The sequence below is a fragment of the Dromaius novaehollandiae genome, chromosome 12 (genome assembly GCF_036370855.1).
Source record: "Dromaius novaehollandiae isolate bDroNov1 chromosome 12, bDroNov1.hap1, whole genome shotgun sequence".
NCBI lineage: Eukaryota > Metazoa > Chordata > Aves > Casuariiformes > Dromaiidae > Dromaius > Dromaius novaehollandiae.
The window spans coordinates 14,443,624-14,515,712 of NC_088109.1; the positions used below are offsets into that span (position 1 = coordinate 14,443,624).

General features: G+C 45.7%; 1 protein-coding gene across 4 annotated transcripts; it reads right to left on the reverse strand.

Moving 5' to 3' along the window:
* Nucleotides 1-3,928: 3,928 nt before the first annotated feature.
* SLC41A3 (solute carrier family 41 member 3) lies at nucleotides 3,929-30,566 on the reverse strand. Of its 4 annotated transcripts, XM_026093106.2 has the most exons (11): nucleotides 30,396-30,551; nucleotides 29,096-29,414; nucleotides 18,155-18,262; nucleotides 16,976-17,047; nucleotides 16,032-16,176; nucleotides 13,774-13,920; nucleotides 11,271-11,415; nucleotides 10,392-10,471; nucleotides 8,436-8,570; nucleotides 7,335-7,483; nucleotides 3,929-4,863 (listed from the first exon to the last, which is right to left on the reverse strand). In XM_026093106.2, exons 2-11 carry the CDS (start codon nucleotides 29,384-29,386, stop codon nucleotides 4,678-4,680), a joined length of 1,458 nt encoding a protein of 485 aa, XP_025948891.1. In that variant the 5' UTR covers nucleotides 29,387-29,414; nucleotides 30,396-30,551; the 3' UTR covers nucleotides 3,929-4,677. The 4 variants fall into 4 exon arrangements, with proteins under 4 accessions (XP_025948891.1, XP_025948893.1, XP_025948892.1 ...); XM_026093108.2 differs by lacking the exon at nucleotides 29,096-29,414 and having other exon boundaries at nucleotides 30,396-30,566; XM_026093107.2 differs by lacking the exons at nucleotides 29,096-29,414; nucleotides 30,396-30,551 and adding an exon at nucleotides 24,103-25,122.
* Between the last annotated feature and the right edge of the window lie 41,523 nt (nucleotides 30,567-72,089).

The following is a 72,089-nucleotide window of genomic DNA, read 5'->3' on the forward strand; positions in this document are numbered from 1 at the left end:
AATACCTGCATAAACACACGCACAAAACTATAAAAGAGGAATTACCTTCACTACCCGTAACGTTGAGCTTTGCCACAATCAAACCTGGCTTAGCAGCTAACGGCAAGCTGACCCCTTCCTCCGAGCCCTGCAAACAGCGCTGTTTGTTCTCTCTGGCAGAACAAAAAGGGCATTTTGCTGGTGCTGCGAGTATTTCATGCTACGTAACCACCGGCCTTATCCCTTGTGGCCCATTTAAAGTCGCCCAGTTTCTTCTTCCAGTGAAACAAAACTGAGCTTCAGCGATAGGGAGGTTTCCTTGCAGAGCGTGCTGTGCACCGCAGATTGGGTTGTTTACCAGCTGGAGGATTAAATAGACTTCCAGTGGAGGGGAAAAAATATGTAAGTGGTTTCAAGTATGTCTTGGAAGCGGTGTCTCGCTTGAAGGAGGCTTTTCAGACTTGCTTGTGTTTGCTGGCTGGCACTTCACCTGCCCCTGGTGAGGCTGCTGCATCGCTAACAAAGTAGTGTTTCTGGAAAAATACAGTTTTAGGCTTGAGGCAGTGAGCACAGGCTCTGTGTGTGTGCATGCGTGCGTATCCTTCTTGGACCACCCCTGAAAATGAATGCCTGTCCCCATCTCCTTTGCCTCTGTAGGGCACCTTGCAGCAAAGGGAGAACGAAGAGCAGCATTTTAGCTCAAGGAGAAATCACAGGAGTCAATTTTTTTTTGTAGCTTACTTTCCTCTTCCACTTTGTCCCAAAAGCAACGAGGCTAAAAATAAAAATAAAAACAAAAAACCTCAAACTCCAACATCCTTCCTCCCCACCACCCCCATCCCAAAACACAGAAATGAACCTGAGATTTAGGTTACTGGGGGGCAACTAGCAGCTGCTCTCAGGAGTCAGTCTGAACCACTCTGCTGATACAGCAGCTGGGCCTGAGGTTCATCAACAGGCCTTCGTGTGAAAGGAAACCCCTCCCTTTAACATCTTTTTTTACTGCTTCCCGATGTTGTGGCCTGGATCAGCTGCTGATGGCTGCACACCAGCTTGGAGGATCCTGCCCAGGGTACTACTTTTTCTTTTGCTTATCTCTAAATTGGTGCTTTACCCAAAAGCAGCCCAGTTTTGTTCTACTGCTGGCAATTCACATTTGCCTTTTCCCTCCAGTAGAGATTAAAATAAGGTAAGATTTAGACTGGGATCTCATAGCGTTTGATAGATTACTCATTCAAGGGCAAGTGCTGAGCCCAACCTGAGCTGATCAGGATGGAAGATCAGGAGGACGGAGCTCTCCTCTTCCACCTTCTCCTTTTAAAGCAGGCTGCTTGTTGGGGAGCCTTGAAGAACAAATAAAACAAAAACCATGTGGGAAAGATCCTGCATCTTTTTCTGCTTTCACAGAACAAGCAAAAAAAGTTACTGTCAGCTCAGCTGGTGGTGATGGTGATGGTAGTGACTGCATGGTGTTATCGGAGAACCAGGTAAGCTTATGAGGAATGGCATTTTTGTTCCCCTTTCCCACCTCTTTGGCTGTCTCCCCCAGGCAGGCAATAACAACTGGGAGCAGCAGCAAGAAGGGGCTGGGCTCTGTGCGTGGTGCTGCCAAGGCCCCCAGTGCCAGCAAGGAGCAAACAGTGCTGTCCACACATCCTTCCCTGCTCCCCACAAAGGCCAGGGGTGGTTCTCTCAGAGGACCGCGTTCAGAGTTGTAGGAACCCTGATCAAAGACTTGCTCCTCAATGGCTACATATAACCTTTGTTGGCAAAGGCCCTTTCTCACATGCACAGGGAAAGTGAGAAGGAAGGAAAAAGAATAAACAGGTTAAACGGCCAAAGAGCTAGCCTTTCGCTGCCCTTAAAAAAAAAGGCAAAAAAAAATCCCCTTTTATTGAAACCATTTCCTCTGGTTATATCATTTCTCTGGAGGCTGCAAGCAATTTTCAGTCTCAAGTGCGTTGCATCTGCTAAGCGCAGAGTAACGAGGCTGATGCCCGGCTTCCCCCCGAGCAGTATGCTGCAGAACAGCATGGCCCGCAGTGCCACTTTTAATCGGGACACATCGGCTTGGGCCACAGTAACATGGTGGGCAGCCCTAACGCCTCCTGCGAGCAGGGAACGCCCAGCATGGGCAAGGTGCAGCGCTGCTCAGGTTGGCCTGGCCAGGTCCTGTAAGTAGGACACAGCTGGTGCCCATTACGTGTTCCAGTCCGTGACCCTCATCAAGGGTTAGAGCTAGAACTAGAACTGGAGCTCTGCCCAGAGATCCCCCCCGGTGAAGAGACATGCCAGTGCCAGGGGTTTGTCGCAATCCTGTGGCGGAGCAGCAGCCCTTTGCTGGGCCCCAGGAATTGATGCTGGAGGAGAGCGATTGGGTTCCCTTGAGTCAGCACCATCCACAAGCTCCATTCTGTGACTTTTTGGGGACTGGAAGGAGCAGGAGCAAAGATGGGCTATTAAAACAGGGAGTGCCACATGCCTGGGAGCCTGCAGAGGACTCCCTGTCTTCAGCAGCTTGGCCCTGGCCATATCCTAGAACCAGGCTCATCTGATTCAAGGCACCACCATGCCAAAAGTAAAAGCACCAATGCCAGGAGAGGACCACTTAAAGGCAATGGGGACATGGAGCAAGGTGGGCAGGAGAAAAGCTGGTGTTGGGGCAGGAACAGTTATTGGCCAGAACTGCTCAAGTAGGTGTTAAATCTGAGCTAATAAAAGATTTACAAAACAAAAGGCTAAGCTCAAGTTATTAAAACATATACATGTACCTTCTAATGCATCCCCCCCGCCCCAATCTGCGATTGGCAACTAGACTCTTGCTTTGCTTTTAGTGCAGGCCCCCTCAGCCTCTGCTGCTGCAAATCTCTTGCATGGGTGCTTGTGGCCGACAGCAGCACAGCGGAGCAGGGCTGAGAGCACACCGGCTGCAGCACAAGATAAAGCGGTGAGGCCCACGGCTGGAGGACAGTGTGCCCCAAATACTGAAAGCTCCCACCCACACAGCTGGCGCGCACACAGCCCCCAGCTCAGTGGGCATGGGGCTTTTTATCCTTTGTAACAACAAAAGGAAAAGGAAAGTGGGAGAGGTGGGAGCTGACAGCTTCTTTTTTTTCAGGCAGCGTGGTTCCCCATGTCTGGTATCAGAGAACTGAACAGTTATGGGGTTAAAGGACCTTCACCTAATGCCATGCGTGAATTCTGTAAGCGGACCTCAGCTCTGCAACGACTCCAGAAGATCTGAGCAGCAACAAGACCAAAGCCAGCAGGCACCCAACACTCCTCAGATTCAAATGTTTAAAGAGCTGGCAGGTCCTTGAACAAGGTGGCTGGCTCCCCGTAGGAAGGGGGACTTGACTGTCCCCTTTTCCCTGCTCCAACACATACAAAGGCAGATTATTAGTAAAGGTGAGGCTCTGTGATATTTTTCAGAGGTTTCATTCGCGGTCACAAGTCCACCATTCCTGATTCTTCGGGACCATATTACCTGGAGGAACCTACTGCTTATTCAATTTTGGTGAGAATCAGCTGCTTTGGCCAGCGTGGCCCTCTGGGCCTCTCTGACATGTTCCCGGTTACACAAGATAGCCACGCTGCACTGAGGATGTAAGCACTCCTTTGCCAAATCCTCATGCTGCCAACACAACATGGTCCTTCCACACACGCAATTTCTAGACTGGTCAGGACAGTGATACAGACACACAGCAATTTTTAATGAGTGGATAGTGACTACAAAAAGAGGGAATGGGTTTTAATTCTAACCTGAAACATGCAAGCTGCAAAAGGCTGTTCTTGGTTAGGAAACACTGATTCTACTGAAGTTCTATCAAAATTATGCTGTCCAATTCCCAGTGGATGAGAAACAAGCAAGCAAAAAGTTTGGCCTGACAAGTTTGACCTAGAAACAGGCAGAAACATGATAAGAAAAAACAACCCCCAGATCACGACATTACCTTTTTTTAACCACTTTATTTGTATGCGTATTTCTATAAACCTTTTAGCTACTGGACGTTTCATAAACCGTAAAACAAAACCAGCCCTCCTACCCCCAAAACACAATCTATCCTGCTTGTCAGTCAGACAAGAGCAGTGCTGCCTAGGTAGGTGGTGTCCCTAAATAACCTCCTGCTGGGCGTGAGCCAGCAAGGAGCTCCGTGTGTCAGACCCTGAGCGCCTGAACCGCAGAGAGGAGACAAGTCTAAAGATGCGGTTGCTCTCCTTCCCCGGGAATGTGACGGGAGAGAAAAGGGGGGTCAAGAAAATATTTTCCTTGATGGAAAGTCAGAGCCTGACACAGATGCTGTGACATCCATTTGCAGGACCGGATCCAGCGACCTCCGCAGGCTTCAGACCAGCCTCACCGGCTGTTACCACGCTAGGGATTGAAGCCAATCAAAATGTTCAATCATTACAATATGGCCCAAGTGCTCCTTAATGCTTCAATTGCAGGCCACATGTGAGGCACAGGCATTGCTTAAAACTGGCTTGCTCACCTGCCCCAGCGCAGGTCTGCGGGTGCCGATTCCTCGGGGCGGACGGAGCCCAGCTGTAAGGCACGATGGGGAGGAGAGGCAGGGCGTCGGGGGTGGGAGGGGAGGCCCAATCCAGCCAGGTGACCCAGCTCTCATTGACAAGTACCCTGTTGTCCCAAAGGAAAGCACCATGTCGAACGAGTGATGTGGAGCAGCGCGTGGTCTCTTAGTTTCCCAGGTTCATGTCTGCACCGTGGATGAGCCAAACCAGGCGGAAACAGATGGCCAGGAATCCCGTGCCCAAGAGATCCCCTAGGGCAGTGAGGTAGGGGATGGAGAAATTATCCGGATCCAGTGCCTTCCTCCACATCATGCGCACAATTAAGTCAGCCATGTAGAGCAGGATTCCCACCTGAAGAGAGGCAAGACAGACCCTGCTGTGAGGCAGCAAGGAGAAGGGACAGACAGCCTTCTTCAGCTCACAACCAAAATCCTCACGTGGCCGTTCCCAAGGTACCAGAGTTAACAGGGACCTCCAAGAAGTAAGAACTTCCCCAGAGAATCGCTGTTTCTCTCTAGGATGGAGCTGAGCTGGACCTGGTATAGCTGGCTCCCAGCACCCACGGCCCCACAAAACCAGGCCCAGTATTGCCCACAGTGCCATAGCCCCTGGCTGCCAGCCACTCAGCAGCATCCCGGCACGGGGACTACACCTGAACAGCTCACAAGCATCACATTGCCCAAAAATGGGAGCCTGGTGACACTGACAGCATTTCCTGTGCTGGGAAGGGATGGTTCCCACTTCCCCCGCCACAAACAGGAGTGCTCCCATTCACTCCATCCCAAATAGGACTGCCACAAACATGCAGGCTTATCTTATCCCAAAAGATAAGCTTATAGCCAGATTTTTTTTCCTCTTCAGACTTCTTTTTCACATTAGAAATTCAGATCTCATCTACTTTGTTTTTCCTAAAAGTCTCACTGGACCACTGGAGTTTGAGGCAGTCTTTATATCAAAGTTATCCCAAGCAGTATTGACATGTTAAAAAGAGTAACCATTTTTTTTCCATCTCAACAGCTTTTAAATCTTTGTTGTGATTTCTTTTAATTCCTATTTCACTCCTGATCCTGATAAACAGATGGAGGAAAAAAATACTTCTGTTAAAGATTAAAGACTCTCTAGTTAATTGAATTACGAAGAGAGAAAGAGTTTGCACTCCATATCTGTGGTCCCTCCATGGGAGACCGCAGCACAACAAGAACCAGACAGAGTCGGCATTTCTAAAGGTGAAAACAGCAAGCTGGAGGGGATGGCGGGGTAGAGGGAAGAGGATAGATAAGGAAAGCAAATTAAATAACAGAATCGCAGAAACTACAGCTAGATGGAAACTCAATAGGATATATAGACCATCCCTCTGCTTCAGTGCAGGATCAAATATGTCCAAATCTTTCCTGAAAGTGGTTTGCTTAACATACAACCCCCAAAATGGAGAAGCCACACTCCAGGCAATTAGTTCTGTGGTTTAAATTTTTTTGACACTTTTGTTTTTCCCAAGGTTTCTAAACTACCTTTTTTCATTTGAAACCCGTAATTTCTTATTTCATCCCTAGTGACCACGCAGAAAATGTTATTCTGCCCCTCTCTACAGAAACTTGGTAGTTTAAAGACTGTTATGAGACTTTTCTCAAGCCTCTCTTCTTTAGACTAGCTAACCCCAGTCCATTCAGTCATTCCTCCAAGGTCATGTTTTATAGGCTTCTGATCATTCTCTTTGGGTCCCCTCCAGCTGACCCAAACTCTCCCCTCCCATTCTTTCTGGCTTTCTTTATAAATTATAATGGAGGGAGAAAGAGTCAGGCTGAGCATATTCTTCTCTGCTGGCCTCCACGGGAATCTTTCAGGGTCAATGGCGTTGCTGGGATTCTGCTGTTTACCCTGTCATTTACTCTGTATTTACATGCTTGGCTCTACTTGAGGAGTTACCTCGATGTATAAAGAGAAGAATAAATATTTTCCCTTACAACTACGACTGTGGGTGCTGGGTGTAGGGTTGCACAAAGGTCAAGAAAAACTGATTGTTTACACATGCAAGGAATTCACCCGGACACAACGCTGCTCATAAGGCAAAGCGAGAAGCCAGCTACCTCACCCTGCAAACTAATGAATCACTGCTTTAAAAGGGCAAGTGAAGTCAGAGCCTCTGAGTTTAAGTGACAGCTGCGTGCGTTTGTGAGCGAGACAACGAAGTCTATGGGGCAGGCAGAACAGCGCAAGGGACGGAAGTCACAGGCAGAACAAACCGGGTGATCTGCCCATTGGCTACCTGGAACTTTCATTTTCAAAGACAAACTTCCCAAGTCTGGGTTTTCCCTTTGCTTTTGATCTGAATGATCCTGTCCACAGGGGTCTCCAGTTCTTCACCATGATGTGGGAAACTGGTTTCCAAAATGAGTGGGGAAACCTGCTGGCTGGGGTTCACATCCTCTCAAATGCCTTTTACTGGGATGAGCAGAGACCGCCTAGAAATGCTCAGGGCAACAGTCAGTATGGTAAAAGAGGGTATCGCCTACAGCAAGAAGTAGAACCTCTTGCTAACTGCATGTCTGCTGACTCTTACTGCAGTTCAGCTGGTAATGGTAACTTTTTCCTCGTTATGTTTTGGATTCCTTACTCACCCGTAAAGACAGTCACGCTCATGTGGGGAACCTGGCAATTTGGGTGAAGTATTACCGAAGATAAAAGATGCTTGGTAGGAAGTACTCCTGAAGGACTGGAAATGGGGGCCATTGCTGGGAGTTTTACTGTGACTCTTGATTAGCCTGGAGATTTTTTTGTTTTCATGGATCTGAGAGGTTTCGTTTGGATAAGAGGTTGGAGTTTACCTGCAGCAAAGCAGCAGTCAGATAAAGTATCACAAAGGTGAAGGACAGAGACGTGTGGCCTCCCTGCAGCAGATGGATGGTGTAGAGGAACACGAGGTGCCCTGGGATAACCAGGAGGAACAGGACTCGGGCTGACTTGGAATTCACCTCTGCAGAGGATACAGACAGGAACATCAATCACAGTGGCTGCAGACGGCAGGGGGACAATAGGACACAGCTGTATGTTCTAATGATGATACACAGATTTGGGCTGTCCACTACCACTAAGAAGGGAGTGGAAGGGACAGACAGTTAGTCATCCATTTCTGAAGGATGCCCAAGACCCTTAGTGCCAGTCTAACAAACTGAAAAGCAGCCTTTTTTTTTTTTTTTGGTAACCCACTCCCACTGACCACATTGCTAATGACTTTTCTAGATCATGTAGCAATTTGAAGCATCTGTAGTACTGGCCCAGCAGCTTTGTCTGGCACAGAAACTGTGTGCCAAAGACAGGCTCCATGCTGATCCTTTCAATCCATTTCTTCCACACACTCCTCTCAGCTGCTCTGAGCCTCCCACTGCTTCTCCCATGCCTTGCTGCAAGCTGCTCTCCCAGTTTTCAGTGTGTTCCAGCAGTAATCCCCAACCTTGCAGGGAAAATCAAGGGGAACCTGCAATCTAAAAAGACAACACAGCCAAATCCAGTTTTACTGATGCTTAGGCTAATGCATTGCTGAGGATGGAATGATTTGCTGATTGTCAGCAAGACTGTGCTTTATATACCTGCCTCCCCCCAGCCCTGACTGCAGATGATGGCTCTAGGGTGGCAATGGTTAACGTGACTTTCTATCAGATCAAATTTGAGATTCCATTTTTAATGACTTTCTTCAGTGCTCCCTGAAGACCAGTTTCCTTGCATGTCAGTGAGCAGGTATAGCACAAGCTTCTTCTCAAGCTGCCCACAGCAAAGATGCTTGCTTTCTGATCTGAAGATTTTCCTTGTAAGGGGGAAAGGGAATTCTGTTTTTGAAACCCACCTAGTTTTTGGCCCACCAGGCTTAATAAAGGAGCCATCTGCGATGACGAGCCTTGAGACATGGAAGGCTAGGGTTCAAGGTCTACCTGATGAGAAGAACGTGGTACATGGGTTGGGCCAATTCTGCCTCATCTTGTACGGCAAAACTCCAGGCATGCTCCAGAAGTGCAGGAATGTGGAAATACGGCTGGCCTGGATAGCTACCAGATTCCCTCCAACGCCTATGAGGACAAAACACAGCAAACCTGTGAGCTGCCTTCATTGGGACAGGAAACATCAGCATAAAACCTAGCCCAAGCCAGTTCAATCTGCATTCACTTATAAGCTTACTGGGATCACAGCAAGAAAAGAGAAACTGATCCCACAATGTCATGGTGACACTACACTATTCACTTAGCGAGAACAGCTCATAAGGAAGGAAGGCTACAGTGACCTCCTCCTTTTGACTGCTTTATTGGAAACATTTTGCTCTCCTTCCCAGCTCCAGCTAAAAATGCCACATGGCCTCCGAAGAGGATGTAATTGCACCTGGCTCAAAGCAGCCTGTGAGGAAAACACCTGGGGAAAGCAGCAGAGGCAATGCAGCCGCTGCTCCCACTGCTGCTTCTCAGATTTACTCAGCCAGAGAGCCATTATTGTTTAAAAGACAACAAACATCATGGAGAGTGATTATCTGTCTGTCTGAAGGCATCTGACACACTTGTTAAGTGAGAAGGAATCATATGAGAATGAATCAGAGCCCAAATATGTTGGGTAATTAAAAGGCAATTAATTCCTTCCAGACTGATTAATTCTAGTAAACATGAAAGAGCAGCTATATTTTCCAGCAGAAAATAGAGGGCTGATGATCTACAGAGCAAACCTCCATCACCCGGCGTGTGCAGCCTAGAAATGCCACAAAAAAGATAACAGGGATCCAGATCCTACAGCCTTTTGATGTTTTCCCTCCCTTGCGGAGGGAAATGCTCCATCATTAAAAGTGAGAATTGCCAGAGTGGAATCAAAGTGAAGATACCAAGACAGAGCAGTACAACTTAACATGGGAGTTTTAAAGCAGCTCTCCGAAATGCTTTGCAGGACTCCCCTGCACATACGAAGTGAAGAGCTGCTTGTGCAAGGACACAGAGCACAGTGTAACTCTGACACCAGCTCTGCAAAACAGCTCGCCCCGTAGCTTGATGTCTGGGTCAGTCATTGTTCAGCTAAATCGCTCCCGACGTACTTTCCCAATCAGACTCTTTGGCTAACTGTGTGCTGGAAAGAGTTTGTCAGCAAGGTGGCTGTCTTTATGCAGATCCAGGAAGGTTACAGCTGGATGACACCCTCTGACACTGCAAGACGACACCACGCTTTGAGGGTGGCAAGAGGCCAAGCCTTTCCTAGGAAGGTGGGTTTCCCCTGGAATGTGCCTAGCCTGCAAGAAACTTTACAATAGCAGAAAAATAATCCAGCAGATCCTCAACAAATGCCCGAATCACCAGCAGTTTATATTGGCGTGTATATAACAAAACACTATGAGGCTTTATACAAATATAAGCACATACACAAGAGATTTATACATATAGCAACAGATATATATACACACACATATATACACACATACTTAAAATCCTCATATATTAATTCTTACTATAATCTTTGTATATTAATCTTTATCAACATTCTGTATAGAGGGTGATGGCAGAGCTGAAACAGCTGAGGGGACAGTGACAGGGAAAATGGATTTATTGGGACATCCTTAGCAGGTTTGATGTCACGGAAGTGCAGGTGTCAGCGCAACTATCAGAGATAACCATCAGAGGCTGTTAACCTTTCCCACAGCTCTGCTATTATTTTTCAGTTCTGCCTGTTCTTTCAATCCAGCAACACTCCAAGATATGAACAAGCAGGGATGTAACGGGGACCAGTAGTTTCCTTTCCACTGGCAATGGGAGCTGGGACTTGAACCCAGACCTCTGTGTAGAGGTAAAAGTGGATAGCATAACCCTATGGGGAACAAATAAAAAAAATGAAAGCATGCATATAACCCCCCTCCAGCCTACCATTAATCACAGGTGTGAAAACTGCCATGCCTTCAAAGTTTGGGTCAGTTACAGTTTTGTCCAGGATGAGCCCACCGATGCTGTTAAAAAATGACAGGCAATGAAGGTCGATCACTCCCTCTTCCCTAGGGCACCATCCGCTCTGTGAAAACAGCCCACTCCAATGGGTTACTGCTTCTTCCCCATTGCCAGTGCTGGACTGTTTCCTATAGCAGACACCGACTCCTTTTACAGCTCAGTTATAACTGTTAGATAGACTCCTAGTTTTTGTTAATGGCATAATGAGATCAGGAAGATCCCTTTCCCCACCCTTGAGCAAAAATGCTATTAGTCATGGAAGCTTTATCATCCTCCCTAAAAGTTTCTCTAAACCTCTAAACAGGATTTACCAGCAGAATACAAAATCATATTTTTATGAATGACCATATTTATCACAGGTGAACAGTTTTTTCTTTTTTTTTTTTTCTTTTTCTTTTTTTACATTCTCTCTCAGATCTCAGCTGGGTCTGAAAGATGTAGCATGGGGGAACGAACTACCCGGCTCTACACTCATGGAAGTCTCCATTTACAACCAGATAAAAATGAGGCTAACGTCCAACCATGTCTGTGATGATCATCTTATCCCTTTTTGGTTTCCTGCCTTGCACTCACACGGTGCATGAATGTGTGAGATTTAAATTGATGACTTATTTTTTCCCAAACATTTTAGGGATCCCTGTGTGAGATCTCACAGCCTGCTGGTGGTCCACCAAAAGTTGGGAAGCACTCGACAAGATACCCTTCTGCTGTTCCACCTTCTTTGGCTCTCTAAACAAAGTCACGTCTATCTGCACTGCGCGCACACATGCGGACGTAGAGGAGAGCTCCCTCTTGGTTTACCTGCTGATGCTCATTGCAACAATGACCGGCTGCCATCCAGATTTCAAGACTTCAGCAAGGGAAGGACTTTGCTTGGCGATAGCAACCCAGAGAGGGATCAGGATAATGAAGACAGCACAGATCAGAGGAGAAAGGTATTTCAGATCTGGCGAGGAAAAGAAATCTTGAATTAACTGCCTCTGGCTCCACAGGTTTCCAAAATGATACTGCACATTTCTGGAAGAAAGGTAGCAAGGCTTTGGCTCAGACTGAGTTTTGTTAACAAAAGAATCACATGAATCAAGATATTCCCCACATCACCACCTCACTCCACCACAGAAACCCATAATTAATCTGTGAAACTCACTGCTGGAGGATGTTACTTGCAAATGAGTAAGTCTCCAACTCCATCTCCAGCTAAGCAAGACAAAAAGGTATAAACTTTCTGGCTTCAGGGTACAAATCAAACAGCAGTGCAAAGGGGAAACTCTCCTGTGTGCAATCTATATCACACTAAAGACAGGGACACCCCACGTCTTCACCTAAAGCAACTGGTTACGGGCACTTCTGGTGATAAGCTAGCAGAGTCGGTGAACAGCTGGTCTGCTCCTACAGGAAAAAAAGTCCTCTTGCATGTATAAGCCAGTTAAGATCCAGGGTTTCTTTCATGCTAGCTTACATGTGTTTCCATTAGGTGCTTTTTCCATTCGGTAGGGGCATAACCTTGAAATGACCTTTAGAGGCAAAGGACTTAAAAATAAATAGATGTGCAGCACTAAAAGAAAATAAACATGACTCAGAACAACAAGAAACACCTTCAAGCAATGGGGTGGACGCCAACCCTTTTGATATAAAACTGCTTCTTCAACGAAGCTCCCCATCTGGTCTCTGTGTTGGGGCCAAAGCCAGTGGGTTGTAACACAGACTTTGCAGGTAATCTGGAAGATGAAGCAGGCTCAAAGTGTGCATTTCTCGAAATGACATTGCCAGAGCCTCGGGCTACCTAGATGAGACTGCATTGATTTGATGATATCCTCCCTGCGTCAAGGGCTCTTACACAAAGAGGCGTATTCTTTACATGTGGCTTTAGTTGGCACTGAAATGCAACCACTTCTGGGATGTAAACGGTCACTGTTTTATCAGTGCACTGTACCACATGGAGTCATTTAGGACAGAAAAGTTGTATGACAGAGTTAGTTGCTGAACTGGATCTCCTCCCTCACCTCCCTCCCCCCCACCCCACTCCAGCTCTTGTTGTTTCAGGCAATTAATTCCTTCTTCAGTGATGCAGACACACAGCACTGGTGTCCATCAATGCTTACCAAAGCCCATAAAAAGACTCCCGCTAGGATGAATGGCCTTTAGATTCTGCATGCCAGTTCTGCCACATTCTCCCCTGAGTAGCCCCCAAGTAAGCTGCAACCTTTTAGCATAGTTCATCTCTCCACTATGCAGGACAGGAAGGGTTAATTTCTAAATAACTAAAAACCTCTGCTGGCAAAAGTGTGCTATACGTACAGAGAAGGTGCTGCACTGCATGGCACATGGTACCCTAAACTTTACATCCCACTGTAATTCTCAAAGCAGAATATCAGAGGCAAGGCTATTGAAAGACAAACTAACTTTACAGAGGCAGGTGCAACGGCGTCATGGAAAAAGCCTATTGAAAAAATATACTTCTGAAGCTCAAGGAGAAGGAAGCAATGCCTGGGCCTCTCCTTGCAATGTGCATTCCCTTGCTCGCTCACTTGCTGGCATATGGAACTAGTTATGCAAACTGGGAACAGCTGCCTCGCTGACTGTGTGCTCAGTCTGGAGCAACAGTTTAGGTTTCAAATGGTATCGAGCTTGCTGGATCTTTTTATTTTCCTGTTTCTATTCTAGGTTAGGCTCGGGGTAGAAAGCCCAGCACTTAACAAGCAATAATTAAACGTAAATCACCAAGTTGCAACATGTTTTGAGTTTTCCAGAGCGAACAGGTGCCAAAGTCTTTGCCAACCAGCAGCATGGCTAACCTCATAGCCACAACTCCTACTTAGAGCTCTGAGAGTATAAAACAATACAGTACTGTCTCCCTCACTCCAAGATGATAATATCATCTTGTTCACCCACAATACTCCACAGGAGAAGGTATGAGAATATTGTACAGATGCCAAGATGCAGAGATAGCCTTGTGTTCTTCACAAACAGCCTGTTATTACCCACAGGCAGAATACAGTTTTGCTGGGTTACTGACGGATGCAGGAACAGAGTCCCAGTGTCACATGTCAACCTTCTGCTCCAAAGCAATGCACAATACACTCTGGCCATTTCTTTGACAAATCTCAGTTATGTTTCTTAGGCTCTGCCTTCCAGTTTGCTACTAAAAGAAAACCAGGAAAAAGCCTTTGTGGTTACTTTCCCATCCCAGCAGGATGGCAGCCTGCACTGTGAAACATCCCAGAAATGGGTAAGTGCCCTGCAATTATTTCACACGGATTCATCCCTTGCTTGCTGAGCTACAAATCTCTGCTACACATTGTACCTATGTATTTGAAGAGTGTACTGCTGATTCCTGCCAGCAGGGAAAGGGTTATCAGGTCTCCGAGGCTTGCTGCTATGGGTGTGGCAACGTTGTCTGGATTGATTCCAACTTTCCTTGCACCGATGATCACACCAATCATCACCAGACCTAGAGAAGACACAGACCAGGCATTAGAGAATGCATCCTGCTGCATTTTGCCCTGGAGCTGCTGTGCAGGTTCTCGGAGGGCTGCGGGGTCTGGGAAAAGCAAAGACTAGTGGGTACTGCGCAACTGGAGATTGGACATCCCCAGGAACTCGTCCTCTTGCTTTCACCAACCTGAAGGGCATGACTCTGCCCTTATGAACTTCACCGAAGGCCCAGAGGCAGACAAGCAAATTCCAGGGATCAAAGGAGATACCAGCAGGCAGCCCAAACGTAGACGCTTCCCTCCTGAGCAGCCTAATCTTTGCTGGCTTGAAACAGGACCAGGCATGAAGCACATTCATAGATAAGCACACAGCAGGCATGCACCAGCATCCTGGTGTCATCCCCTACTCTGGATTTCAAAGCACAAAGATATTTTCCATATTAAACAAGTATTTTATGTGAGTTTGAACAACCAATCAGCAAAGAGCTTCGTTACAGTAAGAAAAAGCTGAATTAGCTGTTCAGCCCAGCTATCAGAATAACCCCTTGAGGTCCAGAGTCCTTGGGGCTGCTTTAATTTTCACCGGGTGAGGGTTGATGTAGTGAGCATCTCCAGAATCAAGGGGTGAACATCACCTCTCTTCCACTGTGCTCTAAGCTCCACCTGGTAAAATTCAGCTGCTGTTCAGGATTACAGAAGAGGAGAAAAGCTTTGCCTCTCCAAGTAAGTTAATGAGCACAAACCTCAAATCCTGCGGAACATGCAGGAATCCCTCAGCCATTAGATCTGTCACAGAACTGTGGAAAAGCCACCTGGAATAAACCCTCCCTGGCCAACCTCTACTGCTGCGACTGGCAAGGACGGTCTTGGCACAAGACACTTGAAATTTCTTCAATATCCTCCCATGGCTGACAGGGCGCACCAAAGGACACCTAAGAATTGGTTCTCTCCAGCTACCCTCCGTGTTCGTACAGGCCCATCAAAATTAAGCGTACACAGGAGCGCAGAGGCCCTCTCCCTCTAAGAAATACCATGTGTGCACCTTCCCAGATAAAACATCCCTTACAAAGAAACACATCCTCACACAACGCTGCATTCTCCACAAAAGCCCTTCCAGACACCCACACTCCCTCTCTCTCCACAGCAGTGTCTCCCTCCCTGGTCATAAAATACTAGTTTCCCTTGGTGCACCCCCACACTGGCCACCTGTGACCAAACCTAGGAAAGAACTTAATGCTAGCTGCAAGCCTACTATGGTATGGCAGCACAGCCTCCCTGTATCACATCAAGTGGGAAGACTGAAGGAAAGAATTTAATGAAAGTCAGGCTGCTGTTTTTCTCTTTTAGCAACTGCCTCATCCCATATTTTTCATCAAGGGCATCTACAGTCCCTCTTTGACTTCAGCTTCAGGATATGCACTTGCTCTAGCCTGTCCCTTTCACATAAAAACTGGCTGTATAAAACTCTGCCAGCTCTCTCTATTCGGGGTATCATGCTGCCCTCACATGGCAGACCTACAAACTGATTGTCTTCAGCTGGTACAAAGACGCTCCTATCCATCCACCACCCCTGTGTTTCCCTTGTAGACAGGAACAGCTAGGGAAGTGGACTGCCTGGCTCATGTCAAAGCAGGTGAGCCTCAGAGCCAGCCCCAATTCCTCTGCAGAGCATTGGGTGACCCAAGTCCATCTTGAGCGTGGTTCAGCGTTGTCTGCTAACAAGCAAAGAATCTCACCCTGCTTTATGCATGGCATTAGTTTGATCTCCTCTAGAAAAGGGCCAGTGTTGATAGCTAATGTGTCACTCAAGCTGAATGGAGAAAGTGTGTGCATGTGTGTGTACATCCACCCATAGCATGTGGCATTTTTTTGTGCGTCGGGTAACATGGGACATTTTGATAGCTGCTGTGGATGCAGAGCCCAGCACATAACAGATCCTTGAAGAAGGGGAGCAAATACAGTGTTCGGAGAGAGTAAAAGCAGAGGATGTTGGACTAATGCTCCCTGCTTCCTTCCTTCCTTCCTATGCCAGACTGAGGGGATGTCAAGTGGGCCTCCCTGGAAGAAGGGAAAGGTTTTTGCACACCTGAGTGCCACATATTTGACCTGAGGAATCAAAATGACTCACCGAGAGAAAGTGCAGCTATGAAGGCAGTGGTCACACTGCTGGCACACAGCACGGCAGCCTGGCTTAGCTCCACAGAGCCCTTGGAGATGGCTCCCAGGATCACAGCAGCTACAGCAGCCAGAAGCCCCACCACCGTGGCCTGGACCTGGGGGCCAAAAGACACCTGGTGAGCAATCACCCACATCTGCTCATAGGCAGCCCTGGCTTTGTGCAACCGCAGCATTGCTACATAGCTTGGAAGGCAAAGCCTTATAGAGATGCTGATTTAGTACGTATTTAAGCAGTGTCGCTGTAAGGCTCCACTGCACTCAAAAAAAATTCTGACAAAGTCTGGAGAAAAGCTCCAGAGGCCCACAGAGGGCAGATAACATTTCAGCAGAGGACACTGTGCCCATCAGCAGAATACTCCTGGTCAGTACAAAAATGAGATCCCCATCAACACAGTACTTTTAGCAAGCTGAAAGCTGTGGAGGAAGATAAGGGAAAGCAGACACGTTGCAAGTCCTGTGGCCTTGCGATGTGCAACCTCTAGGCTAGTTGCTGGATTTTAACAAGCAGAAAGAGCTACAAGAATCACATTTCTCCCATCTCTCCCCTCCCATCCAAGGCTGATTCCCCAACATCGCCAGTAAATGACAAGCTTTATCTAGGGGCTGTTGTGAAATCTGGAGCGTGCCACAGCTTCCCCTGCAAGGTAGGGTGTTTTTGTTATTTCAGTTTGTCCACAAAGGCAATGAATGTCTAGATCTGTTTTACAGCTAAGCTGCAAGCTCCAGGGCCCCAGGGAGCTTCACTGGTGAAGTCTTGTGCTCTGCTTGGCTCCATTGAGAATACCTGTCCCAAATCGACAGCTCTGGATCCAGCACTGCTGGGAAGAGACGCTGTCAGGCTGCAGCACTACAAGAGAAAAGGGCCTTCTTCCTCTCCCAGCTGGAGCAACTCACCTGGATCAGGGCTAAATTGCACGTGGCCAATTTCCACTGCTTTTGGGCATCATCCATCTGTCCGGTGTTAGCCTAGGAGTCAAGAGAGACACCCTGAAAACCTACCCCATGGCACAAGCCGTTCCTGAAGGCAGCAAGGCAGTTTCACCCGGTCTCTACTGGAAAGGGACTGCTAAAGCCAGAGAGAGGGGAGTGCAGGTCAGCATCTTCCCATCCTCCCTGCACTTTCTTCTTGACAGGGATCCACTATGCTCCAGCCCAGTGTCCCAGGAGGCTCAGAGGCTCACGTGGAGGTGCAGGCACCTTGCAGGGTGGACAGCCAAAGGTAGAGTGTGCAGCCCCTCGCCGGGGGCGCCCAGCTCATACTAACAGCCTCAGGTGGGTTCAGGAAGAGCAACAGGTGAGGACGAATATGCAACACTTGCCACTTGGGCACTGCCTCAGCAGCATGGTGCTGTGCTGACAGGATGGGCGGGCTCCCACAGGCCAGGGCTTTCCTCGGGAAAGGCGCTCCGTTTCGTCACATTCTCCCAAATACGGAGGCTGCGAGGGGGCTGAGGCTGCGGTTCCAAGAGCACAAACAGCAGATCAGCACAGCAGGGCTACTGCGATCTGGCTCAGGGCTAAGCACATCCACCATGTCCCACACAGCCCAAAAGCTGATCAAACCACTTTCCTCATTCTGTCCCCCTAAATTGCTCTAGCACGCTCCAAAGCAAATAAAACCACTTAGGGGGATATGAATCCTTCTGAGAGATCAAATCCAGAGTGACAAAAGCTACTGCAGGTCACAGGAAGCCTGAGGCCACTCAACCCAAGGTGGGATGGCTGGGAAGAAAAGCCCCAGGTCTCTTACGTGTCAATAACCACAGAAAAAGCAACCCAACCCTGCAGTTTACAGCTGTGGAGCCCTTGCTTTATCTCCTTCATGCGTCTGTCACAGGGCCCCAGAAAGCAGCAACTGGACGCACAGAGATTAATTCACCTGCAAAGAGCAGACAGAAATTCTCTATTCCAGTTACAAAATGAGGGCAAAAACATTATTTTAATACTCAGACAGCACTTGTTTTTACTTAGCAGGAAAGGGGATGTCTCAAACACATAGTGTGGTTATATAAAAGCAGAATCTCTTGATGGCTCCTGCTAATGCCCCACCACCACCACCTCGATAACACTCACAGCAGTAGAGAGTCTGGATGCCAGCGTCATTTCAAGATTACCCTTTAGACCAACCAGGGCAGGAACCAGAATAAAAACTTCTGTAATTGTCCGAAACACATCCCAGTGCTAGAGGGAAGAAAACAAAGGAAACAATCTCAGTCTGTGATGCTGTTCTTTCCAATACTGTTATTTCAAAGGGGAATGGGTTCCCATCTCATCGCCTGCTCTACAGGTGTGTGCTACGCCCATGTGGGCAGATGTTACCCCAGAGCTGGTGGCATTTTGGGAGTGAAGGAAGCAATTTTCAGCTTGCAACATTCTTTCTGATCTCACACACAGCAAAGCAGCAGCCTAACAGGGTAGGAACCTTCTTGCTGAGAGCAGGAGATTTTGACAAGCCACAAATTAAAATGTACCTTTAGCATTAGTAAAGAACAACACGAAAAATAATTAGGGTTCACCAGCAAAATGAAATACAGCAAGCTCCCCATCCTTCGTACTGACGATAGATAACAGAAACACTTTTTGCTATGCAGACTCATAATATGAGTGCATACAAAGACCTGGAGAGGATTTAACAACAAAATGTTATGTCTGCTTTTTTTAAACCAAATCTATAACTAAGTATCTAAGGTTGGGGGTGGGAGGGAAGATTTTCTCACTGCTTCTCCATGTGCAGTTCCTAAGCCCTTCTGTTAACAAGTATGCTCTCAGCACAGTTGGAATAAGGATCTTGAATTAAGATAGCCCATAAGCCTGAGCTGCTGAGGCAACATCCTCTGAAGCTGAACTATACAAAGTCCTTGAATCAGCTGCAGCACTGGAAATGATCTGAAACCTTGAGTAACTCTGTTGATTAACACACATATCTTGTCTAATTTAACTATCATACAGTGCCTTGGAAGATAATTCATGCATCCCCTGTGCTGAACTACTGCGCATTCAAGGGTGCTGGCAAAGTCACATTGTAGCCAGAGAAGATCCCATCAGGATGGACCGGCAGAAGCCATCGTGAAGTTCTCAAGGCTGCAGATTTTTTCTGATATTGATTCAGACACTGTAGCAAGAAACTGCTAGAAAGCGTGGGCAAGCTGATTGTCTCATCAACTGCGAGCTGCACCAGGAGAGCCCCTCTTTGTGTCACTCGTATTACTGTTCACTGCAGCCGCCAGAAGCGCCAGGCTCAAACTCAGCTGCGGTATGGGGAGGGCAAGTCCCCTGCACTGATCTGGAATGAAAACCAACTAGCCTGACATCTAAGAGCAGAATATACAAACATAAGGGCAGCTGCAATGAGGCAGACCAAAGGTCCACCTAGCCCATCCTTATCTCCAAGAGTGGCCAAATTCAGATGTATAAAAGAATAATTTACAAATGGGACAAGTATATGGGGTAACTCTCCTGAGTATTTTCCAGCCTGCAATTGCCTGCTACAGGGTACTGAGCTGGATTAGTTTCTGTGCACTTTGTAGTGCCTGAAGGACTACTTTTTCAACTACTTGCCCAATCTCCCCTCCAACCCACGTGCCATCCTGTGACAAAGGTTTCTATAGCTTAGCTACCTGTCGTGTGAAGGATCACCTCTTTTCACTTATTCTGAACTTCTCACTGGCTAGTTTCATACGATGGTCCCTAATTCTGGTGCTAAAGGGCAAAGTGAAGGATGGATCCCTGTTCACATTCTCCATGTCACTTGGGATTTTATAAACCTGAAAATTCCAGGAGGTGGAACAGGCTCTAAAGATGTTGAAACATTCAGACAACAGCCTGTTGGGAAATACATACAGGTGGTAATGGCTCGGTGTTTTGCTCTGCCTGTGCCGTGGGAAGCTGTGGGAATCCGGTGGTGTGGTTGTCTGCTAGGAAGACTTCACAGCTTCCTTCTGGATTATAACCAGGGAAGAGCAGCTAAGCCACCCCTAAGCACATGGTGCAAGACACCCCCTCAGAGCTGCAGACAACATTACTATCAATGCAAAAAGGCATGTTTTCTGGCAGCGATGACCTGGAAACAGACATGTTCCAAAAGGCTAAAAGCTACTTACTGTCGAATAAATAACAGACAACACCAGGGTAGTCACCTTCCTCGACACACTACAGTTTTGTCTGAATTTGTTAATATGAGAAAAGCTACTGGGGGGAGCATTTTACTTAAAAGATTTAAAACCCCTTTTCTCCTGTCTCTTTAATTATGAATAAAGAAAGTTCTGAACACACGCTTGACACCTTCAGAAGAAACAGGAGAAAAAACAGACTTCATAGTCACAATATAAATAACCCAAACATTTAAACTAAGCAAACATACAGACATTCACATACATGACCTTGCATATTTTGCACATAAAAAGACACATAAATAAAAAGCAAGAGACAGACCCAACTGCTTTTATTTTCTATGTGGGTCACCTTTGGGAAATGTCACTTCATTATACCAATGTGAGCTCCAATCCTTGTGTTCATGTATAAATTTTCCAGGTTTCGGGCAATCCTAGCCAAAGATTTAGCATGCAAGGTATGATTCTTGGGACTCTGCCTTATATACAATTACACTGAAAGGCTTTGGACAAGTAATAAAGAAAAATCAAACAATTATACTAAAAAAAAAAAAAAGCAACCTGATTTAACTGCTTCCATTTGAGTCTCATTAGTGACTCCCAGAGAGCCTGAGGACAGATTCAAAGTGATTTATACCACAGTAGCCAGGACTCCACTGTAACAGGGACTGCACAAATACAGAACAAATGGATGATCCCTGTGCCATCGCTGCATGGGACCATCAGCAGGAACAGGAGGCGGACATGGCAGGTTAGGGCCGTTCAAGCAAGGAGCTGCCTGAACAAAAACAGCTGGATCAGATCTAGAACACATCTCTGTCCTTCCCAGTGGAAACCGTGCTCGAAGGTAGAGGAACAACCCCCTGCAGCCCGGCAAACCCACACAGGGTAACAGGGCCAGAAGGTGACTCTCTCCCACTTCACGCTCCCATAACAGAGTTACGGCCCTAACTCACAAAGCACAGCACCAAAGAAACCTGGTTACACTACTCTCCAGTGCAGCTGGTCCATCTGACCCCACGATCCCCACACCAGCTGGATCTGCTCATGGGGTCACAGAGGGGAAGAGAGGCTACGATGTACTGAGACGGACGCCCCAGCGGCAGCCTAGCCCTGCTGTCCCTCCCTGCGCTGTCCTCCCAGCCCAAGCCACCTCTGTTACCTGTCCTGGGGCATCCATCCTTCCATGGCAGCAGCTAAAAACTTCAGACTTTTTCCCTTTCCCTGAACAAGTCAACAGAAAGATAAAAAGATTCTGGACCGTGAAACACAAGCCACTTCAAAATCCCTTTCAATGCTAATCATATCATGGATTTTTAATCAAGAAAGGAAGGGATAGCTTATGTCTGCGGCTTTTACTTGGACCATGTTGCACTGCAGTGGCATGGAGGGGGAGAACAAAAGCAAAGATTTCTTTCTGAATTCTCTGCTTTGAAATCTGATCTTCAGGCTTCAACTTGATTCCCAACCTTACTGTAAAAGAGTGGGCCAAACCCTGCAAGGTTTGTGCCTCCCCAGCAATGCCAGCCAGCCTGGAATCCGGATCAACCAGCCAGCCAAGGATCACTGGAGTGGAGGTGGAAGAGTCAAGCAAGAAAAGACCTTTGCCACGCTCTGGGCCCAGCACAGGGACTGCATCATCTGCACAAACAAGAAGAGAAAATGGCAGGTAGCTATTGCTTTGGGCACCCATATGTTATGGTGTGAGAGACCCAGCTGTGAGCCTTTGATATCAACCTGGCTGGACGGATTTCTCTCCTTGATTTTTTTTTTTTTTTTAAACAGTAACTTGAAAATATCTTCGTTTCATCACTGGACAGATGAGAAACACTGCTGAAATCCTGAAAGGCCTGAAGGGACAGAAATAAACAATTTCCACCATGTTCTCATCTTTGTAACAATGTCAGCCCTGCAAATGATAGGGCCAGCTGGACTCCCAGCTCAGAGGCACCGTATTTCTGAGTAGAGCCATTAAACTCACACGTACACTCTAGATACCATTGCTGAGCTTGCCCGCGTATCTCCCTGGCAAAGGCAGATGTAGAGTTTCCTAAGGATGTTTTGCAGTGACTGGAAATAGTGTAAAACACTATTCCTCAGTCAGATCGTTCCCTGCAAAAGGGTAAATCACAGACTCCTAGAAAAGCCTCTAGTCTCAGCAGTGTGAACCCTCATGAACACCAATGTAAGTCTTAAGATAACTGGCATCAGGCAAACAAATCAAATCTCACATTTTCTTTGGACAGGAGAGTGAGTTTCCACCTCTCGTTGCTTCAGGAAGAAAGGCAGAAAAAATAAACAGTTCAAAGATAAAAAGGCACAATCCAAATCCTTAAAGGCTAAAATTGCTGGATTTTTCCAGCTAGTGGCTTTGTTTTTAAACGCAGAGTTGTTGACATCACGGCAGCTCACCTCAACAACATTTCTCCTAAGCCAGTTGCAACTCTCAATCCCCTAGCTCCCTCCGCTGGGAGTTTGGGAGCCGAACCCGTTGACTGATCACTTCTATTTTAACGTAATTGAGAACTCCTTCACCAAAAAATACGCTACTACTTGTGCTTCAGGCATGACCCCATTTCTGAGAGTCTAGTGAGCGAACATACAAAATGGACTACAATCTGCTATTTAAAGGACACAGACAACATAGGTATACATGGTTTGTATTTTCCACCAGTTCTAACATGGTAGCATTTGAACAGAGCCTGATTCTTAGGCTTTGGATTTGGAATCACACTGGATTTCTTCTAGACAAAGACCTGTTTACCTGCCAAGGGTATGGAACGAGTATGTACTATGTCTTTATCCTTTTCTGAAATAGCTGGCCAAAGATAACTGCTAACCAGTAAAATAACATCTCGGGTAGATTGAGAACTTCTGTAATGCTGCAAGACAGGTCTGTGCCTAACAGCACAGCACAACAAGGTGGAGAGGACAAACACAGCACAGCAGCAGCATGTGTCACTCCAGTTAACCCTTTTTTATGTGATATTCCTCATATTCCCCTTAATTCAACTTCTCTGCCTTCTTTGTTTCCTTCAGTGCAAGAAAAACAGCAAGGTATTGTCTTTCCAAACACTCAAGTGTCCATATTTAGCTCCTGCTGCAGTACTAATGCCAGAGAATCCAATGTACTCTAGTGAGCTCGGGCTGCAAGATATATCCTTGGGAAACTCAGCCAGCCTTTTGATTTGTAAATCCAGTGGCATTAGATGCCCAAACTAGAGCAAATATTGCATTTCTATTGGTGCCACTAGTACAATTAAGACAGATAGGACAGATTCTGGTTGTGGGTGGGAGGGTATAAATCCAGCACAACTCCCTGGAAGTTAACAGAAGCTATTTCAAACTTACGCTCGCCTCAGAATCTGGCCGAGAAGCACTCGGTTTGTAGGCAATTATAATCTCTTTATGCTGGCATGTCTCTCATCACGGTATCTAAATGCCTTCTAGACCAAAGATTACATTAGGTTGTTTGCAAAGAACTGAAAGCATAAACTTACCTTTTAAGTGGGACAAGTAGTTAACAACCCTGACCTACATATCTCCTTATCAGAATTTTCTGAGGGAAAGAAATAATATCATGTAATAGAGGAATAAGCTGCAGTCTGAGGTCAGTTGCTTCATACCGCTTGTCACCGAGTGTTTAGCTGGATACAGCGAAGGGAGCACCCAATCTAATGCACGGAGGGCAGTGTCAGGCAGCCCATCTGAAAACCACTATCCCGCTTTACAAGGAGCCTAGGTACTGATCTGCAGAAGATGGATAGCATCTCCTAGTGCAGGCAAAGCTTCCAGCCATCCTGCTGACTGGCTGGCAGGACCATAAACATTAAAAAGAGAAAACGCAAATACTCAAGGTCAGTGAAATAACCCACCCCTTTGCTACTAAAGAGCCTAACCACAGGTACCTACTTGTACAATATCCATCAGGAGGCCAGCAGCTACCATGCCCAAGCCAGCCAGAAGGAATGGCACGAAAATCTGGGAGGCGATGGAGAATGAGGTCTCTGGGAGAAATCCACTGGCTGATCTGGTCAACTTGCAGGTGAAACCTCTCAGCTTCTTGCCATGAAAGCACAGCTCCAATTGTAACTGGGTGACCACCATGGTCAAATACTGCTACCCCATGCTCAGCACGGAGAACAGGGAGGGGGGGAGAGGGATCAGGACATCACACAGATCCTCCTAGTAAGTCACTCCAAAGTCAGATGTTTTTCCTCAAACCACAGCAATGATGACAAATTTCTTTAGCTTCTCCTCTTCCTAGAAGTGCTTCCAGAGGGATGCAAGCAAGGATATCTTCCAAAATCAGGTCAGTTGGATTGAGTCCAGGTGGCAGTGAACTTGACGGACACTATTTCTCCAAGTTATATCCAGAGGGGAATTAAAAGAGAGATAAGAAGATCGTGGAGATGTCCATGGATGAATAGAAATGAGCCCACACCCCATTCAGCTCCCACCACCTTTGTAAAAACCAGAAAGACCTGCTCGGGCTACGGCATTAAAAGACTGACAGGTCATGCAAGAATCCCTCAGCGTGCTCAAACACACTAGTGTCCTTTCTCCTCAGGTTACATTTCTTGTCAGACTGCGGCTCGCCTTTGATACGAGGGTTTAATATATAAGCCTGCTCTGAACCAGCCCCAGTTCCCTCACTCCCACCATAAGCAACATTGAGCTTTTCTCACTGTCCCAAGGCTGAGGAGGTAGGGAGTTAACAACCAGGTTCTGCTTTGCTGTCCTCCAAAGTGAAGAAAGGTCAAGGAAAACATGAGTCCACACTTCTCATTGTTGACAGTCTTATGCAGGTACCATTCCCAGGCAAGTGACACAGCTAAACCAGCTGGTGAGAGAAGATCTTCCCTTCTAGACCTTGGCCCCTCCTGTCCCCTTCGTGGTCTCAGCAGGATGTATCAGTGTATGCCAGCTATACCTCTGAATGACTGGCTTTCAGAGGAAAAAAAAAATGCAGAGAACCAGCCAATAAGCTTCAAAAACGAACACCCTTATCTGCTGTCATCACTTCAACTTTCTGCTAGTTTGCAAAGGCCAAGATAAGAGTCATAGCTGGAGCTTATTTAAGGTAGCTCCGTAATTTCACTACACCACAGGCAAGGGAGAGAAAGGGCGACCGTTTCCAGGGCATGCTGCAAGCTCATCTCTCCTCCTGTCCTAAAGCAAAACACATCACTTCTGCATATTCCTGGGAACATACTGCCTTTGGCCCTAGAGCTGGGGGTCTCATCTCAGTGTCTCCATAGTCAAAAGGCTGACACATGCCCAGGAATCAGAGCTACATCATGGCCACGTATGGCCATGGAATTTGTATCCTGCTCAGTAACGACAGGAGAATATTCTGCAACTTAAAGCCAAGCACGGGGGGAAAGGAGTCAGGGTATTCTGTCAGAGCCCTTTTCTAATAATTTGGGCAAGCTAATTGGAGCAAAGGGTCAAAAGGCTTTAAACACACAGTTTAGTATGAAAGGGTATAGGACTGGGTTAGTAGGTTCACAACTATGTTTTTTTCTCTATTTAACCACAGGTTTAAACATAGCCATGCCCGAGTGAAGGCCAACTACTGAAAGCAAGTGTTCAGTGGCAGGCATGAAACACATAGGTTTCTCAGTCCAGTTCAAATTCAAAAATTACACTGCCTTACTAACACATTTTGTACTCACCAGCCCATTCCCTGACATTCTCTGCAGAGAGATGTAAAGATTAATGGGCTGCGGACTCTGCCCCGGTGACAGGCTCCCCGGCTTACAGCTAAATGCATTGGCTGGATTGGACAGAACACAGCATACTTTTGCCTCATATATAAATAGGGAACTTAAGAAGCTCTTAGTCATTTTGGATGGTGCATTTCCTTTGGTCTAAATGCACATGAACCAAAGAAGGAGGCCTAGCGGCCTGAGATGGCACAGAGATCTCTACGGAAGCACAACAGGTTGCAGAACAGGAGTACTAGCTGCAGATGTGGGACTCTGTCCTTTGCTACTTCCTAGGCTGCTATTTTGGGACAGCCTCAGGAGAAGCCTTCTCTGCTCCCCATGGGCTTGATATGTCCATGTGTGCCTCCTCCACCTAACAATGCTCCGTTGAGCTGAAAGCTAGAAGGGGAGATCATTTCAGTTGGATTAACTGGAAGAAAGTCCACAATGGCTGAAAGAGGGACGTTAATAAAAATCCCATAATAACCACACATAACCCAACCTCATACCAGCCAGGAACTTAGAAGCAACAGCATGAAGGCCCAGTTCTGCTTAGAAACTCACTGAGTAAATAAAGAATAAAGAATAAGTTCTGGGCAGCAGCCACAGGTTTTCAGAGGTCTGATAATGGCCATACCCAGGCCCAAATGTCACCGCACCTGCTGGCTGGACTGCTGACAGGCAGAAACATTAGCGTGAAGGAAATATCAACGAGCGTGAATGATTCAGATACCACTTAAAAACCCAACAGCAACGCTTCCTGTACTAAAGCTGCAACCTGCCAGGGTTTATGAGTTTATCACGCTTCGGCTCTCTCTGTTTCTAAGTAAGCACCATAAAAAGCCTTCGACCGATGAATCAACGTGCAGAGAAGGTAATTGATTCAGGTGACCTGTGCATGTACACCGGGTCATTTTATTATGCATTTAAGGAGTCTCTGATAAAGGCTTGCACCATATGTACCAGCAAAGGATGTATTGCATTTTCTGGCAAAGAGGCATACCATATTTGTCCGCAAAGAAATGCACCATGTTTGTGAAGAAGGAGTGTTGCCAAGCAGCATGAAACAGATTACAACTAGCTGAGAAAAAAAATGACCCTCACAGCTGCACCATTCTTCATGGCAAAATGTGGGGAGGCGCACTGCTCCCCTTCTCTGCACACAAATACACTATATCCCTAACCCTGCCAACCAGTCAACAAGCAGCATTGCCCTGGAGCAACTAGGGCAGAAACAGTCTCCTTGGTGGGGCGCTGGCCCTGCTCTGGGGCCGCCATCCACTGCCACAGCACAAAAGCAGCAGAAAAAAATGACATGTGCCAAAGAACACAATTTCAGGTGTACCTTATCATCCCTGCAGAGGAGGGACAGGGATACCAGTGAAGACTCTCATAACACAGAAGCGTTAACAACAGACAGCACTATCCTGACCTCTTAGACCCACAGGATGCTAATACTTTCCAGGGACCTTAGGCCCCAGTTGTCAGAGCAGTATCACTCCTGATTCTTCTAGCTCTTTATCAGCTCAGAGCTATGTATTCTTTCTGTTTCTTCCCCTGCTTTAGGAAAGGACAGGGGAGAGGGTTTAGGTGGAGATGCTGAGAGCAAGCAAACTGCGAGTGCCAGGGGCCAAAGCCACGGACCATCTCCCATTGCCCCACAGGCGGCAGCAGCGGGGGCAAAGGCGAGGGCTGGCTGGCAGCAAGGGAGGACAGCTCCCTGCAGCAGCGAGCCCACGATGAGATGCACTCAAGTGGTCACTGCTCACGCATGAAAAGTCACTGTGCTAATAGCCAAAGGCCTATTTTTCCTACGTGACGTTGGACGGGTTGATTTCTCAGGCTCTAAGCACTAACACGAAGGTTTTGTGAGCTCTCTATTTGCCTGAAACAGAAACCAGATTTCTGTGGTTTCAGAGGAATATGAGGTTTACTTTACATTTTGTTTAAATTAGTGTCCTACTCATTCCTAGAGAAAAACACTCTAAGGGAAAAATACAAGAAAAAAACCCCACCTCCAACACTATAAATCCATCTGCAATCTATTTCATGCCTAGTATCTCAGGCTAGGAGGTAACACACATTTATTGCCAAAGATCCGTAGGGATGGGCAGGTCCAAACAGTCTAAAAATAAAATTGAAAGTGGCTGCTCAATGCTCAAGACTCTCAGAACAATATCAAAGGAGACAAAAAATAGTTTGTCACTGTGTTCTAGATTTGCCTTGGTGTTTTTTCATCTGAATAGGTATTCTGCTAGATATTGAGCACATGCTAAAGTCATTTAAGGATACCTTATCACTCTTAAGCCTTTACAGCTTTTTAGCTTAAGGAGATCAGCTCAGAGCTATTAGGAAAGGAACATAGCTCCAGATTTGCGAAAGCTGTCCATGCAAGCACAGTAGTTTCAATGTCACTGTATCAGATAGCTCAGGGCAGTCTGACCCAACAGCTAGCTAGTCAAATAATAAGAGTTAACAAAAAGGCACAGGGCAGTGAGAGTAACCTGGAGCACAAAGACATAACAATTTACAATCTGGAAAATAACTAGAGGTTTAAACGGCCTAAAATTAAGTCCTCATCACTACTTTAAAGCTCTGCGTTGTTTCACTATGGGAAGCAAGGTCTGGTTCTGATTGTCACAGAATCAGATATCACAGACTAGAAAGAAACTCAAGCATTTAAGTGATTGCTATAAGGCCTTAGAAAAGGATAATAAGTGCAGGCAGGATGAGGAGTTAAGTGTTGGGCAACTTGGCTCCTTGCGCAATGAAGGAGGGGATGCACAGCTTTCCAGAGCTACATCCAGAACCAGGAACAAAACAGCTGTATTCTGCTGTGGGAAAGCGCTGCCCCACCATAGCCCTTGGGGCTGCAGCTCAGCCACCCTCCTCTCAGCACCAAGCTACGACCTCCATGCAGGGCTGCACCTTCCCACGTAGGTGCCTCAGCGCATTCATATGTCCTTCAGCACCATGTTGTCTTTTGCCTCCAGAGGACATAAAGGACCAGAAAAACACCAGACGCTATCTCCTGAGAGCTGCACAAAGTAATTATGTAATAGATGAAGGATATATTGGTATAAGAAACTGCTGCAAATTCACCTTTGTCGTCTCCAGAGCAAATCCCCTACCTCTGAATACAAATCTCCCACCTCGCCCGTCCCAGGTATATCAGATACGTTCCTTTCCCTTACCTGAACGTAATCCAAAACCATGCCTGCCAAGACCATGCCAAGCCCAGCTAGGAGGTATGGCAGGAGCACCTGCAGGCAAATCGCAATGGCTGACTCTTCCCGCAACTTTGCCATGGCCACTTTCTCCTCAGCCAACAGCTTCTGCTGTGCAAGCAAACAGGCATCCTCTGCCTCCTGGCTGCCAAGTCGGCTGTCTCTATGTTTACCCTTGCTCTTTCCTTTGTGCCTGGATCGCTCTCCATTCCTAGTCCTGCCCTCCTTTCTCCTCTGTCGTGCCTCCTCACCCTTCATGGTGGCTTTCTTGAATCACAAAGTTATTCTGGAAAGACAAAGCCACAAACAAAGAGACAATGAAAGAAGGCACTAGATGGGTCAGGGACAGAAAACCCGTCAGTATTTTGCCTATTCCACCAATGCGATACCAAAACACCACCTACTTCCCCAACCCTAGACACAGTCCATTTGCTGACCCAAATGCTGGTGCTCAGTTTACCATCAGCTTTGTGCTGTGACAAACTGAGTTCCCTTCCCACAGTCCCACCTCTCTTGCCAGGCCTGTAGTCATGCTAGACTGCTGCCATCCAGGAAACGCCTGGAAGGATGCGGAGGGTGCCGCATGCAGCCTGAGTTCTGGACCTGCCAGCTCCTCACGCCGGGAGTCAGGGGAACTGAGAAGCCAGCAGAATCCAACCCTCTGGAGAGGCTAAGCCTTAGCCATGAAATAGGATCAATCTGCATCCTGCAATCCAGCAAAGGGCAGTGCGATCCACAGCTAGCACAGCACAGCCAGCTGTCAATCGCTCCTTGATAACAGGAGAGCTCTTTAATCCTCTACCTAATCTGTATACTTTTTCTTCCTCTTGTACCCTGTACGACACGTCTGCATTCACTATGTGACTCACCTATCAGTAGAGCACCTCCCACGCCCCCACAGCATCCCGTGAAAATAAATAACCAGGCAAAATCATTAGCAGTCACCCCTTCCCTGTCCTCGCACCTTGATCACTCACATAATCACCATTCATCCCGACTGCCCCGCTGCTAGCACAGCCAGCGGCCCAAATCCTTCCCCATCGCCTCCTGCCAGACCTGCAGGGATGCTGCTGTTTGTAGGACGGGCCCCACGCACCCTAATCCCTGCCCTATCCCAGCGAGGACCAACCCTCTTCCTGGCCAACATCTGGGGAGCAGAGGAAGCTGCCGGAAGGTCCCAAACATGGCTGGGGCAGGCAGGGGAGGATGGACCAGCCCAGGGTCCCCGCCACCACGGAAGGAGGAAACCCGCGCCCCCAGCACTTACCCGCTCCCTCGCCCTGCCCTGGGCAGGGGCCGCGGGCGCAGCTGGAACGGATGCAAGAGGGGGAGGCGCGCGCCACATCTGGAGCGCGGCGGGCGCGGCCCGGAGCCCGCCCTGCGCCGCGGCCGCGGGTTCGAGCCCGGCCCCCGGCCGAGCGGCGGCGGCGCCGTGAGTGGCAGCGGCCGGGCCCTCCCCGGCGGAGGCGGGGGCCGTGCGTGCGCCGCGAGGCGCCCCTCGCCGCAGCCCGGCCGCTGCTAGGAATCCCCACTAAACCGTTACTATGGATAATTACTGTAATTGTTGTTATTTTTATGCAGCGGGCTTTGGTTGGGGGCTGGAGGACTCCCGGGAAACAGCTCCCTGGAAGGAAGCGCTTGGGGGTACCGGGGTACCTCGCCCTGCTACTGCCCTGTGGGGACGTGCCCGAGTCTCCCCCGCTCCACGACCCCGCAGCAGACGGTATCTGGAAGGGTGGAAACTTTCGGCGTGGGCTGAGTGAACAAGAGTTGCAATTAAGAGTCGAGGAAAGACATTTCCTCCTTTTTTTTTTTTTTTTTTTTTTTCCTCATTTGCATTTGCAAGAGCTCTTGTTTCAAGCTTCCTGTGCAAAAGCCTGGCTCCACTGAAAGCAGTGGCAAAACTCCCATCGACTTGATTTTATCCTCCTCCCATACTGCATCAATATGTTAGAAACCCATTACATTTAAGCACATAAATCCCATTAAGCAGTGAAGTAACCGTACTCATGCAAGCCTCCTGAATCACGCAGCTCAAATTTCCAGAACAATTGAGGATATTAAATCATACCTCAGTGCCAGAGCAGTATCATATCCTGCAGAAGTCTCTCAGATGTAATGCTAGGCTAAAGGGCTCTTACTGATAAAATGGTGTCTCTGGGCCTGCGAGCTTTGGTTTGAAGCAAGGCACTTGAAAGGGAGTTGGGGGTTTTTGCAAGTGACAGTAACGAAACCCTGCAGCTGCTGCGCGTTACTGTTGAATGTCACTGCTATAATGGCAAGGCTTAAATTTCAGCTCACTTGATGTAATTTTATGTCTTCACTTTGCAACTGATGCTTCCCTGAGCATGCTCTGAAGATAGTGTTTTCCTATGGGAAATAAGAAGGGAAGGGACATTGTTTAAAGAACGGCAGCCTTGCCAAGACGTTTTTAGACCTGTTACATGTACTCTGCTATCACTTTACCACCGCACTTCAAAGAAAAATATCTACAGAGCAAGCGGAGAGTCTCCTGGGGAACTTGATTGACAAAGATATTTTGGTAATGGTTCCAGCTCAAGGATTACACTGTTCTACAATGGTTTGCCCACATGGGTCCAACCATCAGCTACATTAGCAGCGCCCAGCACCCTGACCCTAGAGCTTCTCCTAGGTGTAGAAGGAGACAGACTGTTTTGCTAGTCCTCACGTATCACTCTGAAACCACTGGTGTATCACTGGCGGGTAGGTATTTGAGAAAACCGTCTTACAGCAGTGGCACAAAGCCCTACTTTCCCAAAAGTGCAATAGCAGTGTTTAGATAGATCATGGCTTTGACGTAACGTAACGGTGACCGGACCTTGACCGCAAATAAAGCTCCTGTGACTCTCTAGATAGGACAGTTCAGCTGCTCACTGCAGTTTGGGAGGCACTTGCTGGCACAAAGTTAAGCAACTTCATGCTAAGATCTTTTCTGTCCTCAGCAAGCCAGAATTCGCATGGGCTGTTTTTCTCTGCACACCCACAGATGTGTGGGTAATATTCCCAGCAGCTACAAGGGCATTAGAGGACTCATTGCGCCCATTTCTGTTTCTCTTCTCAGTACTTTTAAAGACTGTTTTTAAAGACTGTTTCCTCCAGTGAGCCTCAGAATAAGTTTGGCATTCTCTCTCTCCTTTATGTTGCTCTTCTCCTGGACTTTCTTCCTGACAAGTATTCCTTCAGCCAAGGAGAGGGGAATTTTAGAGCTCTTTCCAGTATTCTATCCACAGACATTCTTTTCTTCCCAGTTTCCTGCTATAAAATGACATTTCTTGGGTGACTAGGGACTACTGAAGATACTTCTCAACTACAAAGCCCTGATTTATGACTTCACTGCAGTTAGCACCAGTGACAGGCTTAGTATGACTGGCAGGCCCTGCAAGTTCCCCTGTCACCACTGGCGTTGCACTAAGACTGCTGGGGGCTGGTGTCTCTGGTTTGCTGGACTGCGGTCCCCTTATGAGACATGTCTCTGGACACCCAACAGGAAGCCAAAGAGGACTCTTGGCTCATGTATGGCTAAGCCTATATCCTTACTGCAGTGTAGTGATGCATGAAGATATATTCAGTTTCTAAGCTTTCTCCTCTGTGAGATGGTGCTAGCTAGCATGGGTTAAAAGTATCTTTATATTCTGGGGGGGGGGCTGTGTGCAGACAGAAACAGGCCAGGGCCAACTTGACATATATATATATAACACCCCCACACACACACACAAATAAATGAGTTTCAGAGATATAAAACCCAGCTGGCACTTCCTGAGAATGGGCAGAGAGAAGAAGGAAACCTTCTCCTTTGCTTTCTCCTGTTCATATTTCTTTGCAGGAAGGTGAATTTTATTGTTTGTTAGCCTTCAGGCCCAATAACTTACAGATAGTTAATTCTGTATTAGTCTCCATTCCCTTGTCTTTCTATATCAAAGTTCTTTAAGAGATGCTACTTAGATGCTTTGTGTGCATCTGTGGTACTCACAGTAACAAAAAGTGGCACCCAGATCTGCTTTCTGTAATGGGACACGTCTTACCTGACTTGCAGCACAACAGGTTCCTGTGGAACTGCTCTACGGAGGAATAAAGCCAGCGTAAAGCACTGTGCTTCCCCAGCAGTCTTAGGGGCTGATCAGAACTATTTGCACACGTTCTCCCACATTCTAGATTCCCATTGACAAGATATTTACAGAAGCTTTTCTTCACCCAGTCTACCATTAGATGGCAGCAACTGCATGTGGATTAGGAGCATGCAACTCTGCAAGAGCTATTTATCCCACGGTTTGTACTCCAGGGATTTCAAGCTTTTCAGTTCTAGGTCAATGACTCAAATCTGGCCCAGGTCAGGAGGGGCCAGAAATCTTCACAATCTGACAGCTGCTCCGCATCCTGTGCAAGAGCAGTTTGCAGGTTTCCATTTCTGATCTTGTGGACAAGTGCCCGTCTCATCACTGGTGTTAACTGGCACCCTTGCTCGTCGTGTTAACGAAGAGGGCAAAGATGCTCCAGAAAGATTAAATTTTCCTCCCTGCTCTCTAGATGGTTTGACAAAGCGGAGCGCTCAACTTTGTGCAAGAGCCAGCCCTCAATAACGAAGCCAGAATAACGTGCTGGCCCTGTTCCTCCTTTGAGCAAATAACTGCCCAAAATGATCTCATTCCGGACAGGAGGGTGACAGTTGGGGTCTTTCAGCAGATCAAATTAATTCGGTATTAATTTTGGGACATGACATTCAGATAGACTAGTGATGGCGCAATGAAATACCGTCAAACACATCATAACACATATGTTATTTACAACCTCTATAACTGCAGGGACAAACTCTATCCAGAATTGCCTTACAAGGTGACCTAATTTGGAAGAGAAAACAGATACAGAATTTTCTCACATTAGAAGACAGATCTCTGTGACTCCTTCCCTTAGAATTTTAAAACCCTGTGAGGGATTGGAGCAACTGATACTCTCCAGAGAAACCCATGAGATAAGAAATGAGCCTAGCAAGCATGTGATTGTGATATAGTTCAAGCCTGTGTGTGTATCACTTCGCTTGTTCTGCCTAAGATTTGAGAAGCATGTCACTACGTAAATCCCTTTGGGCAGTTGGGCACTTCTCCAATGCACAGATTTCCCTTGCTGCTAATGAATCAGCCTCTTTTCCTAACTTACCTCCAAAGCTCGTTTACTTGGAAACCAAGGGGGCTCAGGGAACAGGCTCTCTCCGTGCATAACAATGACCTATTTTAGATCGTTTTCCTCATGTGGTCACAGAGAAGGGGCAACAAGCAAGAGTGCTTCTATCCAAGAGGCATTTCCTGGAATTGGTCCCAAACAATGTCGGGCCATTTCCATTTTGAGACCTGACATTTCATGGTGCCAATGCCTCCACACAACAGAAAGTGCCAGTACGAGCCAGGGATGGAATCCAGCTGCCTCATTCCAAGGACGCGCAACCCGGCCTCTGCATACGTGAGTTATTATTCTCCCAAACAGCCCCCCTTACCATGGAAACCGATAACATGAAATGGGAACACTCCAGAACACTCCCAGAGCAGGATAGCAAAGGAGACCAAGGGCATGTTTTCCACCTCTGGGCATGTTTACATCGATGGGCTTTCTCAGGTGTCATGAGCAACACAGCCAGGGAATCACAGAGCTGTGCACCAAGGAATGTGCCCTTCCCCACCAAGCCCTGTGCCGCTAGACTGCTTCCAGCAGCTCAATTAGCTGACACTGCTCTGTACTGCACTGCAGTGAAGACACACCTGGAGTCCCAACAGAGAATGCTTGAAAACAGGAAATGTTTCATATGCCATCTCACCTCTGAGACATGGGATACTGCCTGAACCCGGGAAGAAGCCAAACCCTTTGTGGTTTTCCCATAGTTAGTATCCTAAGGCAAAATCAGAAGAAAAAGCAAACTGTAATGCATTCGTTTTAGATCATATTTAACACAAACTCCAAACCGCACCAGCCCCTGTGCATAAGGCTTAGATCCCAGTCTGGGACCTTGTGGTTTCAGCCCATCTGTGGTTGATACCTTTCAAGGCCAGAAGAGACCACTGTCCTGTGTGACCCAAAGGACATGGGACATCTTTAACTTCTGGTTGAATTGCAACATTTCTGTTAGAAAAGTAGTTGATCTAAATAAAAACAGCCATTGATGGAGGAGAGTCAAGCTTTAACAAGAGTTAAGGACTTGTTCAATATACACTTCTTCACTAGGCTGAATTTGTCTGGTTTCAGCTTCCAGCCACTGGATCCAGTTATACACTCACCTCCATGACTGAAGAGCTCATTTCCAAACTATCCTTTTGTTTCTTGTGGTTTCTCCAGTCTCTCACCTTTAGCAGGCAGAACAGCTTCCACTCATTCAGCTCTCCTCAAAACCCACCCCAATTAATTAAAATCTTTCCAGTGATAAACTGAACAGGGTCCAATATCCAGCAATAGCTGCAGCAGTGCTGAATCCAGAAAGAACTGAACCTTTCTGCACCAGCAGAAAACTTTGTCTGTCAATCCAGTGACCACATTAGCCCTTCTCAACCTCTAGAGACTAGCATATCGCTCTTTAGGAATTCATAACTAAAATGTTGAATGGTATCACATACAACATGAGACCATCAGTGTATTACAGTATCACTGTCAGCCAATTAATAGATTACTGCCTGTAAGCTGTCAACCCAGCCGGATATTAGGTTAATTTGAAGGGAACAGTTTTTCTCAAGTAAATTTTAACTGCCACTAACTACCCTGTTTTTTTTTCCATTACTGAGTCACCTCTGAGTTCTTCTGTTACTTTGACTAACACCTCACTGAATTTCTTGAACAGTTAGACGCAGCACAGCCCTTTTCCCATGCTCCTGGAACCTCCCTCGTTCTTTGCTGCTCCTGCAGGGCTCTTCCTTAGTCACTGGTCCGCTTCTCACAGCCACCAGCAGCTGAGGCTACTGCATGAAGAGGGAGGGAAAAAAAGTAATAGTTTGCCTACCTACCAAGAGGTAGGTTCCCTGTATGCTTTCTCTCCCAAACTTCTTAGTGACCACAGCAAATATGCTCCATTCAGCCACTGTGATTTCAAGCATTAAAATGGGATCCTTCTTCCTGAACCTTGAAAATTCAATATGATATGATGAATTATTATTCCTAGCCATGTCAGCATGCTTAATTTAGCATAGCAACACCCTACGCCAAGAAACAAGATGGCTGTACTTACACTAAGAGCTCAAATTATTTCCCTACAGTGCATGTCAAAATACGAGCTGAGAGTTAGCTCAGTCTTTCTGTAGTTCCCAGCTTGCAGTGACCACTTCAAGGTAACTGGCGGAGTAGCATTCAAGGCCATGTAACACCACAAATGACTTGATGCAGTACACAGTGCTAGCAGTGATAACTTTCATCTCTGTAGCGTTTCAGGTGCTTTGAGTATGACAGAGATGGCAGTAGGAAATCTTTCTGCTGGAATGGAGCAGCTGCAAAAGTAGGTAATGGGACAGTTATTCCTACTATTCAGTTCTGCCTGGAAATGATTTCTTAGAGTAAATAAGACAGTGATCCTTTTTTGTAGCTGCTGAAATAAACCATCTTTCAGAAACACTCAGTCCTGCAGAATGCTGGGCACCATTAAATATATTCAGAGAAATATCATGGCCCCCAAGGAAGAGGAACAAACTTCTCATCCAGCATCTTTCCCCCACAGGTAAGTGCTTCTTACTTAAGAGGAATTAAATCTACATGGTTGATTCCTTACGGCACAGTTGTGTTGAAATGATCTTATTAAGTGACTCACACATGACCATTTTGAAATATCTTTCTGGTTTGTTAGGATTCTTCCTCAGGCAACTGTTTCATCCTTGCCTTTTGCTGATCTGTGTCCTGAATCTTTGCATTTGATTTCTTAGCTTTTTGCTGCAAACAGCAGCAAAAAATCCTGTGCGAACTGCTTCCAGAAAAGCTAGACCTTTCTGGAAAACTGATCTGAGGAATCCATGCTCATAATATTGTTTTGCAAAAGGGGGGGCATGCAATCGAAGTGATCTGGGCAGGTCTGAATGGCAGAGGAACCTAGGCAAGGGAAGGAGAAACCCCTTCACTTTCAAGTGACCAATTATAGTTGTATTCAGCACAGTAATGGCTAGGAGTCATCAGGAGCTAAGGATTGCTTGGTGGTATCTGGAATGAGTTGTTGGTTTCAGTCCAGCTCCTGCTTGACAGGTGCCCCAGAGATCACCATGAGAAATGGCCTCAGCCTTGGCACAAGCTGACAGTCTTAGTAGAGAATGCAGGGCTTGAGTAGGATTATGAAGACTGAGCAGAGACACATTCGTTACCAGACAGAGGCTTTTAACAAGGACAGTCATAGCCATATGCTTACAGGGCCACCTTTCCAAAGTCATTGTCCAACAAGGCAAGTCCAGTTTTGTGCACCTTGTCTCTAGACTTGCCAAGTACGTACACAAACTGCACATGGGTATTACAGAAATGCATGTTAAGCCCCAAACATCCCAGTGCAACACTCCCATAAGACAGCATTTAGCCCTTTTGGAAACTAGGAGAGGCACCAAACTCAACCCAGTTCCCTGGATTTTTAGATTGACTTATTAGGCTACTTCGCATCTCACAAGTGACCAGAGCAAAAACTCAAACAGAAGCCTTTTTGGAGAAGCATGGGACTAGCCTCTCTAACCACAAGAGATCTCCTGGTGTGGCTAGCATGAGGGTCAGTTGCCTGAGTACATCCCTATGCAACAAGGCTGTAAAAAAGCTATTGTTCTACACGGAGGCAGCCATGAGAGAGAGAGGAAGAATTTGCCATTTACCTATGTCTGTATTACTGGATCCAGAAGCCACTGTCCAATTTTGACCCTTATGCATGCATCCTTTCTCCTCTCAGCTTCATGTCTGGATGAGATCAGGGCACACAAGTGCACCTCTGACAACACCCTCAAGTATTATGCTCAGAGCAGTGCTCTTTACTCAGCCAACCCTTGGCCATTTGGGGAACAACATATTACCACCACTGTAGAAGAGACATACAGAATCGTAATAGATTAGCTTTTAAGAGCAAAATTTGTTTGTGGGATGTGTAGCAGGGAGGACATTAGTAGCATATGCATAACAATAATATTCTCTCCATCAGTAATGCCTTCCAACCACAGATCTTTGAGCAATTTACAGGCTTCCCCAAGCAGATTATCCGTTACGTAGTATTCTGAAAACAACATGAACGTTACATAAATATCCTGATTCTGTCGCTATTAAAAAGAGGGCCAAAAGGCAGGTTATGGATCCAGATGCAGTCTCCTTCAACCTGCAGGACAGTTCAAATACTGCGTTTTTATTTCTCCCCATCAAATACCAACATCGGCCACATCCATTTAAGCAGTAAGGAGTGTAGCTCTTGGCAGTGAAGATCAGCATCACCTCTCCTTGTCCCAGGTGGGGAGATGGAGGACCAAGCACCCCGTGGCTGCACAGCTCATCCGTGGGAGACCCAAGGAAGAACCTGAGCACTTTTTGGGACATCTCATGCAGGGACACTCATGTTCACTCCCAGCTCCCTCCCTGGGCTGCCCAGCCTGCTATAGGCCTGCGCACTTGCAAACTTGTGCCTACTGTACCATTTATTTGTGCAAACCAGAATTTGATAAACTCTCCCCACTGTGAAAACCATCAATGGCAAGTTTTTCAGTTCTTTTTGTCCTACTTCAATCATGACTTTTCTCCTTTTGCTCCTACCCACCAAGCACCTTTCCTGTTATTTCTTTTCCCTTCAATGCTATTTTCCTCAACGGGCAGGAAAAGGGGACAAGCACAAAAGCCAGGGACAGAGCTCTTCCCTGGCCTCTGCAGCCCTACTCAGAGTTCAAGAAATCATCCAGAGAGAAGTAAGTGAAAAAGCTCATGTCCCTGCTCCGCAGCTGAGCTACAATTTGTCAGCTTCCTCACAACATGTTAACCAGGTTTACAGGCGCCTGTTACAGCTCTGCAACAGAGGGTGATCAGGTTCATTTGGGGCCATGCCAGGCCCTTTAAAAAATATATTTATAACTGGTTTGTGAGATAGAAAACTGGTTTCTATATTTAATAGAAAATGCTCCCAGCAGATTAACCCCAGCAGTACAGGGGTTTTGGCCTTGCTGAGTTCTTTAGTGAGCATGTGCTACTATACTTACATCTTTCTAGATCTAATCCTCCATGGAGCCAGGGTCTGCTAGTATAACTATTTACTGCTTAGAGGGCAGTTATCTTATTTTTGGCTCCTCAGAAGAACCTGGCTAAGAATTGTAGAGCCTGGCGGAAAGGAAGACAAACTTTGGATTTTTGGGGGAGTATATTTTAATTTTGAAAATCAGCATTTGAAAACATCCTTGAAGCTGTGAGCTGCAGCTTTAGGGCCATATCTCCACATGGACACCTGTCCTATGATGCTATGGTAAGACCACAGTGGTTACATCACTCCTGCCTTTTGAGGCCAAATTCAAGAGCTTATTTGCTGTCCGACAGCAAGGCTAGAAACATGGCATCAGATGTGATGAGCAGTGCACACTCCAAAGGTACATTTGCCTCAGTATTCCCAACGGCTTGAAAGTCACTAGATGCACCCATCCAGGCGATGCGGTGGCTGTCTGCGATGCAGCAGTGTGCAGACAACAGCAGCATCCAGGTAGACACCCTGCTCACAGCTGCCTCTGGAGCTGCTCTGCAAATGCAACACAGCACAAAGGGACTCAGCACTACGAGAAGTACCGTCCTTCAGGAGGGCTGTCAAACGTGGGTGCTGATTGAAGGAATAAAACTTGTTACGCTGATGAGCTCCTGATTCCAACCTGGGCAAACTATGTTCTTCAATCCACATTTCCATTTCTTTTTTAAAGGTATGCAGTGCTGGATATCTCTACCCTGTTGTGGACTGTTGTGCCAGGCTACGAGTGCGTTGCTGTAACATTCAGTCCCAGACACGGGTACATTCCAGGAGCAGGGGACACTATTCCTGTATGTTTCCTTGTACCCGGACCAGCTGAGCTTGTTTTGAACCTGACCTACAGGTTGTTAAACACTTTGGAGATCCTTAGTTAAAAAATATAGACAGATCTCCCTTTATGACTCAAGTTGTATTTCCCTTATGATACATTTAAGAAAACTGAGGCACAAGGAAGTTTAAATAACTCGCCCAAAGCTACAGAAATATCAGCAGAAGACTTGAAGCAGAAGAATCATTGCTCTTGTTTTCATTCTGTAAACACTAAATTGCATTGCATTCCATTTTTGCCTGGTCTCTAATTGCCCAGTCCCTTCTCCCTAATAATAAGGAACATCTTTTCAGGCTCAGATTATATGTTCAAGTGTGTTCATATACATCACCACGCAAGGAGACCTCGTCCCAACTTGATGACCCCAGATACTCCTGCAATCTAGCTTAGAAATCTGAGTACATACAAATATATATATGTAACATTACAACATCAAAGAGACAAATATCATATTAGGAAATCTTGTTTTTTCATTTGCAGCCCAGACAAATAAAAAAGACAGTATGTTCTTGCTTGCATGCCACTGCTCATTTTGTGCATGCAAATGCTCAGTTTCTGTATGCAAGTAAACATGTCAGTACTGCAAGTACAGGTCAAAAGTCTGTCCTCGGGTATACAGCAAGCATGCTGCCCATGGTCTCATACCAATACGCTGAGAGTAGCCATCATACGCCCTGACTTTTCAGGAATCTACACCCTTAATATTATGCAAAACTCTGTGTCCCTAGCCATAACCAGAACTATTGCTTCGCTCTATTAGCAGTGGCTGGTTTATATTATGTTCAAAGCCTTTCTTCACTCAGAAACAATGAGAATGCATAGCTCCCAGCACATGATATATGCTAAATAGCCATTTAAACTGTTTACCAAAAGCTCTGAAATGACCCAGAAGGATATTGGCACATACGCATTTTCAGAGGCAGCACAGTCTAGCTGTTGAGAAAGGAAGGCTGGAGGAGGCAGGCCAAAGCTTACATTTAACTCTTTTCCCTTTGCTGCTAGCTTGAGCAGCATTTTAGTCTCTTGTGTCTCAGTCTCATTTATGCTATAGGCATAATTACAATTAACAACTGAGCATGGTCTATGGTAAAGCTTTCTTTTAAAGTACCATCAACACACTTGGATGAAAAAAAGCCATAGACATGAGAGACTGTATTTATGGATTTTTATTCCATTAGTAGCTGCTTTCTGCCACAAATAGGACTCAAAACAGCTTTGATTTCATTAAGGCAAGATCTATTTATGTATCTGTGTGCTAAGCAAAACACAGAGTCCTTGAAATGACAAACATGTTCCTCCGCTTGGAGATCCAGGCTAAGAAGGAGAGCCAGTCTGCTGAAAGCCCGTGCACTTAATACATCCCCGGTGCCACAAGAGAGAGACATTCTCGTGAATGGAGCTTGCCCTGCACTGCTGGAAACTCTGAGCTGGCAGTGAAGTGGTTCAGCGTAACGAGAACCATAATAGGCATGCAGGCCCCGGGCTTGCCATATTCGTGATGGTCTGCTAGCCTGTTTGGAGCCTGCAGCAGCAACCTTAGCAGTGCATTACATCTTGTGATCTGCACTATAATAATAAGCATGAACTGACAGAGACATTAAGACCGGGGGGTGGGGGGAACTATTTTGCAGCGTGCAGCAGGGGATGGGGGTAATACTTTAATGAGCTTTTGAAGAATTTGCACCCTCACAGAAAACTCTGGCTGTGAATAAGCATTAAAACAACTTCCTTTCCACCTATAACACCAAGGGACTATCACTCTGGCTGAACACATGCCAGGTCACACAGCAAAGAAAAAAAAAATATACATATATATATATATATATACACATATACACACATAGACCGGAGAAAGTCTTGTGCAGGTGTAAAAGAGATCTTGCCAAAGTTCTCCTTAGTTTTCAAATCACTATACAATTGCATACATTTCATTAACTCTACTTGAACTGGAAGGGCCCCTTAAAAGTCTTTTACCATTCATTAAAACAAACAAGCTTAAAAAAAAAAAGTTAAATGCTTCAACCTTACTTCCCCAAACAAAGCACCTCCCAAAATGTCTCTTTAATAATGGAGAAGGTCATTACCTTGCAGCTGCCGAAATCTTGCTATGCCTGCAGACATGCAGTAAGTCTCCCTTCTCTCCTCTCTTCAGTGTCCCCTTAAGCATCTTTTGAGAATTGTTGGTTTACTTCATTGTTCGTTAATGCACAAGTTTAATTATCTACGTTGAAATGCTAATAAGCTTCCAAAAAGACACAAGAAATTGGGATTCAGCTTAGGAAAAGCTTTCAAATTACAGAGATAATAATGCACTGGGCCAGCACACCTCCAGTAATGGAGATCTTCAAATGCACAAACACCCACACGCATGTAGTTATAGCATGGACAAGATGGCTTTCAGAATCCCCTTCCCACTTGACAATTTGCTAACTAGCTATAGTAAACATTGACTAGTTACCTCCTGAAAGTAACAAAGTGATCACACTTAGAGATGCATCCTCAGGTATTTTATGAACTGCAGTTAACGGCAATTCTCATGCTCAGACACCCAACAGAGTTGCCCTAGCTTACTGAGGAACTGCCCATCAGCTGAGCTACGTGCATCTTTTCCTTTCGCAGATAAGAAGGAAAACTCTGAGCTGTGAGCACGGTTAAGCCAGCGTAGCTTGACTGACGTCTAAAGCCACTGACTATGTGAAAACTGAAACAAAGGTTGGCTCCATCCCACTGAACATCAGAGAGGTAAGAGAGGCAGACACCTCCAGAGGGCAATTAATCCCATGCATTTTAAACACCTCTATTCAAGTGGGACCCAGTTAAAGTGCTTATCTGTCTCAGCTGACTGTAGAAGGAATCTGGCTTAAATAGACATTGAATTTTAAAGGGTTGAAATCAGACAATATGAATCCCACTCCAAGAGCCTCTTAGAAAAAGTCTGCAGCGTTGAACAAAACCAAACATCACTGCCCCTTTTTCTCTGCACAGTCTCTCTGCTCATACATGAGGACATCTTTTACCGCAGGCTACACAACCACAACAGCCAAGTAGCTTCTGGGTTTGACAGAGCCTGTGGCTGGACCGAGTCGGGTTTTGTCCTCTCTGGTTAACAACTACATGGGCACAACTACTCATTTAAGTACCACAGCTATGCAGGAAGGTTTGCGTTTCAGGGCAACGGCGGGAGAGCTGCTCAAGGGAGAACTGTCTGGCATTTGCCCCCGTCACAACCTTAATCCTGGAAGCTTGCACAAAACGTGCCTGGGCACACTGGGTTTCAGGGCGCATGCCACTGGATGTCATTCAAGGAGACACTGAGACCTGAGCATTAAGCATTCATTTTCCCATGTTCACAGTGTTATATCCAAAGTCCTATTTAGAACAAGGACAAAGTAAAGCACACAATGACATGGGCTGATATGACTTGGTTGAGTGTGCCAGAGTAAAATAAGGACCATACACACTCTTCCCTGTCTCCTGGCTGTTTTGCCTGCCATTCTCCACACAACATCCTGCCCTGTCCTAGGCTGGATCAAGTTCTACGTCTGCCTCTACCTACTAGCAGTGCATCCTCCCCAGAAGTAGCATGGACACATTCTCAAATTATTCCTCTTTGTGTGTCTTACTTCTCCTTTACCTATACCCACAGAAACCAGTTCTCCAGCTCAGAATTCATCAGAAGTTAGAAACATTGGGAACATTGTACAAAATTGGAAAGGGGAGGATTAATGCGGCTGCTGTGGTTTAGCGTCACAGAGAGAGAGCTGGACCTCACAACCCACAGGTCACAGTGAGCATCACCACATGGAAACGGGATGTGGTACTCGGCAACTAGAATATAAAAGTGCCTCTGGGCAGCAGAGCTGGTGCAGGGCTAGCTCGCAGCTCCCTATGTTATTAAGTATGCAGTGGCAGAGTGACAAGTGTAACATACCCCAAAAGACTCTCACCCTCATCTAGTCTCAGGCATTTCCCTGAGGAGTGACAGGCTGTTCTCTGAAATGTCTTTCAGAGAATTAACCACATCACAAGTTTCCAGGTATGCTGGACCAATACACTAAATCCCTTGCAGTAAGAATATCCAATAAAGGGGATATGCCTGCCACAAGGACAGAAGGTGAGGCAGAAGGTCACCAAGTTTTCCCCATTGCCTGAGAATAAGCCCCAGGCTGAGGTAGTCTGAAGACAACATTTTTATTTAGCTGCTTCTACTTAGAAATCCTTAGAAAAGGGTAGAAACTTAGCAACACGCTTTCCTCTTGCCTAAGCTTAAGTAAGGAGGTAAGATCAAGCCGTAAACACAATCCTATCATGAACCTCCCAAGTTTGCACTCCTGGCTCCAGCCATAGCTACTGGCAAAAGTCCCATCAATTCCAGTGAGGCCAGGGATTGACCCCAAGATGGTCACACCTGGAGTTTTATTCATTCCATGATAAAAATCTGCAAAACTTGGAACCTGATCTTGGATCAGCTTCCAAACACCACCCATGTTTGGGGTGTTTGAAGCTGGAGTTTCAGTGCTGGCCCTTCTCCATGGAACTGAAAGCCAGAATTATGATGATGACAATAAATATTCAGCACTTCATCTTCAAAGGATAGGGTGGACAGTTCAGTCAGCTGCTAGCTAATCAATGGCAGAACATGAACCATAGTGTCAATTATTCATACAATATCCTCACAAGCTACACACAAAGATAGGGCTGATAGGGCAAAACACATATAAATATACCTAAAGACTCCATTGTTGCTAGATCCCCAAACCACAACAGTGGTATAATAAAAAAAATTTTAAAAGGAGCATTATTATGACCTCAGCGCAAGCTGACTATGGCATAAATGGACCTTCCTAAAGGGATTGCTTTTTGTGATGCATGTGGCTTTCTGAGCAACTCCAGTGTCTTCTTCCCCTCTTGATCCTGCAAAAGGATTTGGCTGGAAGCATCCTCATCAGCTGCACTGCCTCCTCAGCTGTTCAGGATTTTTGCTTAGCGCCCAGAACATGGCTCAGAAAGGTAATTGAACGTGAACCCTTTAAAGGGCAGGCACATATGCAGTAAGTGAGCTATCAGAAAGGCCACACTTCTGAGCAGTCTGTGGGAGGAATGAATGCTTTGCAAAACCACCAGACTATGAACAGAGGCACTGTGGGATCCTACCCTCCAGCCGTTTTTAGTCTAGCACTTCTTGTCCAGAGGATCAAACTAGGTGGAGGAGAAAACAGAGAATGCGCATCTCAGAGTACAAGAGATGCCAAGAGAAGATGCCTGCTCTTCTCCTTTGCTCCATACCCTACCAGGCAGGAGAAGTTCGCCTAACACACCACTACTCCTATTAAGGAGCTGATCTTGCTATTTGCTGGAAAGCCCTTGGCTGTCACTCTCATTGATGTCTTGAGGCATTCAGTATTTTGCAGGAACAGGTTCCCTGGCAGGTTCAGGCTCTGAAGCGTTGATGTCCAGTCCCCGCTTTTGTTTTAGAACAGGGCACTCATTTGTTCAAAACAGCATAAAGCTCACTCCAAAGAAAAACACACCCAGGCCTTTTTCTGCTCAGGGCACAGCTATGCTTTGCATTTACTCTTCCATGCGCTCCTATGGCTCACACCTACCAGACACTGTGCTGGACTAGAGTAACCTCAGAGTGTCCCATGCACAGACTGCAGCTCAAGATCTGCAGGAGGCTACTCTATCTGCACCAGTCTGCCTGGTTTAGTCAGCTTGAAATATCCTCCTGTATCTCACTAAAATCTGGTTCAACCCATCTCCTTCACCTCCTTTAGATGGGCAGTTTGCTTTGATTTCTTGAGCTATTCATTGCCATCTTTTCTCTGAATCTCTGCTCTTTGCTTCCTGCTTTAAAATTCTCCTTCCTCCTAAATAAGTTTGCAGTGTAAAATGACCAAGGTATAGCTAAGTCCTCAGCACCTTGGCTGGGCACAGAGGGACGTTATGGCTTCATGGCAATTACCACCATCAGATCATTTCCTCTATCATTTGTGTTATTTAAATTAAGATCCTTCTTCTAAAAGATATCCTTATAGCTCCCATAGAAATGGAGGACTTGGTCCTAGAATTTTTGGATGAGATTCTCTGGTCTATGTTACGCAGAAGGCCAGAATACTTGGTCATAATGGTCCCTTCTGGTAATAATCTATGAATCATTTCATTTAGTCCTGTAATCTGGTCTCCATTACATCACTTACTTTTTTCAAAACAAGGCAAGGGGCCCATCTTCTCTTGCAGAATAGAAGGAACAGAAACTCTAGGCAAGACCACCATAAAAAAGTGAACATGCAGTCACAAGCCCATTATCAAGTATGCCTCGTTATCCAAAGACAACTGGCGATTTTTTTTTTCCAGTACAGAATGAAGCAAATTTATTCAGTGCAAGTGCCAGTTTGTAGTTAATGCAGCTTCCTGAATAGCTGTGACCTTGTAGCAATGTTGGGTTGATATGTCTAAATGATAGACTTGGAGGAAGCTTGCTGTATACATTTAGGCCTGCAGCTACTGTTTATAATAAGGCATGTCAAATATATCATAATTAACTCTCTGTGGACACAATCATGAGTTCTGTTGACAAATCACAAGGAAAGGGAGTTCACAGGCATTCACAGACTTAGTGGAAACTGAAGGAAGAACTATACGAGGCTCCTTATGACTGAACACATAAGTATTTCATTGTGTATAACGACTCTCTTGCTCCAGCCCCAGTCAATAAGATTCTCCTTGCAGCCTAACAGAAAGTCCTTTTAACAGGGTAATTCAAGAGGGCAAAATGATTCCTTAGGGGTGATTAAACTGGTCATTGCCCTACAGTGAAAAGTGCTTTCTCCCTTGCATTTCCTCAGAAACCTGAAAATCTGGGTTTGAAGCTGGAGTCTCTGGGTGCTAGTATTAACAATCACATTTTGTTCCTAACACCTGCTTTTGGGGATCTTGTCCCAGACAGCAAAACATTAAGAAATGAAGCACCAATATACCATTGTAAAGTAGGTCTTAATTATCCACAACTTATAGGGAAGCAAGAAACTCACTTTGGATGCCTTCTTATTTGCTGGTGCTTTTGCATACCAAAAAACTTAGGTCCCTACAGTAAAAACCCAGAGTGGAGATGGTTGTGTGCAGGCTCCTAAACTGCTCATGCTCCCAGACGTCGCCTCTCTTTTGGCAGTTCTGTGCCTTGCAAAGGCGTTAGGTGTGCCTGGGTATATGCATAGAGATAGTTGCATGCTCTCTTTGCCCATCCTTGTGCCACTGGGCAGGGAGTATTAGCTTTGGCACTGCCTTCTCCTAATGCAACTGTATGGCACGTGGAGCAGAACCAGCTTGCATCTGGCTAGCTTGGAGATCAAGAAACAGAGCCTGGTTCTGCCTGTTCCCATCTGCATAGATACACCCTGGAAAGGTATGGGAGGAAGCCAATGATTACAAAAGAGACCTTGTGGCACGCACATTGTCCCACGTGAAACCCTTTAGCTTCCTGCTGCGTGAAACTCCCACCCTTCTCTCCTTGAGCTACAGGGCAGAAACAAACCATCAAAAGTCCCTGGAGTTTCTCAGCTGCGTATGAAGTCACACTGATCTCCCTGATACTAGAAGAACCACCTTGCTGGGAAGCACATTAAACCCTGTGATCTTGTCAGACTATTTCAAAGGTCACCAAAAATGAGAATCTGAACCAAAATTCTAAATACTGATTGTTCAGTTTGGATCACGGCTCCAGCCCAGGTCTAGGAAAGGCCTGCTTTGCTTGCTCTAATGAGATATTTCAGAGGTGTCCCTCTGTAGGCTCAGGCACTAAGCAGCATGAAATAAGGCACTTACAAGGGCAACTCAATTTCATCTTCATCAGTAACAGGGAATTAGTGGCTAATAGTATTTTATCTAGCTATAATTATGTATTAAATATAGTAATGAATGAAGCTGAAGAAGATCAGAGGCTCCTTTTCCAAAATTATCCAAATTACTCAGTTCTGTTTGTCAAATACTTGATTGGAAACTTCATGAAAACAGCTTGTAGTACACGGGATTTCTGCATTTTACTGCTTCTGCAGATGTCCCAAGAATGGCATCATTGTTTTCCTAGAGCACGAGGAAGTTCAAGGGTGCATCTGAAGTCAGACCTACCTTTTGCAGCTGAACCCACTGCCTGAGCCAATAGCTGAGGTAACTTGTCACATCAGAGGGTAAGAAACCTGAAGTCTGGCCTTTGAGGCTGACTGACAAAGGAAGTTTCCTGTTCCACTCATATCATCAGGGCAAACTGTCTGAGGTTTAAAAACAGTTTGCATTTTAAGTTCATATTAAGCTTTATTAGCATTGTAATGAACAGCAGTCGACACAACACTAATTCTTCAGGTCAATTGTCTCTGGCCAGATAATAAGGACTCTACAAAATCCTTTAAAAGTGTATTAAGTTTGCAGAACATTGTTAGTGCTGATTAATGTTTACATAGAAGCATCTCTTAGTTTAGCAGTATTCCATCTGCTATTCCTACAGGGCTTCATATACAACTAACAACCACTTTGTTTACCTTCTCACATATTCACCTCTCCTCTTGAAGGCCATACAGGCTGGACATCACTTCTCTGTAATGAATATTAGACCTGGGAGCATAACAGGGATATATCCCTTTTCTGGAGAGATTCAGAGGTTTGGCACCGTAACCAACAAACAGGACTGTAGGTTCCACCAAGTGGAGCAATTTGGGAATTCCTTCCCTGCAGACATAGCAATAAGCCCTTGGCAACTTTTCCACCACTACTTTTGTATTATCCATACACGGCTTTATCACAGCACACCCAGCCCACAATCTGCCTGTACCATGCTGGTAGCACTAGGAGGGGAAAGGGAAGGAGGAGCTCTCAGAGGCTGATGGCCACTTGTTTCCAAATGGTATGAGGACCTTTGGAGATCTGAGGTGACCTTTGTCGTTCAGAAAGCATTAAGATCCGCAGTGCCATCTATTACCAACCACTAGGACATGGCTCACAAAGCTAGAAAGCTGTCACACCTGAGGCAAGTAATCCAAGCAAAAGTCCTTCATACCCATCAGTTGATGCAGCTTTTCCTCTTCATATGTCACTGCCAAAAACAGCCTTAAAGGGTGGCTGGTGGCAAGTAAGGGGGACTTACCCCACTGTAGCCATCTATCAGCTAGCCACTCTGCAAGCCATCACTTACTTGCCATGACCAGCATTGTGCAGGGAGCATGCTCCTGGAGATACGTTCCACGAATAGCTAGAAAATGGCACAAGTTAGTTAAAACACAGGCTGGGCTATGGGATGGTAAGAGAGGAATCAGTGCATTTTGGGAGTTTGGTCTCAAGTTCTCAAACTCCTAACCAATTTGAGCAGTGGTACAAGGAAAGCACAGTGCAGGCTGTGAGAGAAAGATGGGAACAAAATCTTTGACTGTGTCCAGCAGGGAGTAGCTACTTGACAAATGTCACCAGTGCCACTGCGGGAAACAAGAAGCCCCTGTGAGCCCACACAAGTTTGTTCTTGCTGACACTATTTTCACACACCAAAAGCTCCCCTACCCACTTCAGGAGGTGGTTTACAACATCACCCACAGACTTGCTCGTGCCTGTATCAGACACATTCTCCTTCATTTAACACCACTCCTCCATTTCCTTACATGACACCTTACCACCACCCGTCTTTGCAGCACCATCTGTCTAGGATGGACTTATCTGTGTTTTTCCTCATCCAATCCTTTCTGGGTAGTGACTGCAGCATTTGAGCAACAGCCTAAAACCAAAAACCAAGCTAACAATAAAAGGAAATGAATCTTCCTTGCTTGCTGCCCCAGGTTCAGAGACTCCACCTGACAGTCATTTTCATCACACTGCCAGAGGATTGTTTCATCTGCTGGCTACACATTTCACTTCACAAGCCAGTTTTTCCCCAGGTGTCTTTCAAGCGGGGCCTTCTATGCCAAACCCTAACCTGCCACCTTTGCGTGAGACGGTGGCAGCGGTTCAGGGAGAACAAACTTGGAAGCAGCAGGTTAGCAGGAAAGCAGCAGGGAGAGCTTTGAGGTTGGAGGCAACTCGTTTGACTCTCTGCCATCAAACTCCAAAAGCTTCCAATAATGAGAGGGGAAGGAAGAAGAAAGAAAAAAAACACCCTCTGCATGCCACATCCGCAGCCAGTGCAAGTCGGCACAGCTCCACTGCCATCTGGCTGGCTTCACCCACGTATCCCTTTCCATGGGGAAAATCCCGCATTGTACAGGCCCAGTAGCAGGGCCACCGACCCATAAGACCCCTATCCCAAACACAGAGCAGAAAAGATCCCTGCCACACAAAAACAGTGTTTGGCCTCAGGGTGCGATTCAAATTTGTACCAGCCGAGGATTTGCTAACCCAAACTTAAAGATATAGAGACAAACCTCAGGAAAGGTGATTTCAGAAGCAAAAAATCAAGCAGGGCTGCAGCCAGATTCTGAATTCCCTGGGCGGCCTCTACTTAGGCACTTTTCCAATTAGTGTCAATGGAAGTTTTGCCTGAGTAGCAACTGTGTAAAAATAGACTCAGAATATCAGGATTCAAACCCAGCGTTTTTAACATACAGAAGTAGAAAGATGCACACAAACACGCACAGAGAAAGTAAACCTCACGAGCGATAATGAGCTTTGATTTTTCATTTGCCACAAAAATGTTAGCTATGCCCCCAGCCCATTCCACAACAGAGCAGTATTTATATTTGATCTCTGCAATGGTTTCACGCTGTATGTTACATAAGCCAGTCATTCCCCATACAGTAATGGAAACAGACGGCACTTGCCACGGTTTATTTTTTGCATCAGGCATTCTTTGGCAGATACTCATGGGAAACAATATGGCAGGGGAATGGCTTTAGACTTCCCCTGTGCAAACGCCAGGAAGGCCGTGAACAAGCAGTACAGGACTTCTGCTCTTTTTTTGGAACTGCTGCAAGAGCTAATGACTCATCTTGCCCCCTTTGCATACCTAGGACTCGCGCGTTATGAGAGCAGATTCACTAATAGAACAAATTTGGCCCCCGTGCCTAGAAAACAGTAATCCGCGTAACTAGCTCCCCTCCTTTTCCAAAGCAGGAAGCAACTAAGGCTTTCACTCTGCTCCTTCCACCTGTGAGAGTGGCATTCAAACAAACCCCAGAGTAAAATAATCTGTCCCGCTATTGTCATTATTTCCCCAGGACCACCACTAGAAAAGTACCGTGCTGCAGAGGATGAGCCCAAAGATGGGGTTAACTCCTTTGCTAAGCCCAGACCCTGAAATATATTACAAGGCAGGCAAAAGTGATAGTTCAGTACTATTAAAGAACACTGACCAGTTTATATTGACATAAGCATTCAATATATAAAATAGCTACTCAGTAAGGTGTCACTGCCCAGCTTGTATGAGTCTATCTACCAGCCTGTTCAGGTTATATAAACACAGGACTCTAAAAGAGAACTTGGATCGAGAGCTGAAATGCCATTACAAGCTTGGCTTCAGCCCTAGGTTTTGACCCGCTGCAGATGTGGAATCATCCAGCAGTTTTGTCTGGGCTCATCTTTGTTTAGATCTGTGCTTTAGGTTGAGATTTGGACAGGTAACTCCCTACTGTTAGACACTCTTAGGGGGAGAAAGCTTAATTGGAAAGAACTTCAGGGACTTGACAGTACTGTCCTTTCAGCCTCCTGGAAATAGGCTGAGGGGAAAAAAAAGCTGCCTAGCCTATCCTCACACCAAAGCAGGCTCATCTAAGCCTGGAGCAAAAGCATCTCTTGTAAAAGCTGAGCAAGCCACTCTCTGCACCAAGTACTGAAGATCCCAAACCCCACCTGCAGCACAGAGGACCCAGGAGCACTCAGCAGTAGACAGGCTGGGCCCTGAGCTTGCAAAGGCACAAAACAGCATCTCTCCCTGCGTCTCACCCCGCACTTGCACAGTGCTGACAGCCTTGTCGAGGGGTTGGCTCCCAGAGGACACTGCGCCCCACGATTTGCAAGCCCTGACCAACGCTGCTTGGGCAGATCGTTAACATTTGATTCTGCGGCAACAGGATCAGTGGAAAAAACTGTGACAGAAGAGCTAGAACATGCCCCTCAGTGAGCCAGCAAGAGCTGGAATCACTCTTTTTAGGTTTTAATGGTAAATATCAGAAGTTAGCAACAGGCTTTAAATCTACCTCTTCTCTATAACCTATGGTAGATTCTTTCTGCGTGAATGATTGCCAGCAGACTCTAATGGAAGGTAATTACTACAGTTTTAGCATGTCTTTTGGCTCCAGCAAACATGCATGATTATTTTTTGCATCCTTGCTGGAAAGAACAGAGCAGACTGTACTCCAGGACTTTGTCACCTCAGGACATATGATCAACATTCACATATGTCACACTCAGATGTACGTCAGCCCGTTAGCAGAGCAGGAATAGTAAAGGCAGCAAGCAGTGAGCTGCATTTCCACAACCCTCCAGCTGTCAAGAGGGGCACAGACTGTCAGAAACAAGCTGCATGGAGGAGACAGGCCAAACCAGAAATAATCCATCATGTGCCACGGTTCCCAGATTCCTCAGGATCTTTTCTGAGGAATCTGATGTCAGAAATCGAGCATGTCAGTACGACTTGCACTTTGGTGATTTTCCATCTCTAGCTGCTGTTTCTGATATTACATGCAGGGTTACCACTGAAACGTATCACTTTATGAACAACGGGAGGAGCAGTGGCCAACCTTCCTTTGCATAACAAAAGTTCTGTGCAGCCAAAATCCACAAGACACGCACCATATAACTCCGCAAGTCCTGGAAATACGTCTCATAGGCAAGGACAGCTGCTCCACCGCGGTCTCATTGCTCTAGTGTGTGTTGGCATTGGGCTATGCATCCACTTTGGTGCCTGGGTTGCTCAGTAACAGCGAGCTTAGCCCCCTCCTGGTTTACTGCCTCCCACAGATAGGTCGAAAGTCCCAGGGAAGCCCCCCAAATCCCCACAGGCCCCACGGCTGATTACATGACATACTTAACGCACAAGAGTTGCAGTTAGATTGCCTATGAGCCAGCTGCGCCTTGAGAGCCACACAACCACATTAAGAAATATAAAAGGATTAACGAGGGAAGTCAAGAAATCAGTCACAGAGAGGCAGATTTGCAGTTTCTCAGTTCAAGGGCAACATCTGGGCCCTTTTTGGAGTGGGGGACAGCTGAATCTTCAAGATCTGCTTTGACCAGCAAAATCATAGCCCTCAGAGACAGCACTAGCTACACAAACCTCCTCCCCACTTTGCCCAGTGTAACTGCCTGGTGACCAGAGGGTCACACAAGATGGGGCACCAACCACACTATCCTTATTCCCTCCATCACATCAGTATTGCATGTAACCCTCAATGCAGCCAGGTACTTTTACAGCTCCCAGCTCTGCAGGAATGTCCAGACACCTCACAAAGAGTATGACTGTCCTCACAGCGTCCAAAGGATATGGACATCCATCACAGTAACAGTGTTCAATTTTACAGGGACCACAGTCTTCTACAAACTCACCCAGATCCTCCCCTCCATCCACCTCTACCACCGACTTCTTGGCACGTTAACAAATCCTCCCAAAAGTTCCCATTGGTAACAGTTTTCAGAAGCACCAAAAACCCCAAACTCACACTGGTTCCTCCATCAGTAGACTGCAGAGGCAAGCATTCCTTCCTGCTCAAAACATGGTGATCAGTCTTGTCCTGTCACTTGCTCTAAAATAGATGCCAAACTCCTGCAGATCATCTCTCAGATCAGCATGGCACTGTACTCTGGTGTCAGCTAGTTTTGGCCAAGCAGGAAGAATGAACCCAGTGCACATTTCTGCTCTAGAGGCACCAGTCAACAAAATTTAAGTCTGGATCACTTTTGATCCATGCATGCACATTTTGTTATCACTCCTTCACTCATCCTTTATCACCATTTCTAGCTATAGTTAAATATCTAACATATGTATGTTGGACATTAAGAGGAAAAAAGGATCCATGCAAAGGAGATGGTTAAAAATTAACTAAGTCAGTACAGTTAGATTATTCTGGAAAGCAGACTGGCATCGGGAAGTAACAGTATTAATGACTAGCCAGTAGCATCTCAATTCTTTTTGCCATAAGGTTGGAACTACAGAGCCAGAAGCATTAGAAGAGGTGGACAGATACAACATTCGCATGTTGTTCAGAAATAAAATACTTAAAGTCAGCTGAGTAGCCACTGAGCAACACGCTGAAAAAGAAATCAAAAGGTACCCAAGAAATGCCAATTGACTGAGGGAAACAGTCACATTTCTCAGCCACGTGTCCCAGCTGAACTTTCTGTTCCCTTCTGTCATTTAACTCTAGTTTTTCCCAAGTGATCAAAGGGTGCTTCAAAGGAGACTGCTCACCAGAGTGCCCAGAAGCTGCAAAGCCCTGCTGTGCCAAATTCAACACCTCCTGAGCTACTGCCTTTAACACCATCAAAAGGGTCTTATGGGCATATTTTAGGTGCTAAGCAATCCTTTGCAGCATTCACAGCAATAGAGTCCACTGCTTCTGCAGTCCTCACCTTTATCCAGAGAAACTTTAAAAACAAAACAAAACAAAAAAAACCTTTCTTCTCTAATTCCAGACAGTATTCCTTCCCATGCCTACTCTGTTCTTGACATTTATTATTCTTCCCCAGAGTCATGTTATCTTTCTCTATTACTCATTTCCTTTTCCAAGTCAAACTACCCTCCAGTTTCCCCCCAAGCCTTATATGCTTTCCTCTTTTCTCGTTCAGTTGCTTCAGTGAAGTTCCTCTAAGCAACCAGATTTAATAGACAGATTTTTGCATAGGCCTTTCCTTAAAACTCAGCCCTCTCCCTGCTCAAACATGCTCCCTGTTGACACAATAAAGAATTAGGTCATCTGATTGCCAGTGTACAGAACAAACGCTACAGCAACAGATGTTATAGCAAAACGGAACCCCGGGCTGTTCAGTGATCCAGTTTACCATGACCTGGTTTTGAGTCACTAACTACATCACTGGTGTTCTTAAAAGTAGAGGCCTGATTTAAAAAAAAAAAAAAAAGACATGGGCAAAGCTCCGTGCACAGTTACGCAGCTGATGTTCTTATACAGTCAAAGGGAAGAGCAAAAGGGGCATCTGTGCGGAACAACATGCAGAGCAGCAAACGCTGATGTTGACTTCAAGCCAAAATGCTAATGTATGCCATCTGAGGATTTGGCTCATGGCTCACCACACATTGCAAAATGTGGTCAAAAACACGCTTACTCTAGACTGGAGTGGCCAAGCCATGGTATGTGGACCATCAGTGGTTTGTAGAGTCGGGTTCCACCACTGCCAGCTACTTGCTGCAGTCACTGCTGCTCAATGAAAAAACGTTTGTGAAGCCCTGAACTACACCAATAGAAATTGGTCTGGACCAACTGTAGGAAGCAAGTTTCTGAAAGGTAGAATGGCACCCCAAATTTAAGAGAGAATAGTGAAGTTCTCCCATCAGTGCAACATCTGCTAGCAAGAATGAAGGTGACAGCAGGACCATGACTACAGCAAGACCACGTTTACACAGGTTACATGGCTTTTTTCTGACATAGATCTCACACTCCCAAGTATAGGTAGGTACTGCAGTCTTCACAGGGCCCTGCAGGAGAAGAAAGCTGCGTGTCTCTCCCTGCCTCATTCCCTGCTCCCTACCACTGCCATGTGATGCAAGAGCTTGATAGTTCAGCCCCCCATATCTACAGCTGTTTGTCTCATGTACTACCAAGCAGCAGAGGTGGTCACAGAAACATACTTTCAATAAAAGTAAAAAATAATAGAGTATTGCATCTAGAGGCATTTTTGGAAGCAATTCCTTCACTTCTCCATTAGGAAACTCAACACTGTCTGAAGTCAATGGCACAACCTATTGCTGCTAATTCCCAGCTCTGGCAAAGGAGCTGTGGCTCATACTTCTAAACAAGTTCATCACCAACTTGCAATTTTTCAGAATGACTCATTTGGTCCCAGCAGGAAATCCCAAAGGAGAATCCATGCATGGAGATTCCTTAGCATCAGCATGCTTTTTCTAAGTAACTTTAACTTGCGCTCCCTAAAACCTTTCCCCCCTAAAATAAAACTTCGTGGCAGTCTAACTCCAGCTCCAACTCCTTTCTCCATCTCTTACAGGGCCCTCTTGAAAATCTTGGATACGCCAGCACTAGGGATTAGACTGTACATGGCTGTCCTAGCACAGAACAGAGAGAACATCATGTAATTTCCATTTTTCTCCCGGTTGTGCTCTTTCAAAGTCCCACACTACTTATGGTTTCCACGCCACATATTCTTCTGTCCGTTGCCATGGTGCAGCCGCTGGTTTGTCATTAATATTGTGGGTAACTTCAGATCCTTGACCTCGGGGCTTTCAGAGCTTTTCATGGTGTATTTTCCTCTTGATTGAATTGCTCTGCATTCCCAAGCAAAGCTAAAACAAAAATAAAACACTGCTGCTTTTGAATGTGGAAGCTTCATTTCACAAAAGACAGGCTAGCAAAGGCTGGAGACCCATTGAAGAACAGCAAATTAAAAGGAAAACAGCCATTCTCTGCAGACTATGGCATAGATTTAGATTTACCTACAGCATCTGAGTCAAGCTATGGTCCCCAAGGTCCATGCATGAACTCAATATCTGGCCCAGTTCTGGCTAATAATACGCTGCCCCCTTGCCAGAGGATCTCAACTCATTCTATAAATTCCCATCAATGACATTTTCGCAACAGTTTTGAGAGATGCAGAGTTAGTGTTCCCAGACTGCAGATGGGAAGACTGAGGTAGCAAAACGTTAAATTACCACATAGCCAAATGATGCACGTAGCTCATAGCTTCCCATTTTGCATTCTTGCCTTAGAGGTCTAGGTGGGTATTAGCACATTCAGGGATAGATTACTGCTGCAGCAGGCCTATGCAAATGTCTTCGTGCCGATGAGATTTGCTCAACGGGACTATGACCTAGACTGAACTGGTAAGTCAAATTCTACCCATTGTTCTCTAAATTCCAACTTTGAATTTACTGAAAGCAGAATTTTATCTTAAGTGATTTTTACTGCTAGTAATATCGCACTTTAGAGAGCAGTCATTTGCTAATGCCCATTGGAAATCAATCAGTTCATATATCCCAGGGTGAGTCTGTGGTACCCCTACTTAACAGAAACATGCTTTTTTGTAGCCTGAAGAAAAATAATAGCCATTACCATGGAAAACATGATGATTGTTATATTTAGAGTCAATGGCCAGAGCCAACCTACACCTCAAAAGTTAAAATATTTTAAGAACTGCATGCACTTAAAGATGCTCCTCTCATTTAGGGTTTTCCCATTAAATTAACTCCCAGAAACATGGATTTGCATTAAAAAGGCCTAAGGCATTGCATTTCTGAAGATCCAGCCTCCCACCCAGCCTGCTAGTAGTTTATTTGGTGAAGAGCCCTCCAGGATATAAGACCCTGAAGGAAAAGTACCACTGGCATTTTTCTTTATTTCTTTAAGGCACTATTTGTCTAAAGGGAAAAATGCATCTATTATCTATTTGGGGAAAATGCTTCAGAAGTGACAAACAAAACACCTGAATCTACACGTTTGATTCTCGTGGCACATTTCAGGCAGTCAGTTTTACACACACACACACACACCTGTGCGTGCACATGCACTTAAAAACTCTTAATAGCAGGACTGAGGATGCCAACCTCCACTTATATCAGAATCAATATAAACACCTGCCTGCTGACGTAAAGAGCAGCAAATGTCAAATAGGACCCAGAGCCTGAGAGCGGTCTTACTAGTGCTGGGAGAGCAAAGAATAGCCAAAGCAGAGACAGAAAAGTGATGTAAAGGCACACCATTCCTCCTCAGAGCCGGACACCTGAGGCGACCTGGTTGAGCTCCTGCCACCACTGGAGCAACTTTAGGGCTGCTCTCACTTCAACTCCAGCTCCTCTAGTCCCCTTAATGGGCCATGAAAGCACTGTACTGAAGAAAGCGTAGCCACATCACGCAGCGTTTTGGGAGAAAACCCTCTCCCCGCCGCGGACACGTCCCTTTTGCCAGAAGCTGGGAGCAAGGCCAATCCCACAACTTCTTCCCAGCGGAATAAGCAACTCCCTTTACGATTTGCTCAGTCAAGAGGACACTCCAGCTGGCTTCGCTCCCCTGAGAGGCCTTTGCTTCTGTAAATCCGCCTTGCTAGGCCAGCTATATCAGAGCAACTCTTTTACTATGGCACTGAGGGCAAGTCTGCTGTAAGGTCCCCCAGGCAGCCCATTTGAAAGCCCTTCATTGGGGAGGCAGGTCACACTCCGCTTGAGACAAAAACGCTGCCTGACAAACAGGCTTGTTCCTCAGATCCCCAGCAGGAATAAGAAAAAAAACAAAACAGGACTGTGAAATCCTGCAACTCCTCAGGGAAAAGCACGCCTGCGCGAGTGTGTTGATGTACTTTGTGACTTGAAGTAGAAACGTACCTGATTTTTATAAAAGCCTTTTAAAAAATTGCCTTTATAAAAACCTCTTACACCAGGAAGGATATAGGAGCGCTGTAAAAATACAAGGGGAAATGCCAGATGCCACAGGGCTTATCCTTCCTGGGTTAACATCTGCGAGATACTGAACATTGCCACTTCCTTATGAATAAGGCAGATGAAAACTAAATTATGACCCTTGGATTTTCTCATATTATCATTAGCCCATGCTCTCATTCAAACCACTCTCTCTAGGTCTGGGTACCAGCTTACTGCTTCCCAGTAATTTTTTTTTTTTAAATCACTTATGAACAAAGTAATGCTACTAGTGGGATCTCTGTTTGTACGTTACAAAAAGCCGTATCTGTTCGTATGCAGTGAATCATGTAGGATTAGCCTGATAAGCCTTGCTGTAACTCAAACTCAAAGCATCTGTACTATGCCTAGAGCAAAATGCAGAATCTGTTGAACCTGGGCTGCTTGCCCTTTTCCAGACCCAAATCCATCCTAGAGCATAGCCAGTGCTATCGTGAAGCATATGGGGGCTCTCCATCTCCAGTGCTCACCTCAGACCATGCCAGTGTGCAGAACAGGAGTGTGCTGCGACTCTGAGCGAGTGCAGAGAACAGACCTGAACCCAGCCTTCACTTACGGCATTGACACACTGGGCAGCCTCATCACTCTGCCTTTTCAACATACTGACCTGACTATAAGAGATGAACTCAGCTGATAGCATTGCACAGAAAAGTCTTTACAGATGCCCGTTAAACCCTCCAAGAAGATGTTCTCTCCAAGGTTGTGTGTGGATTATGTATGGCCCTTAAACATAAAGGAATAAGAATTTAACATGTATTTAATTTCCTCATTGTATTTGTTTTCACTACCTCCTCTGCTACAGAGGGGCCAAGATTCAGCATAGACATTGAACGAGTACCTCCTTACTACAGAGGGAGAAGATTAATGAGCCTCAGAACAGAGTTTTTCACGTGGAAGCATTTCATTAGGCAAGCTTTCTCCCACATGGAGAATATGACGCTGGAAAGGAAACAGCTTAACCCATTTTATAAATTGGCATGAGTCAAGGTAAACAGCAGGCGTTGAACAGATTCCAACCACGGTGTTGCATGCTTCACTTACTGGATGATGATATAATTTCATCACTGTAGATTAACTAATTTTGTTAGCATTTACAGTAGTCAATCAGTGCCTTGAGGTCTCCAATTATTTCTCTATCAAAGCTATGATATGTTTGTACATTACACTATTAGCTAATAGTCACAATAAAAATGATGCCTGGTCATTGAACTGCTACAGTAAAAGTCAGGCAACCTAAGTTTTGTCCTAGCTCTGTTACTGACTTACTGTCTGATTGTGGCCAATTCGCTTAAGCCTGAATTTCCTAGTATCCACTAAGTTTGGGAGTCCTGTTTCAGACAAGCAAGATCTTGTTTTCATATCTGTTCCTACTCCACTCGATGTCGTAGCAAAAACGCTAAATCAGTCCCTCAGTGCCTCCAAGTGACCTCTCAAATTCAGTAGTCCTAGTATTCAACTCTGCAATGATTCTTTACAACGTTTAATCAGGTACCACAAGCCTCATGCACTGCCTGATTCCTGTCTGAGGTTTCCCCTAAAAGGAGGCCTTAAACATTTGCAGTCCAGATCTCTGTTTCTTGATCCAGCATCCTATGTATTAAATGCACTGGTATAACCACCTAGCTATGTTTTGCACATGGAGTCACCAGGAGAGGTCACAGCTTTGCACTATGTTTGAGGATGCGCCACTTAACAGCCCAAAGGCCAGAGGAACCCAAAAAATACACACAGATGTGCGTTGTATCTGTATAGCCAAAAATCCCACAAAGTGCTGTTTCATGCATTAGGATAGAAAAGCTCTGCAGTACGAGGACAACAAGCATGCATCTCTACCTCGCTGAAACTCTGGCAAATCTAATTAAGGAAACAGATTTTAGCTCCTTTACAGAAGAGGGCTTTGCAACTCTCCACTTTTGCTGTTCTATAATGTAGCACAACGAGATGCAGTGTTTTTACAGGTCCTTTCTAATCCAGTAGCCTGGTTAAAAGGATACACTGTTCCACCAAAACCCGTGTGTGTCCTGGACAGCAGCATTAAAAGCAGAACTCTGTGCTGAAGCTAGAACAAGGTGAATCCTTTGCACCATGGCACCTACCCATGGCATAACATTCAAGCACAAAAACTGAAACCAGCTGACTTTTGCACAAAGCCTTTGTGTGTGTGTGTCTGTGTCTGACGTGCTCTGCGAATCTTTTGTCACAGCTCAAAGTGAAAATTCTTGCTGTCCCTGGAGAGGGACAATTTTTCCCCCCCTTCCTTCAACTGTGTTTTATGGTTTTCTTCTAATTTTACAACACAGTCTGTGACAGCTGGTCACACGGTGTGTCTGGGTTGAATAAAGCCCAGAGACCCTTTGCCAAGCCTCTGCGCAATATGCTGAGCGTAATGAAATGTGTCAGCTTTGCTGTGAATCGCGCATTCATGAAACTCAGTGAATCTCAATCTTCAAGAAGCTAAGGAACACGTAACAGCATACAGCAAACCAAGGGGGGCAGGGGGAGGAGACAAGTCCCAGTGAAGCACTTAACAACTCTAACAACAGCAAAATAGATCCTTAGAGCTGGAATTTAATCGACTAGTTTGAGTAATAATTCAAAACTATCAGCTACTGCTGAAGCTCAGTGGAAAACAAGTATGGTTCAGTGGCTAAGTTAAAACACTAAGCCCCAGATGTCCAGATTACAGTGCTGCTCTGCCTTATACATCCAACGCAATCCCAAGCAAGTCACATCATTTTTGCGCCTCTCCCACCTATGCCAGAGGAACAAAAATGCTTCCTTCTGGCCCACTTTGCTTCTCTCATCTATGGAGGTTAGCTGCTTGGGCGGCCACTGACCGTCCCTGAACAGAGCGGCACATTAGCACAATTGTGTCCCCATCCCATTAGTACTTGAAGGTTTATCACAGTAGGGACAGGATAGCCGTCTAAACGGGTCCTGCAAGTGGTGAAAATCTTGACGCACGCATAGCAAAGTGCTTAACATAAACTGCCCAGACGTTGCTTTTTCCTCCCCCTGACATGGCAAAATAAAGAGGTCCCTAGCAAACATGAAAAATGCTAACTGTAACAGAAAAAGAAATCTCCAAAATGTTAATATTTTCCTGCATAATGTCAATGTGTGAAAGTCACAGTCCCATTGTATTTGCCCTCCTCGTAGTCTATTCCTAAAACTCAGTCAATTAGCGAGTCAATGAATGGTCTGATTCTCCACTGGAAACAAAAGGAAACATGAGCACTCGGCATCCCTGAGTATCACACAACATATGCTCTGGGAATTGTACTGACATAAGACAGGCACGGGGTAAATTTCTACCCTAATTACCATAAAGGAAATGCTGTGCTTTCCTTCTCCCCCCTCCCCCCAATGTTTTCAGTAACCCGTCAGCTGGACTGTCCTGAGCCTAGACCTGGCTGTTGCACTACTCCTCAGCACTCTGCTGCAGAGGGAGGGAATCTGTAACAAGGCACCTAACAGTGGTGGTTGGACCCAAGTGCAGTTTGCTACCAAAGTCAGACTGCCAGCTCTGAATCACACAAGAAGCCATCTGACCTCGTCACATGAAACTGGGAAAACAGCAAACACCACATGCACAAACACTGTAAACCAGGACTACGGATGCAAAAACTTGGATGTCATACGGAGTAGAGTTAAAAGGCAAAGAAATAACTCCTGGATGCACGAATGCTGCTTTCAAAGAGTTTTATACCTCTCGCCAGCAGTTTTTACTTAAGAAGTGCTTTACTAAGGAATTAAGCCTCCAGATGTCCTTACAAGATAAGAAGGGGTTATCACTCTGTTTTACATAAAGGGAAATGGAAGGTTAAATGACTCCTGCAAACCTTACACCTGCGCTGGGATCCGAAATAAAACCCCAGCTAGCTTTGCTAAACTCCTTGGCTTTAGCCCAAGGCCATATTTTTCCACCTCCTAACACAAGCCTCACAGAAATGCACACGAGAAGAGACTCTGCTCCCTGCAACCAAGAGTCCAAGGCTGGAAGTGCAGCTCTGAATTGTACCAATCTGCTATGAGGGCTCGCAATGCCCCCTTCCTCTCCCACCCCCCCAAAAAAAGCCACAGACATGCAAGAAGCAGAGTTTCAAACACAGCTCAGTACCTGCCACCCCCCCCATCTCCAGCCAATCTTCCTTTTGCCCCTGAACCAGCCACATCTTCCTCCTTGACCCTGAACTCTCCTCCTCCTCCCGCATCTGCTGCCTGCAAATCTTCCTGTCACCACCTCCTTTTTTAAATGCCAAGGCATTGACTGCATCCTTGTTCCTTCAGGCCACAATCACTTCTTGCCGTGGAGAACGGCAAACCACCCTACTCTAATGGATCCTCCCCAGTTGCCCGCGACCTGATCGCAGCAGGTGCAGGGTGCAACTCCCCACACAGAAGGGCGAAACCAGGGCCAGCTCTGTCTCAATGACAGCAGGGACGAGGGCCCTGTCATTTCAGCCGCATCCTGGAGTGTGAGATCCCACATGCCCTAGGACATAGTTTCATGAAGTGCTAGTGGGATCTGGGGCCTGCAGCCCCCTGATTTCACCAGCAAATCCTTGCAGGAGGGGGCATCTCGGAGCGATGTCTTATCCACAACCCACTGGGATCCAGTTCAAAATAATCCTTCTGGATTTTCTACTCATCTCTCTCATCTGTCCTTCTATTCCCAGTTCCTCCCTGCCATGATGCAAACTCACTGTTGGTGCAAGACTCTGCCACTGACTGATGGAAAGCCACAGGGTCTTCCTCCCAGCTTCTGCTAATGAGCTTGTAAATATTCAAATATATCCTGTGTATTTTTAACTGAAGTTTTATGTAATTACCAAAATCTGTTCTCTGCCATCCTGTATACCATCCTGAAAACAGTCTGGGGGCAAGATTTACTGTACACCATTGTAGTGTACTCTATTGTCAAGCCTAATGAAAACAAGGTATCCCCAAGAGGAGGAGGAGTTCATTTGAATGTCCTGTATCTCAGCTATTTCAATACTTTTGATACATGTGTTTGTAGACAAGCCAACCTGTTCAGTTCTAATGATCTGTGCAAGAAATACGTTTTTCCAAACAAAGCCTCAGCAGGATACTTTTCTTCAGAGTCTCTGGCCAGAAAGGGCTAAGTGAGGTGATGGAGTTCTGAACCTTACATCTTGCTCTGGAAGTGCCCTTAATAATGCTAGTGTTCTAAGTAATTAAAAACATCTATACACAAAGGGAGAAAAAACAAAGTCAAAGCTGAGCCAGCTGCCAGAGCTTCCAGAGGACCAACGGCATTCACAAATCTTGTAATCTTTTTATGTTCATTATGAGAATACTACAAAAAATGGGCAATCAGATCTTGGCCAACAAATTAAATGCTTATTCAAAGATTAATTCACATCATCTGTACTCCATTAAATGTTCTCCATTGCCAGGGAATATAATGCAATATTTTCAATGGGAATAATTCCTGCTATTGCCAAGAGCTTGCAATTTACTGGATCTTACAGCATTGACATGGGAGTCATAGGGCTATGGGCACAGCTAGAACAGACAGCACAGCGATATATAGTATTAGACATATGGAGCAAATCTGCTTCATTCTGGTGTTAAAAGGTACTGATTATGACTCTGCAAAGCAGCCAAGTGATGAGGGGGACGCAAACCCATAAACCAATAAGAGTCTATCCTTCGTTGTATTATGAAGGGAACAATTTGTTGCTGTTGGGTTCAAGTTTTTTCAACTGTAAGTACATGGGGATTTCATTCGAAAATCAGAAGATATAGCTGAGGAAAGCATCACTTTTAATTTTGGTGTGGCTAATCTGAGACATCATAACAGGGAAGCCTTTCCAAGAATAAATACATAGTACTTCTAAATGCAGATCTCATAATAATAATAAAAAAGATACAGCTCCCTAATCAGTGCATGATTCCTCTTGGAATACACAGTGCCAAAGTATAATTCTACTATCTTGCATATTTTTACATTTGCTAAACATGAAGATTTTACCTTTTGTTTCCCAAGCAGAACCTCAAGATGAAAGAGGACTTCAAGATGGGATCACACAGGTAACTACTCATTTAACCCAGAACACACTATTTGTAATGTGGCCAAATACACCTGCAATACAACGGAGCTAAATTCTCATGCTTCCCTATGTAGGTCTATGTGGACTACAAAATTAACTCTGCTTTGATAAGGAGGTTGGACCAGACACCTCCAGAGGTCTCTTCACACTAGGGTTTTCTACAAGTCTGTGGAAACAGTATGTGTCTGCTCTTCTCTGCACCTGTGTCAGACACAAAAGTACTCCAAGGTAGGAAACCCTGTGGTATCAGTAATACAGGAATCCAGTGCTAAGCGTATCCTGCTGACAGTGATACTACACTATGGGACTACGCTATTGAGCTGGCATGATTCCTGGATCAGAGGTGGGTTGTATCAAGTTGGCTAGTCACACCGGTAGAGCTATTTGACTATGCACCGGTATCATACAGGCTTCCCTTTGTTGCGACTCAGTAGCTCTAATCAGGGAACAGGGACTACAGACTGTTGGTTACTATGGCCCAGCACAACACAGGTGACAGTGACACACAACTGCTTTGTCCCACCTCTGACACCTGTTCTGAACTTGCTGGGCACAAATCATCCTTAGAAAGCAGCTCTCTCTCAGGTCAGGCTTCCTCTTTGCAAGAGCACTTCTAAGCTAACGCTCCCAGAACTGCCCTGGCACATCCTGCCGACCAGGAGCACACGCGGGGCAGGGTCCCACAGCTTTGGGGCTGGGCCTACCCACTTACCTGTTCTGCAGCGCTCCAACAACTCATGGCCTCGCTACCAAGAGCTGTGACTAATACGATCCCATTCTAGCACAGCTACCTATTGGCCTCCTTTAAACCCCTACAAGTTATTTAGGGAGAAGAGGTTTGTGTCCATTTTCATATCACCCCCAAGTCCCAGCCTATAGAGAAAGACAGGGAAAAAGGAAGATGATTGTTTCCAGTTTAGGGATCCAACACATTCCCACCCCTCTCTTCTCCTTAGCCAATGTGAAAAACTACCCCTTCCTTATTTTATCCACTTCAGTAGCAAATCAAGCACACCTTTTCATTAGTGGCAGATAAAATATCATCCAAATGATGAGGTGGTCCTGTGGAGCCTACAGATGCAGTGTGTTTATTTTCCTGATGCACTACTTCTGCATCCCCACAGGCCAGCACTGTAGAGTCCAGCTTTTAGGGACCTGGATCCTCATGTACTGAGCCAGACAAGTGCATGTGTAAGAGTGAGATTCATGAAAGCCACCATGCTCAATCCATAACTGCCTACATTAGCTAATAAGAAAACTATAACGACTTAATCTTTGCCCCTTTGGGGGTTGTTAACACTGGATTTAAATAGCTACAAGGGCACTTGCATGACACTTGCAGGCTGGCATCTTTTACTGTATTTAGCTCCTGATCCCTTTTCTGTGTTAAATGCTTTTAGAGACACCACAGCAAGAGATACTCCAAGATAGTGGTTAATTACCCAAGCTTTTTTTTTTTTTTTTTTTTTTAATCCAGGGTTCCTCACATAGTAAGAATAATAAATTCAGAGAGAAGTCTTCTGTGAATACTGGTAGCATCTAAATAGCAAAGACAATATTGCAAAAGCAAACATAGAGCACATCTGGGAGAACTGACAGATAAATCTAGCTGATAACTGATCTTGGGGATTTCACTGATGAGATATAGGCTGATATTCTGCACCCGAGATTTAGGTACGTAGGTCTTGCTAGTGGAACATATGGTCTTTTCCAGATGTTCCTCTGTATCCCTGTTGTCGAAAGACATGAATTTACAGATGTCACAATTTGCCTGCAGTTATATTCTTTTTTTCTGGAGTATTTATAATAAACAATTCACCATGAAATCTAGGTGCCACAGTGCCAGCACTAAAGAATACGCTCAAATATAACATACCCCCTCAGTTGCTTTGTCTGAGGCCCAAATCAAAATCAAATGGTGTCTTTGTATTGACTTACTCGCTGCTGGAACAGACCCTGCCTGCATGCAGCGCCCTGTGGAAGGCGAAAGCCAGATGCTACACAGTGGCCATTTTAAATGGTTGAAGGGCAGAACTAAGTGATGGAAAGTTGTTTTTTCCTGTAGGAGATATCTGGAATACCTAGTCAGGCTTTCAGATGCAGAAGTAAATATGCAGTATGATCCCAAAATAATTTGCGGAAAATGTTACTTTCCGCTCAATAAATGGAGAGTTAATCTCTTCGCCCCGCTGTGATGTGCGTTGCCCATTTCTCCCAATAACCTCTCAGAACTAAATGGGGGAACTGCAACCCTTCTGTTTAATGAACTGTTATTATTTTTGTTTTTATTTTTATTGTGATGCCCAGTAAATATTAAGTTTTTATTTTCCTGAGCTCTTCCTTTCAGGAAATGTCAGCCAAACATAACCCAGCAAAAGCGAACATTGTGTTTGCCTTGGCTGCTGGGACTCACCATGTTCCCAGAACGAGGGCAGAACAAAATACTAGGGCCTAGGCACATACCCTGGCTCGAAAATTGGGCGCTGTCTGAAGCTGGTTTGCACATATTGGGAGCCAAACCTGTATTCCAGACTTTGCCAAGTGTGGTGCTTTTCCTTCACTTTCCCAAGCCTGTGGTAGCCACATCAGTATATATTTTTGAAAAAGGTTTGAGCGCATCCAAGGTGTTATGCAAATATCCTCTTGCAGTCCACTGCAATACATGTACTGAAATAACCTTTTATAAACTGTATTGTAAAGACATTACAGACGTCATTGTTTTTGGATTAATTATCAACCAAAAGCCAACAATTTTCTGTCTTGCTATACGTTAACATAACCAACCAGAAGCTTCTAGTTGTCTAGCACTGTAAAGAAATAGGGTCTCGTGCCAGGCTTGCAAAGAAGAATTTAGGCACCATGCTCTCTGTTCTATACCACTGTATTGTAAACAAGAGAATACCCTCATTTCTTCACGTGTGACCCTAATGGAACAGGTTCATATAACTCACTCCAACTTGAATATTCTGTGTTTTCATTTTCTACATTAAAAATTTCAGAAGATGATTCATCCTCTTCTCACCACATTTGACATTAATACAATTCCTCCGCAATCAATACAGTCACACCAAATTGGGGGTCTAAAACAGGCTTTCAGACAACAGTGTTTTGACTAAGTCCACGCTCTAAGCTACTTCTAGTTTCACTGGTTAGTCAAGATTGTGAGCTACAAAAATAAACCATTTATTAAAAAAAACAAAAAAGAAAAAAAGAAAAAAGGTGCTACAGATAAGCAAGGACATTCGCATTGCCCTGTCGTGAATGCCAGCCACACAGCAGCATTATGTCACGCTGACAGACTGGGTAGTGGACAAGTGCCAATAACTGGAGCAGGTTAGAAATTTTCCACTGAAAATGAAGTTAACTATTTCCTTTCTAATCACATAGACACAAGTAGAGATGCTTTGATTTAGGCTGTCAAGGTGCATCAAAGCATAAAATCTCTGGACAGTTTCCCTTACTTCCAACACTGATGAGAATTGGTATCTGGATGCCTCATACCCCACTTTTTCACGGTTTGGGCTTCCTTGGTGGACTACAGCTCTCGCAGTACATTAAGATCTCCTCTCTGATGACCTGTCACATAAGTGCATTTTGATCCTGCTGTGTTGTGGGACACGGTCTGGCTGGGGAAGTTGGTCTACAGAGAGGACAGAAGTGCGAGACACCTCGATTACAATTCCTACAAAGTACCCTGGCATATTAATGTTAAAACTGATCCAAAATAGTGCACCTCAACTCACTTCAAGAAAACAAAATAAAATGTTCTAATTTCTAAAGGTTTCATTTTGATAAGAGATGGCTACATGAACACAAATCACTGGCACCCCTAGATAGATGAGGAAAGAGGAGGGGAGGGTTTGCACTCTGACCTCCCAGGATGAGAATGAAAGCAACTTTTCATACATGACTATTCTTCATTGGATGGAAATACCAATTTTTGACTAGTTCTACCACAATAACTGAACAGTTCTCCTGCTCCAATATCCTGGTATATTTGTGATTACTTCAGGTTAATTGTCTTCTATTCAGAAAGCTTGTTAGTTTTTGGCATGAAGTACTCTGCTCTGTCCTGGTGGCTCACCGACGTGACAGTGAAGCACTGTGATGTTTGTTTGTCTGCGAAATTCTCACAGTCCAAGTGTGGATTCCTTGAGACTGAGATAAACCAAACTACAAACTGGGCATGAATGCTAGCACGCCTCCCTAGCCCAAAATTTTCTGTTGTGAATGCAACCTGAAAGTGAGGATGGGTTTAAAAACTGTGTCCTCAACCAGCTTCTCAGGGGACAAAGAAAGCTTTAGGATTTGATCTCTGGATAAATAAATTAGGTTTGATTTTCCCTCCTACATGTTGTCAAGACAATCCACACTCACAAGTGCAGCAGGCCGTCAAAATCTGGGTATACTCACTAAGCCCCAAACTTCCAGTATATATAAAGCATAACCTGCTAATCCTCTGCTTGCATGGAAGAGACAGTTTAAGAATCAGTCACAGGGGGAAGCGTGCTGAAGAACTGCCTTTTGGGGAGCAGTGTTAATCCAGAGACCACGCTGGTATGAAGCACCTTACGGCAGAGACAGCTGGAGCCCCGGGACTCCCACAAAAGTGCAGGCAACAGCAGCCATACACTGAAAAAAGGGTGGGGGGAGGAGTGGGACACAAGAAAGAAGAACCACCAGCTGATCTTGTGGACCCCCATCCTAATCAGGATAGCAAATCCATCCAGATACGGATGTGATCACACACCCTGCCCTTCATGAGGGACTCAGCAGTTTCCCCACTATCTGTCACTATGCTACGGCCTGTCATTAGAGTTTCTTCTCCTAGCTGCTGTCTGAAAATTGTGTCACTTACTTAGTCTTCACAGGTGTCAAGACCTGCAGTTGCCCCAAAGCCGCTGGGACTTGCACGCTTCCAAAAATCCAACTAGGGCTCAGAAAGAACCAGGTAAGACCCTCAAATGCTGACCTATGTCCCCAAATCTCTGTATATTATAGTGCGAGACCAGAAAACAACTCTCGGTGCAACTGCAAAGCTCTCCTTCCCAACAAGGAAACCTCCATTCTTTTGATATCAAGCTACTTTTAACACGTACCTTTTTTAAGTGCACAAATGTTCTCATTGGCACAACACTGAATCTAAACTGTGCTGGGCCCTGGGAGAGAAAAACAGAGAAAGAAGAGTTTCATTCCAGTAACAGGCTGCCTTTAAGCAGCTAGCTTTCTGTAGCTGCTGGGGATCCCGGCACGCTGGGGGCTGTCCCAGAGGAGTGCAATGCATGCTAAGACAGACCTGCGGGCAAACTGCAGTCCATCACGTGGCAACGCTGTTTGTCGTTCACATTCCACTCCTGTATTCTTGGTAACACACACAGACGCTACAGCTTACTGGACTTTATTGATGTGTTTATGTTCCTACACATGCTACTGTCGGACAGTTTTGGCAAGAGCAGAAGCCCAGAACAACAAAAATAATAATAATAATAATCCTGGGCTCTGTAGTTTTCTCTTAAACAGCTTTGATTGTTCAATAGGCAGGAAAGTCCTGAGACTTTCAAGATGAAAGCAGAAATACGAGCACAACTGTCAAACTTCATTTGAGCTAACACCTCTAACACTGTGTCCAGAAATACTTTTCCAGAAACACGCAGGCAGCACACTAAGTACGAACCAAAAGACATTGCTCCTGGACTGCAGTCTCACTCTGCCACTGACTTGTCCAGTGATTTTATTTGGGGTATTTAACCCCTGTTTACACTGGCTTCCCAACTGGCAAATGAACACAGATACTGAACTCCCGGGGTGATGCAAAGATAAGTGGCTGTGTTCAGCTGTACATTTGTAAAGCATTCAATATGCTACCAATAGGCTTTCTCTTGCCTCCACTTTGCTAATAGCAGAGTTGCCAACACTTATGTCAAATGAGCAACTTCATATTGCTTTTGTCACAGATGCACAAACTCTGCTACCTCTCGTGGGGAGCAGCTCCTAATAAACATCAGCACCAGTCAGCAAATACACCTCACTCCTGCTTCAAGTCCCGATTTAAAACCAACACGAGACCAGCCTAAAACATGACAACGGCTAGGCAGCTCTTACGCTGAAAGCTCCCCTTGGATGCTAACACCAGTCACGCCTGCGCTGCACTAGAGATGTGGAAGGAAGACATCCGACCTAACGCCGCCCCGCGTCCGCGCGAGCTGGCATGTCCACGCACCGTGGTACGCGACTACATGCAGAAAGTAGCCTGGGGCCAAGGAAGCAGAGAGCAAGTTTGAAACAAAGCAAAAAGGAAAAGTTTTCCACAGAGCACAAACTTTGGAGCTTGTGGCCATGTGATACGAGTTCAAAATGGGATTAAACAAATTCAGAGTCTCTGTCTCTCAAATCTCCAGCTCAGGATATGGCTAAACTGCTGGTCAGTGTTATACCAAAGGACTGATCACTCGGTACATGCCCTGCTCCCTCTTCTCCTCCCTTCAGCCTTCGCCACCAGTCATTGCCCAGACAGGACATCGGGCTGGATAAACCTTTGCCCTTCCCCAGTAAAGTAGCCCTTTCGTTTTTAGGCAAAACAATAAAACCTGCTTTTCAGCAACAGCTTACTACCTCTGACAAAATACCATGCTGTACTGCTTCGAGCACTGTGGCAGTTTTCCTGGAGTTGGGCACCCCTGCACGCCATCTGGTTACGTTCCCGCATTTCTTGTCCCCTCCACCTACTCACTGGCATATTTTATTCAGCGTGCACGTTATAGGGAGCGGGACCCCTTGTTTGTTCCTCCGCTCGCTGAATGGACAATACGACAATATATAAATATTAGGCACCGGCAACACCAAGGTAAGCTGTCAGAAACCTCTGCGGCTGGAACACATGCAGGCCTGACCTCCAGCCCCCTCGATCCATCACACAAGGTTAACTGATATGATAAACACCGTAAATAGAAACGGCTTGTTCTGAGCAATAGCTGTTAAACCAATAAACAGCCAAAACTTCGGAGAAAAAACACTATTTTTCCTCATTTATCAAACAAGACTCTGTATCTTTTTTTTTCCTCCCCCTTTTTAAACAAGTTCAGTTTGTGAAGATTGAAGAAAAACAAGACGTCCTTTCAAATCCCTTCTCTGGATCAAACCTCATTAGGTTTTGATGTCAATGGTGCATAGAATGCTGACCGCTGCCAGCATAAGTATTTGGCAGCCGAGCTGTTACATAATACAATCCTGTCTTTCACAGAAGAGAGATCTCTGTGCTACTAAATGTGCTAAAGTTTAACCCA

Bases quoted from the DNA above. Each gene is read 5' to 3' on its own strand.
- SLC41A3 (XM_026093106.2), bottom strand. From the start codon at position 29,386: ATGAAGGGTGAGGAGGCACGACAGAGGAGAAAGGAGGGCAGGACTAGG. The intron at 18,263-29,095 runs GTAAGGGAAAGG...TCTTCCCTCTAG, and splicing joins TGGTTTTGGATTACGTTCAG to CACTGGGATGTGTTTCGGAC. The intron at 7,484-8,435 runs GTAGACCTTGAA...TATCCTCTGCAG, and splicing joins TACCACGTTCTTCTCATCAG to AGGTGAATTCCAAGTCAGCC.